Source organism: Camellia sinensis, chromosome 9, assembly GCF_055761805.1.
Source record: "Camellia sinensis isolate YWXY chromosome 9, ASM5576180v1, whole genome shotgun sequence".
In the NCBI taxonomy this organism is placed as follows: Eukaryota; Viridiplantae; Streptophyta; class Magnoliopsida; order Ericales; family Theaceae; genus Camellia; species Camellia sinensis.
In genome coordinates, this window is record NC_138969.1 from 83,226,013 (window position 1) to 83,298,101 (window position 72,089).

At 36.2% G+C, this 72,089-nt stretch overlaps 2 protein-coding genes across 2 annotated transcripts; both read left to right on the forward strand.

The window, feature by feature from the left end:
• Positions 1 to 1,798: 1,798 nt before the first annotated feature.
• LOC114291680 (uncharacterized) lies at positions 1,799 to 36,865 on the forward strand. The gene is made up of 9 exons (XM_082889185.1): positions 1,799 to 1,835; positions 1,972 to 2,363; positions 2,920 to 2,994; positions 17,544 to 17,777; positions 18,191 to 18,295; positions 18,411 to 18,515; positions 35,959 to 36,240; positions 36,352 to 36,456; positions 36,557 to 36,865. The coding sequence occupies exons 1-9, from the start codon at positions 1,799 to 1,801 to the stop codon at positions 36,680 to 36,682; spliced, it is 1,461 nt and encodes a 486-aa protein (XP_082745311.1). The 3' UTR covers positions 36,683 to 36,865.
• A 26,038-nt stretch (positions 36,866 to 62,903) lies between these two features.
• Positions 62,904 to 64,575, forward strand: LOC114319019 (uncharacterized). Its single transcript, XM_082887195.1, has 5 exons — positions 62,904 to 63,167; positions 63,250 to 63,483; positions 63,941 to 64,045; positions 64,163 to 64,267; positions 64,394 to 64,575. The coding sequence occupies exons 2-5, from the start codon at positions 63,253 to 63,255 to the stop codon at positions 64,517 to 64,519; spliced, it is 567 nt and encodes a 188-aa protein (XP_082743321.1). The 5' UTR covers positions 62,904 to 63,167; positions 63,250 to 63,252; the 3' UTR covers positions 64,520 to 64,575.
• The last annotated feature ends 7,514 nt before the right edge of the window (positions 64,576 to 72,089 follow it).

A 72,089-nucleotide genomic window follows, 5' to 3' on the forward strand; every position in this document is an offset into this window, starting at 1 on the left:
CTAAGCATGTTCCTTTATGCCACGTAGCCACTTGAATGCCAAAAGACTTTGCCTTGACTTCACTGCCATGTGACACCATCTGATTGGTCCACCCGTCAACAGAAGTTATACAGAAATAGATACAAACAATGCCCCCATTGTTTAAGTTAAATAAATAACAATGATTTTAACTTAAATAAATTCATTCTCTAGGCCCAAATAACATACTTAATTCAAGCAAATCCGAACACTGGGCCCAACATAAGCTATAAAAGCTCAAACTGTTCAACTTCATCTCATTTCAGCTTCATCCTACTTCCTTCGAAACTCTTATACCAAAACACCAAGCAACTCAAACTTTGAACCATGGCTCCCAAGAAGTTGAACTCTCAAAAAGAAAATGAAACTAGTGATGAACACCTTCGATTCCCCAAAAGCAGTTAAGGACCTCACCAGTTCTTTGAAGTTGGACCTAACCTTGATCCTAAGTACCACCACCGTAGCCAAAGCAACACTATGACCTACATATGCTGCCTATTTTCCATACGAACTAGCTCCATATTACCACTTGCCAATGGTGAAACCTACTTCTCAATCAACCAAAACTCAATAGGGTGAATTGGGACAACAACAAAAACCCTTTCCAATCATGGAGGCAACCAGACTCTTCCTGGCAAAGCTGGGTTAAACAAATTGAAGCTCATGACTTAAATATACAGAAACATCTAGGCATTAGTGAGGTAATTCGACTGTCAATCCTTAAATTTGATATGAACAGGTGGTTAATTGCTGTTGCTTTTTGTTTTTTGTCACAATCTTGCAACTCAATGCTTCTAGGATTTGGCATGATATCCCCTACCATTCTAGATGTAGCCTACTTAATGGGACTTCCCATCCTAGGGTTATAAATTAGTGCCTTACTAGAACCTTCACTAGCAACTTTCACTCTCAATATTGACATGAGTTATGCCGACTTTATTAAAAAATACAAAGGCAAGAGAAACACTCTGTCGATGATCAAGAAAGAGCTGCCTTTTACCTTGTTTGGCTTTGCCAATTCCTTTTTTGTGTTCCTGACTTCAAAATTACCAAAGAATACCTCCCATTGACTTTATGCCTTCAAGATGGCCAATCCATGACTTTTGCTTCCTACTTACTTGCCAACCTCTACAAAGGCATGTTTTCCTTTGTTGATAAAAAGATATCATCCAACTGTGGTGGACCCTTCTGGCTTTTTCAAGCTTAGTTGTATACCTACTTCTCTAAAGTACAACCCCCAAAGCCAAATATCATGATCCCAAACCACCACTTTTATGTAGAGTACTTTCTAGCCATTGTTAATAAACCTAACTTTGGCTTTTCTCACTACCTTACCACATTCTTCAATTTTCCATTTGGTAGAAAACCTCTTCTCTTCAAGCCATTTCATGGCTGTTGATTTTCTTCCTCCAAACTAGCACATCTCTCCGTGGACCCTTCCAATTTAGCAGATGACCAAATAAGATCTCAAGTTGAGACATAGAAGAATGTTTTCACTTGCAGACACATTCTAGTTGGATGTTCTGTCTCCTCTACCGGAATGTCTAGCTATAGCTTTGAAAACTATTGCCCCAACTAGTGGGCATGACAATTTGGGCTTACTCAGTGTACACCTTACCCCTACTTTCATTCTACAATCCACGAAGAAATAGGAAAGAGAATTAGCATCATAGACTCCTTCCAAGCACAATTGATCAAAACAGAGAAAGAGACTCTTCAAGACTTTAGCACTTACTTCTTCAAACATCTCACCAAGGGCTTTGAACATCGGTGGACCCTCATGGCTGCAGTGATCTTCCATGGACCTCTTGAGGTTTGTCTCAAAGAAGTCTCTATTAATAATTAAGGCTTTGAGCCATCAATCTCAAGCCTCAAGACCACAGGTAAACCCATTTCAACTTTTAAACAATCAATGTATTTCCATTTTTTAAATCAACTGTCTCTTATTCTTAGTTTCTTTGACTCATGCAGTTACATTTGTTCCCATAGTGCCTCCTCCTGTTACTGAAGTTCCAATCAGAGATAAAAACAAAGGCAAAGCACCAATGGATCCAAATGTCAACCCAAATGCCTCTCCATCTGTGCCTAAGCTTATAGGAGACTTCATTACAGCTCTCCAGGCAAAAGAACGAAGGAGGACAAGGGCAACTCAACCACCTTCAAAAGAAATGAGGTCAAAGAAAAGGCAAGAACCTCCTGCTACAACTTTGCCTCAAGAAAACTTCAATCCCACATTTAGTGAGTGGGACATTCCATTTAGCCAAGTGCTTGGACAAAACCCTTCAATACTAGGTATAATTCCTCATTTTTATGCTTACACCCCCACTCCTCTAATAAAGAGTCAAGTACTCCAATTCCAAACCAACCTGCTCCACACATCAATTTTGATCCACCCTATCAATGTGAGAACCGGAATATACAAATCAAGTAAATCATTAAATAATAATAATATTACAATCTAAAAATATTTTGGTGGTAAATCCTAAAGTGCAAATTAAATATTTTGAAGGTCTTTTAATTAATTTTAAACCTAAAATAAATTTATGGTGGAAATCTCTAATTTAGAGGTAAGATTTATTATTTAAAAAAAAAAAATAGGGGGCAAGTTAGTATGTATATTTTGATTTAATAATAGTTGTATTTTATTTAAATTAATGATGAGAGGAAATACAATAAAATAAAACACAGGATAGTAATTTAGAATCTTTTAAGTTTAGATATATATAAAGCAACCCTAGTTTTCCTAACAAAAATCCTAACCCTTATTATAATTGTTTTGCACAACACTTTCAACATGTAACAGCAGCCACGAGGGAGAGAGAGAGAGAGAGAGAAATTTCCAACAACTTTGTGGCTGAACAACTCTAAGCTAACAATCAATTTATTCTTCTTCTATTATAGTTTGTTGTTTACATAGTTATGGTGCTTGTGGGTGTTGTGAGTTGTTGGAAGAAAAGGAATGGTTTGGCTGATTGGGTTAGTGTTTTGTGTATATTATTATCCTGCCAAATTTTAAAGCGAATTAAGGAGCTAAAGTCATTGGATAAGAATTCTGCACAAAATTACAAACTTTAAAAATCAAGAAGCCATATCAACAAAATGAATTTTGAACTAAAATTTTTACAGTAGATTAATTACATATTGAATTTCATATCTGAATTTTTTCATAATTTTTTGGGAGTCAAAATCCATATAAACTGATGGGTTTAAATCTGTCCAGAAAACTGATTGTGAACAGTAAATTTGGGAGTATTGTTCTCTTTGGGTATAAATCCGAAAATTATCAAATCAGCGTCATTAAAACCGGTTACTAGTCTAGTTTCTTACATTTTTGGCCTTGCGTTGATTGCTCCTGTATACTAAGAGCACCATTAATTTAATTAAAGTGCTGCAAAAAACAACCTGTTTGGGTATAATTAATTATAAATAATTATTTTGATAAGCAAATCAAGTAGAACCAATTGGGTTTGAACCTTAGGATATATTAGTTGATATCTGGAGGGTTTTGGAATTTTTCGAATGATGTAGAGTGGGGTTTTTAATTTTCAGAGTTAGTGAACAGTTTGGGAAAACCTATCAAAAATTCTATTTTATCTTAAAGTCACATTTAATTAAGTTTCGACCGGAACCCATGTCTTGGGTGATTTTAGACCTTGAAGAACATGAACTTAGATAATATTTAAGAGTAACGGTGAGTTGGATTGAGCCGTGTTAGTACGCTTTAAGTTTGAGGTTGCTTAATTTCTATTCTTTAGTATTTTTAAATTAATAGTAACGTATAGTTTTTATACTTGGTTTAGGACACTAGTTGGACTTTTATACTCTATTCGAGGATTACATTATTTCGTTTCTAGGTGAGTAGTTTTATGCTACATATTTTTATAAATGTTCCCCTACCCTGAACTGTTAGAAAATTTAATTGTTGTTTCAGGACTAAACTGTTTTGATAAATTATTATATTATCTATGTAATCAAATTATTTCTAAAACACGTGTGAACTTGGCATACTACAAACTATTTGTTTTGGTTTCATGTTTATAATGATGAACTACCGTGTTTTGCGAATGTGAATTGATTATTGGGACCATCTGTGTATTTAGTCCAGGGAAATTATTCCACTGTGTATGGTGACTCTGGCCACTAGGGAACAGATCTGGGTTGGGTCGTGATGACTCTAGTACTCAACGATTGTAAGGAAAAGACCTAGGTAAAGTTAGGTGACCTTCAATCGGATCGTCTTTGAGAAAAGGCCTGGGTTGCCACCCTGAGAATGACTCTTAGTTTGGTATTGGATCCAACGAGGCTTATAGCCTTGAGAACTGTGTGGCATATTAGTTGTTTTTTTATTGGTACCCAAAAAATTATTGGTGTTCATGTTGTAATCTTTTTTAAGTTGAAAATGTCATTTATCATGTTCTTGAGAGACATGAGTATTTTAACTGTTGAACTGTGGAACCTTTTTGAAACAGATTGTCTTTACCAAACTATATGCCAATCTAGTTATGTGATATATATCTTATTTTGGAATTGATCATGTTTCAAAATTGTATATATTATCCATGTTGCTACTCACTGAGCTATCAGCTGACTTAGTTGTTTACCATTTCCAGGTGTTAGAAGGACTTAGAGTGGACTCGTGGCATAGCAGGGACTCGATTGCATGGACCTCTAGGACATTCATTTATTTTATTTTAGAGTGTTATGTCAAGTTTGTGCATATTTATTTATTTTATTTTTATTGGGGTTCATTTTGGATTATTTTGATATGTGGGCTATTTATATTGCATAAGTTTGAATGGTTTTGATTACGGTTGATTTTGCCGTTCATACTTGTGGCATGACACTGGATTGAGTTTTGGTTATTTTTTTATTGGGCTATTGTTTATTTGTTCAATGTGATTATGGATTCGTGTTTAAGGCTTACGTGTGCCTTGCGCTTAGTCCCTGTGGGCCACGGCCTGTCATGCCCGGATTTGGGGTGTGACAATTGTGGTATCAGAGCTAAGGTTTATCGAGTTGCATATCTTGCATTTCATCATTTAGACGAGGTCCAAGTCCCTATAGTCCTTAGTAGTGTGTGGTTAAGTTAGTTTTGTTTAAATTAGTGTTGAATATTTCTTGATTTAATTTTGAAGGTTAAGAGTGAGTACCTAGATATCTATTTGGATTGTTTATTCCTTTTGAGCCTTTGGATGTTTGTATTACCATGTCTACTCCATTAGGAGAAACAATAGTATTAGGAGATATTTGTAGATCTTGTGAGGTAAACTTAGATGGTAGGTTTTTTTTCTAGTGGGTGAGTTCCTTAGAGATGAAGGATTTTGATGTGATTTTTGGGATGGATTTGTTGATGAAGCATCATGCCTTTGTTGATTGTTTTAGAAAGAGGGTAGTTTTTGCTTGCCTTACCATACTTATGTATGATTATCATGGGATATATTTTCTCTCTTATGTTTGTCTCTTGCTCTTTTATATTACCGAATTACCGAATGTGACTAATTTGCTTATCAAAATATCTAACAAACGGGAAATGAAAAGGGGTTGGTAATGTTAAGTCTTGCATAAATGATCTAAGTGAACCCCCAGGATGGCATGGATGTATTCAGACTCTATGCCGTGGTTTTAGGGTGTAAGTGAGCCCTAGGCACAATTTGGTATGGTATGTGCAGGGTGTAAGCGAGCCCTAGGCACAATTTGGGTATAAGTGAGCATATTTGTTTGGCCGTCCCTTTTGAGGTCCATCGGTGTCACTGCCCCATATATAATTGGTGTAGGCATTGGTGGTAAGGTCTGCAAAGCAGCAAAATTGGGAGTTCTAAATAGTCCAGTGTCCAATCCATGTGGTTGGGAGGAAGGATCTCTTTGGGGGATTCTGGATATCTAGTCTAACTACTAATTCAGGGGACCTTATTGTAGTATTGTATTATGTGTTACCCGATTTGTTTTACATATGGTTGATTGGTTGTTAGAAGGTAGGAGGGTGTATGCGTTTTTACTAGGCATTCTAAGCTCATGGCGTGTCATGCCAGTTGATGACGCAGTTTACAATGATAAAGGTTATTTTAAAGGCAAATAAGATGAAGCGTTGGAGTTGTGGTTCATTTGAAGACTTAGACTAGTTCGTTTGTTTGTTTGTTTGTTTTTTTTTCCTTTTGACTTTTGGTTTGGCAATGTTTTATAATCTTGTAATGGAACATAAACGGATGATCTATCATATTAACTCTGGTTATATGTGTACATTAAGATATTTTGGTTATCTATTCTACTTGTATTATTGTACTTATTTAACGACCCGAAAGTTGGGGCGTTACAGGAGCAGCCTTTAAAATTTTAAATTGCATCTCTTTATAGTCTAAAGGGGCTACCATCCACCACACATTCTACCAAAAAAAACTCAGGCAACATACTACCTTACTTTCTTTCTAAAAAGAAATATAAAAAGTACTTTTTATTACAACTATTGGAAATCACTTTCATTCATCTTTATCTTCATTGGTAATGTCTTTAATCAGAACTTCCTTCATAGGCCTAGTTTTCAAGACACTTGGCCTAACCACTTGTAACACCCCCAAATTAATTAAATTAAAACATTGATCATAATATGCTTAAACAGAACTCATACATCCTCAATTAATAACATTAACCCAACATACTCTTTGAGCTATAATTTCAAAATACAACTTTTGTGTTCAACTATTAAATACATCATCATTAGCATAGTTCAAGAAGCTAGAGGAAATGATACAAAAATGCCTTAGTGGCTTACAAATATCAAGGCAAGGCATTGTTACAACAAAATGGACACGTTGTCCCAAAACATATATGCTCAAAGCTTCCATATAACACATCCATGAGCCTTCATGCTCTAACAAAACAAAAGAAAATCCACCACTTGCTCATAAAGGTGGTTGCACATCACTGGGTCCTGAAAATGTTAGATAGGAATGAGCTACATGCCTAGTAGAAATACTTTTAATAGAGTATCTAATTATTCAAAAACTCATATGGCATTGTCACAACAAAACATATTTAATTCAAGTCTTAATATTGATTTAAGAAAGAGCCCAAGAATTCATAACTTCTACAATTTCACAATTCAACACCGGGGCGAAATACACCGTGAAGTCCCTAAAGAGACTCCTAATACATATATATACATAAGAGTATATCCAAAAATGTCCCCACATTTGCCGGCTATTAATACGACAATGAATGGGCACCCAAAATCATCCGTTCTTCTTTTCACTTTTATTGACTACAATATGGCAGGACTAGCAGACACTCAAAAATATTTTCCCACATTCGTCTAGTGATAAGCTTAAGACAAAGCAATTGGGCACCTTGACTCCCCACGCAGGTACCAACAACACACAACCCTTTCCAAAATCGAATCTTTACCTGGACTCGCATGCTATTTACCACCTCTATTAAATAACCTTTCCAAGACTTCCAAGTGTTTATACATTCATGTAAAATAGGAATAAATCTCAGCATTCAAGTAATTGAAGTAAATATAAAGTGGCAATCCTCATAGTCTCAATAAAATCTCAAGAACATCCCAATTTCACAAATTTCAAATCAAATACTTCTCAAATCTCATCATCCAAACATCAATTTAAAGAATTGATGCTCAATTTCATTGAATCCCATTATGTCAAAGTTTCAAAAATTAGGGTTTTTCATAAAATTTGAGACTTTTTCCCCTGCATCTGTCAAATACTATTTCTTAACCAAAATTCCCCCAATCCTCACATATTAATAGAAATCTTGAGAAAATGTATAAAAATTCCCATTTTTGAAAGAAAAATCTAATTTATGAACTCAAATTTTAATCATATAACCAATTTCACAACAATACCACATACACATCTTCAAATGAGAGAGATTCAAGGTAAAAAGTAATCCTACCTCAAGAATCAAGACCAAGAAGCTAGGTTTTTGAAGAACTCTCCGAAAAATCCAAATCCAATAGGTAAAAAAGCTTTATCTTCACCCAAACTTCAAATTTTGTAAGGAATGGGGTTCACTACAACAAATGGCACTTTTGACGACTAAATTTTTGGTCGCCAAAAGTCAAGTTTTAGTCGCCGAAGGTTTTTAGCGACTAAAAGTTTTGGTTGCCAGGTTAGTCGGTGGACAATTGTCAGGAAAGGTCATTGGCGACTAAAAAATGTTTAGTCACCAAAAGTATTAAATTGCAGACCATTTTTTTAGTCACCAAAAGCATTACAGTAAATTAAATATAAAATTTTTTAGTGACTAAAACTTGTTGTCGCAAAAAATTTCAATTATTTTTAACGACTAAAATTTTAGTTGCCAAATATATATATATATTTTTTGTTTCATCTTATTTTTTTTTAGTTACTAAATATTTTAGTTGCCTAAAGTTTGATTTTTTTTTTTTGCTAATAAACTTTTAGTCACTTAAAGTCTGATTTGTTTTTGCCTACCAAACCTTTAGTCGCCAAAAATGTTTTGTTGTTCAACTTATTTTTTTTTAGCTACTAAATATTTTAGTCACTTAATATTTGATTTGTTTCGGCTACTAAACTTTTAGTATCCTAAAGTCTAACTTGTTTTTGCCTATTAAACCTTTAGTCACCAAAATATTTTTGTTGTTCTTTTGCAAGCTACTAAACATTTTAGTCGCCTAAAGTCTAATTTTTTTTTGCTACTAAACTTTTAGTTGCCAAAAAATTTTTTTTGTTTTTTTTTAGTTACTAACAATTTAATCGCTAAAATATATACTTCCTTTCTGCCTCCAAATTGTTTAGTTTCCAAAACATGATTTTATGTTTCTCCAAATTCTAATTTGCCTGCAACATGTATGTCTTCTGTGCAACTTGTACTATGTATATGAACAAAACAATACATATATTATCAATCAATCCACAATAGATCTGCAACCATTTCACTTCCAACAATCCAAAAATGAATAACTTTAAATGTCAAATTTCATACAAACCATAGTCCAACCTATACTATATAGTCCAAACTAAAATAATAATTGCATACAAAACATAGAATCATACAAAAATCAAGCTCTCTGTATGCAAAAAAAATATGTATTAGCATACCAAATAGCCATTTGTCGTGGTACAATTTACCATTGTAATCTGTACCACGACAAACAATAATCTCCATACCACACCAATAATTATCAAGTCGATGCAAAAACTTATCTGTGTGAGTAATACTAATCCACACAAAAGCAGAGGACAACAAAATTAGCAAGATTATACAAAAGTCTAAATTGTCCTCCATATACAAAAATGGATTATCCACAAGTCCACACCAAAAGCCATGTACAAAAAAAATTGCACACGTTAGTATCTAGAAATACATGCTTCAATGTATCTATCTATTCATGGTTTTTAAAACTAATACTAATGCATTAATGATAGCCTTTTGTTGATGACTACGATCTGTCCCTTTTAAAGGTTTTTTCTTTTATTTTCTTTTTTCAATTGATGGAAATAGAAATTAGACCATGCAGCAAATTAGGAAAATTATCAATCATGCATTTGCATATGTATGCATTATAATAGTCTCAGTTCATCATACTATAATTATTCAATCACCTTTGTCTAAATGTGTACGTGTGGAGTGGACATCATTGATGTTGTTCTTCAAATTTGGTATTACATTACATGAATGTTCGTTATAGCTAAAGAGTGGCCACAATTCATTTTCTTCAATTAATATTTATGTAGTTTCATTATGCAGATAGATATTAATAGGGGGAAATGTGTAAAATTCAAGAACAAAAGGGTTTGAGGGCTATTTTGGATTTACACCCCACGAATGTCCTTTTTCGACTAAGTTTAAGGCATTTTCGGCACTAACTCCCACCTACGGGTGGTAATTATATGTCATCTATTGTCACAGGTCCTATTTTTTACTACAAAGGTGCCCGTCACATCCATACAGTGGTTCGGCAATTGTTTTGCACTTTCGCTCTGCAAATACCCCTTTTTCGACTAACTTTAATGTGTTTTCAACTCCAACTCCCAACCTACGCATGCTAATTAGATGTCGTCTACTATCACAGGTCCTATTTGTCACTACAAAGGTGCCCGTGACATTCATATAGCGGTTCGGCTGCTATTTTACATTTTTGCCCCCATTTTCGACTAAGTTAAAGGCGTTTTCAGCTCTAGCTCTCGACCTACGTGTGCTAATTGCATGTCGTCTATGGCCACGTCCTATTTTCCACAATGATGCTACCTGTGACATCCATACAGCGGTTCGGGGGTTGTTTTGCATTTTCACCCTTCGAACACCCTTTTTTGACTTAGTTTAAGGCATGTTTGGCTCTAATTCCCAACCTACACATGCTAATTCTATGCCTTCTGTGGCCATAGGTCCTATTTTTCATGAGGATGCTGCCCATGACATCCATATAATAGTTTGGAGGCTGTTTTGTATTTTCGCCCCCTCCCCGAAAACCATTTTTCAATTAAGTTTAAGGCATTTTCGGTTCTAACTATATGTCGTCTATGGCCACAAGTCCTATTTATCATAAAGGATGTTACCCCGTGACATCCATATAGTTGTTTGGGGGCTGTTTTGCATTTTCGCCCTCCGAAAACCCTTTTTTGACTAAGTTTAAAGTGTTTTTGGATTTAACTCTCAACCTACGTGTGCTAATTATATGCTGTCTGTGGCCATAGGTCCTATTTTTCACAAGGATGCTTCCTGTGACATCCATACAATGATTCAGGGGCTATTTTGTATTTTTGCCCCCTGAATGCCATTTTTCGACTAAGTTTCAGGCGTTATCGGCTCCAACTCCCAACCTACGCATGCAAATTACATGTCATCTATTTCCATAGGTTGTATTTGTCACTACAAAGGTTTCTGTAACATCCATACAGTGGTTCGAAGGCTATTTTGCATTTTTACCCCCCGAATGCCCTTTTTCGACTACGTTTAAGGCATTCTCGGCTCTAACTCCCAACCTACGCATGCTAATTACATGTTGTCTATTGCCACAAGTCATATTCATCACTGCAAAGGTGCCTGTGACATCCCTACAACGGTTTGAGAGCTATTTGGCATTTTCGCCCCCCGAACTCCCTTTTTCAACTAAGTTTAAAGCATTTTTTGCTCTAACTCCCAACCTACACGTGCTAATTACATGTTGTATGTTGCCATAGGTCCAATTTATCACTACGAAGGTGCCCATTATATCCATACAGTGGTTTGGGGGCTATTTTGCATTTTTGTCGCCCAAAAACCTTTTTTTTTTACTAAGTTTAAGGCATTTTTGGCTATAACTCTCAACCTACGCGTGCTAATTACATGCCGTCTATGGCCACATGTCTTATTTGTCACAAGGTTGCTACCCGTGATATACATACAATGGTTCGGGGGCTATTTTTCATTTTCGCTCTCCGAAAGCCCTTTTCCGACTAAGTTTAAGGCATTTTTGGATCTAACTCTCAACCTACGCGTACTGATTACATGTCGTCTGTGGCCACAGGTCCTATTTGACATGAGGATGCTACCCATGACATTCATACAGTGGGTTAGGAGTTGTTCCGCATTTTTGCCCCCGAAAGCCATTTTTCAACGCAATTTAAGGTGTTTTCATATCTAACTCTCAAGCTAAGCATGCTAATTACATGTCGTCTATGGCCAAAGGTCTTATTTTTCACAAGGATGTTGCTTGTGGAATTCATACATCAGTTCATGGGCTATTTTGCATTTTTTCCCCCTCGAACACACATTTTCAACTAAGTTTAAGGTGTTTTCGGCTCCAACTCCCAACCTACACTTGCTAATTACATGTCATCTATTGCCACAAGTTCTATTTGTCACTACAGCTATTCGAAGGCTGTTTTGCATTTTCGCCTCCCAAATGCTCTTTGTCGACAACGTTAAAGGCATTCTTGGCTCTAACTTCCAACCTATGCGTGCTAATTACATGCTGCATATTGCCACAGATTGTATTCATCACTACAAAGGTGCCTATGATAGCTCTACAGCGGTTTGGTGATTGTTTTTCATTTTCGCTCCACAAACACTCTTTCTCGACTAAGTGTAAGGCGTTCTCAGCTCTAAATCCAAACTAAGCGTGCTAATTACATGACATCTATTGCTATAGGTCCTATTTGTCACTACAAAGGTGCCTGTGACATCCATATAGCGATTTGGAGGCTATTTTACATTTTTGTCCCCCCTTAAGCCCTTTTTCGACAAAGTTTAAGGATTTTTAGCTCTAACTCTCAAGCTACGTGTGCCAATTAAATGTCATATGTGGTCACACATCCTATTTGTCACAAAGATGCTACCTGTGACATCTATACAATGGTTTGGGGATTATTTTGCATTTTCGCCGCCCGAAAATCTTTTTTGATTAAGTTTAAGGTGTTTTCGGCTCTAACCCTTAACCTGCGTGTGCTAATTACATGCCATATGTGGCCACAGGTCCTATTAGTGACAAGGATGCTGCCCGTGACATCCATACAGTGGGTCGGGGGCTGTTTCGCATTTTCGGCCCCTCAAAAGCCCTTTTCCGACTAAGTTTAAGGCGTTTTCGGCTCAAACTCTTAATCTATGCATGCCAATTACATGCCGTTAGTGGCCACAAGTCCTATTTGTCACAAGGATGCTGTCCGTGACATCCATACAGTGGGTCGAGGGCTGTTTTGCATTTTCTCCCCCCGAAAGCCCTTTTTCGACTAAGTTTAAGGTGTTTTCGACTCTAACTCTCAACCTACACTTGCTAATTACATGTCGTCTATCGCCACATGTTCTATATGTCACTGCAAAGGTGCCTGTGATATCCATACAGCGGTTCAGGGACTGTTTTGTATTTTTGACCCTTGAACCCTCTTTTTTGACTAAGTTTAAGGCGTTTTGGGCTCCAACTCCCAACAAACACAATTATAAAAGTAGGTTGGATTATTTAAGTTGGATTATTTTTATTTTTATTTTTCAATGGACTTAAATGAATGTATGTAGTTCCTAGTCTAAAAATAGGTTGGAAGGAAATTGAATTGCATTAGTAATTTTGTTAGGCTTCACTCTATGTTAAGAATTGTCAGATCAATTGATTGATATTGTTACTTCTTACTGTTAAGAACTTATTTTTTAATAAAAACAACAAAAGTATTGCTTAATGAAGTATCCTATTGCCTTAAATTCAACCTTCTAATAGATTTGATTAGGATTTGTCAAAACAATTGTAGGTTCTTCAAAACAAGTATGTCAATATCATCTTATTTTTGTAGAGCTTTTAGTATCATAAGAATTAAATTCTTCTTACCAAATAGTAGGATGACCATCTGAACCCTGCCACAGGGTAGTGAGCCATAAAACCACGTCGTTCAGATGATTGAGTTGTAGTTATTATGCCTCCCTTGCTTTTTTTTTTCCCCCTTCTTCGACTTATTTCATCATATCCTCTATCTCCTTCATAAGATCTTCACCATCTCGTTGGTGCTCCTCTTTCTCCCTCATCAGCTCTTCATGTTCACTTTGGCGCTCCTCATGAAGAACCTCCATCTCAGCTCTCATTGCCTCTATATGTTTATCACAAGCTCGTACCGCACTATCAGATGTGGAAGAGGGTTGTGGGTCTATGCCAAATCCACACAAATATTTTTTTTTTTTTTTTTGGTCCAAGCACTTGCCTTGACAGTTTCTCCTGGGTCAATGGCATCCCTACTTTGATGGCTGCCACTTGTACATTCACCATCTCATCATGTCATTACAAAAAAAAAAAAAAAAACACACCGATGTGGTTTGACATGCAAAGTTCTGCTACTGCCGATGTTATACCATTCACATTGGAACAAAACAACTCGACGTCTAAACATATATGTCATTTTCCAAACTAAAGAAAGGTAGACGTAGAACTTTATTAATTGGCCTTCATGGTTTCCTTTCACTACCAATCCACTATTTTGAGTTTTATGATAGTTGTCACAGTCGATAGTATGGAATTAGATGCCATTACAAATGCATCCCAAATATGTGTGAACTAAGCCATTTGGACCATTGGTTAATGACCACACCTCATCGATTGCTTCTAGTGACTTTTGGTTCCACAATTTGTTCATCTACATAAAAAATTTGAATACATGTTATTTTCGACATAATTTAACTTCATGAGTAAACTACATAATAAGGAATTTAGCTTACGCGATCTTTGAACCATTTAGGAAATTGTTTGTATTGTCCAAATGGCCGAATACCAAGAAGTTGATTGAGGATGCAATTGATGTTCGAAAAATGATAATTGAATGTCCAACTGAATCTAAAACAGAGCAAAGTTTAGAGAGTATTCAAAATTAACATAAAATATCATTCGTTTGATTTTTTTAGTATGGAGCAATTTAATTTGATTTTCAATGCTTGTCTAATTAATCTTGTCAACCAATTGAAGCATATAGAGAAGAACTTTAAGAAAGAAAACTTTTGTACATATAACTTGTAGAAGAGGGATAAACAATTGAAGTATTCAAAATACCTTTTATTTGGCATGAAAGATGACAAATCTCTAATATGAACTCGATGACGAGTTCTTTCAGAAAAGAAGTGCCTGATGTAGGATAAAATTTTACGAATTTTTATATTTTTAGTTTTAATATGTTTGATATATTATTTTATTAGGATTCTTGTAATTTAGCATAAATATTTTAGAATTATTAGATTTTCTAAATTTTATTATTTTGCAATTAGATTTTGACTAGGAGTTTAAATAGTTTCTTTTAGTTTTCTTAATTTGTGTTGATTTAAGTTTCTTAATTTATTTTAAAATTACTTTTTCTATAAGTATTAGGTTTAGTTTATTATAAATAAGTCTATAAGTATATGTAATAGATTTATTCAATTAATAATATTAAGATATTTTCTTTTCTTTCTGATTTCAAGAGTTTCTTTTATTTATTAAACTTATATCTAGTCTCGTTTATTCCGCTGCGTCAAAATCAGAAGGATTGACTTTTTCTACTGGTCTTCATCTTAGTTATTTAAATAAATTATGTATATTATTGTGTTCCTTTGGTCAGTTGCGTTGAAGTTTTGAGTTTCCGTGTTAAAGCTGTGTTGTATGTTTTGGTGTTGTCATTTTTATTGTTTTTGGTGTTGTCTTGTCAAAAAAGAAATGATGAGGTCGTCATTCTTTTACAAATTAATCATAAAAATATTGTCAAGCTCTTGGTTGGTTGTCTAGTTATAAACTTTTCTTTACTCGTATACGAGTTCACCTAAAATTCAACCCCATTTCAACATATTCATGTTCATGACCCAACAATATTTTCGTATTCATAATCATATTCATGAACCTTGCAATTTCATTAAACCTCAGGGCAGTTTAGCCTAAAAACATTTACCCTGTAGGGCCTATATCTGTGAAGGCTACATGTTTCATCAGAAAACTGTAAATAAAGAAATATGATGTGCATCCTAAGCATGATCATGTGTGTATATGATCATGATATGCCTACATATACTTCATCAATTGGTTTCCAAGTTATAATCAAATTTTACTAATAAATCATTGGCGAAATTATAATAAATTGTTTTTAAAAAAAAATCCAAGTTTTGAGTCTAATAACAAAATAAATCTTAAAATTTTAATTTTATTAATTTAAAACTCTAAATTTTTTATTTATTTTCAATCTAAACCATTTGTCTACTTTTATTACGTAAAATTAATTTAAAAATAAGTATTTTAGTTATTAAATTTAATGAAAAAGGTATTTTAAACATTTTATATACATCTACATTGAGTTTAATGATTCAAGAGTTAATTACCGAAAAATTCTATTTACAAATGTTATGGTAGCTCAGGTTCTATTTAAGATTTTTTTTGAACCAATAAGTCTTATTTAATAAAACTAAGAATATTACCAGTTGTTTTTCAATTTTTAAAGCTAAGAACATTATCAATTTTTCATAGTAATATTTTAGATAATTATTTCACTAACTGATGGAAAAAAAAGTGCATGAGATTAAACGTTTTTGTTTTTCTACTTATTAGTTTGATTCAACTATCCAATAAAATCAAGAACATTATCAGTTTTTTCCAGTTTTAAAACTGAAAACATTATCAATTTTTTTTTAGTTTTAAATTTTTTTTTTCAATTTTGTACATCAATGTTCCATCATCATACTCCTTTATAGACACAAAATTTTTAATTTTGTATAAAAAAATAATTCAATTTTTTTAAAAATATATATATTAGTTTTTTTTTTTTGCACATAATTTATTTTTAGTTTTTTCAATTTGAAAGTTCCTATTTTAAATTTTTAAAAATCAAAATAAATGTCAAATCATCATGTTCCCTTATAGATAATCATAAATAACGAATAATCATTGTTTGAAAGGTAATTCTGACTATTAAAAATTTAATAGGACTTGAAGGTCCAAAAAATCTTAGTTTGGACTTAATGGAGTATAAGTTCATAAATTAAAACTTGTGTGTAAATGTCTCATGATTAAAAATTTAAAACATTTTTTTTTTCGTTGGTTTTCCTTAAAAAAAGTGATGAATGGTTTAAATTGAAAACAAATTTAAAATTTAAATTGAAAAAATTAAAAACTCATAATTTATTTTATTATAGGACTCAAATCTTAGAGTTTTATTTTATTTTATTTATTTATTTTATTTTATTTTATTTTTATAATTGTCGTTAAATCATTCTACTCCAGCAAACACCAATTTGGATGAGAATCTATTTAAATAACAAACGACCATTTTTTGTGATTGTCCCTAAAAATTGCATACCACCCCCTGAATTTCTAATTTCACAATAAATGATCATTTTATTAATAAATTATTAAGTCAGTTAACAATTTTTAATAATATCAAAAATTTATTTCAATTAACAATTTAAATAATTTTATTATTATATAAGAAAGCAGACATGAATTTCATTTTTTCTAATAATTTTGTATAAGAAATTATTTATAATTTTTTAAATTACCAAAAAAAATTCATATTTTAATAAAATCTGAGAGGACGCGTTGCGTTGCGTTGCATTTCATTGGTAGGTATTAGGAGGAGACCAAGTAAACCAATCTCCATTAATTAATTACTTAATTTATATTTTACTAATGAAATTAAAAACCAAAAGTCAGTCTTTCCAATTCCAAGTGGGGGTTGAAGGGAGTTTTCTGGGGGAATTTCCTCATCTTGAGAGCTAGCATATATTATATAATTTTGTGCATAATATAAAAATCCCATCTCTACTTTCCAACTTCTCATCTCATAAGCAGCATACACACCAAAAAATCTTTCATTTTTGATCACCAATTTTGGCTGATTTCTTAGTGCTTTCATGCTTGCTGAAGGCTTGAAATGGGAAACAAACAATCACTACCTTACTCTTTTCAGTATAATCGACTTTCATCTTCTTCCCCCCACTCCGACGACAACAACAACCAACACCAACCTCTTCTTCACAATCACACGAGCCACGACGAGGTGTGTGTGTTTCTTGTTCAACAAGTTTTTATTTATTTGTTTGTATCCTTGTTGTGTTTATTTATTTATTACATACATATATAGTGCATGGAGCAACTGAAGTCTGACATTGAAGCTAATCGGAAAAAGAACGAATCCCTGGAAAAGAGGAATGCGGCTTTGGAGAGACAAGTTTGCGAGCTAAGAGATACTATTTACAAACAACAATCCAGAGTTCCTCCAATTGTTGAAACCAACGTTGCTGCTCTCAATAATCAAATTCATGAATTGAAGTCTGCCGTGTCCAGACTAGAATCCAGCTCCCATCAACCCACTCCCGTGACGATCACCTTCCCCTCCTTGAATTGCACTATTCACTCTTATACTTTGACTCAAATTTCACTTTATTTCTTATTATTTCATTTTGAATAATTTTGTTTTTATATTTTAAGTTTAATTTCAATTTATTCTTTCTGTTCAAGTTAAGTTAGTAATTTTGGAATATATGTTAGCCTCATGTGACCTACACGTAGAACTTTTTTAAACGAATTTGAGAGAAGTATCAAATTGAAACTATACTTAAAATTGTATGAAAAATTGCTCAAATTAAAACAATAAGATCAAAGTGATATGTAAAGTCAAACTAGAATGATAAAATGTGTAATTTGCCCTATATATGTGGAAAAAAATAATTTCATGATGGGCCTAATTAATTTATTTTATTTTATTTTTGTGTTATATATGCAAAACAGGTGAGCACTAGTACTGGAATGGGATCAGATGCTGTCCTGAAGAAAGAGGTTGATAGACTGGAACATCGAGTTATGCAACTAGAAGTTGACTCTTTGATGGGTGTTGTGAGTAGTTGTTGATCCCCTATTTATTAGATTTTTTTTTTTCCTATTTTTTTTATATCATCTACTTACTTGGTTTCCGACTTTTGTGTGTTTGTTTTATGATGAATGATTCCAGAGGAAACAAGAAATGGAAAAAATTGTAGAAAAGAATGCAGAATTGGAGAACCGACTTGCACAACTAACAACTACTGTTGATGAACTCAAGTCTTTATCTTCTCATGTAAGTAAATGGTTATCTTTGTGCTTGTGTTTGACTATGATCCCTCTCTCTTGTTAGGGAAAATATGTGATTCCCCACAAGTAAATCAATCAATGAGAATAAAAACTAATGCGAAAAAATTAAATCAAAAGTAACACAAGAATTTTTACGTGGTTCCCTCAATGTGAGGTACGTCCACGAGATCGAAATCCGATTCCACTATCAACCAAACAGTTTCCAAACGATTACAAACGAGACACGAATGGTCTCACAAAACCACTCTTAGGTGAATTCCACATAATCAAAAATAAATAAGAGGAAAGATCTCACCAAATAGATAAACCAAAATCTTCAGAATCAGAGTTGAAGAAAACCCAAAACAACGAACCAAATTAGCTTCACCAAAATAACCAAATATTCACCAACTTGTTCCACACAAAACCAGTGCACCAACTTGAATATACACCCAGGAATCAAAGCACCCAATATCAATGTTTGGCTGCCACTCCACTCAACTTCGGAAAAACAAATATAATTAGGCCACTGACTTCTCTCTCCGAAAACAAAGTCCGAAAACAAAGCCATATATATATATAGTAAAGTTGTGGGTTTTTTTATCAAACCCTAGTTGTAACCAAATTGGATTGGGTCTTCACAAATTAGATATAATATATAAAAATATATTATAATTAATACCAAACCAAATTAAAATTCTTTTAATAAACCAATTGGGTCCCACACTCCAATAAAGAGGTATACCCAACAATTCTTCCCCTACCGACTTAGGTGGAGATATCAACCATACCTGCCAAAGTTCGATACTTTAAATGTTTGTCCCTCGACAAAGTCTTAGTCAACATATCTGAAATATTATCATCTGTGTGAACCTTTTCGAGTTGTAACAATTTCGAATCTAACACATCACGAATCCAATGATATCTCACATTAATGTGTTTCGATCTCGAATGAAAAGTAGAATTTTTTACTCAAGTGAATAGCACTTTGACTATCACAATAAAGCACATACTTTTCTTGCTTCAAACCCAACTCTTGCAAAAATTTCTTCAACCATAACTCTTCTTTGCAAGCTTCCGTAATGGCAACAAATTCAGCTTCGGTAGTTGAGAGAGCGACACATTTTTGTAATTTAGATTGCCATGCCACAGCTCCCCCTACAAAAGTCATCAAATACCGTGAAGTAAATTTCCTAGAATCAACATCACCAGCAATGTCAGAATCTGTGAACCCATCAAGTATCGGCTTACCATCTCCAAAACACAAACACACATTCGAAGTCCCTCGAAGATATCTTAGAATCCATTTTACCGCTTGTATGAGAGGGGTTCAAAAACGTTGTTGGAAAATTCGAAAATCTTCAAAGATCCTTGAAGAACAACTTCGAATTCTCTAGAAGATGATGAGAGGCTTAAATTCTTCAATAATCTCAACTTAGGAACACAAGAGTAAAGGAGATGATGGAGATTAGAGATTGGGTGAAGAAGAAGGCAAAGTAGCTAGAAAGAGAATAATGGCAAGGCTGTCCCATGGATCTCCCACTTTCACTCTCAAGGTTGATAATAGAAATGGGAAATTAGTTCTTTCCCAAGAGTCATATCTCCAAAATCCATCCCTTGTAAAGCTATGGGTGGGTGCTATTTATAGGCACCTCATGATGTAGAATGGAGCCCATGTGCAAAGCACATGGGGAATATTCTCTCTAACCACCTTGTCCGAGGAGGTGACCTCTCCGATGATGAGGAAAATCCCGAAGAGGGGATCAACCTCTCGGCGAACCCTTCTTCTTAGCCACACCTAACCAATGATCCCCCAATCATCCCAAAGGGCCAAGGGTAGTCCCAGAGAACGTCCTGCCACATAAGGGTCAGGGGTAGTTCAAGAGAACGCCCTGCCGCAAATATTGCCGAGTCTCAGGGACCCCCTAGATCGTGTCACCTCGACCCGGGTATAGGCTAGTTTAACCAAAGAGTGAATTTATCTCCACTCACCGTCCTCGGGATCAAGTCCTTTGCTCGAACTCCATTACGCCCATGGTTCTGGTGTGTAGATCCCAGAAAGCTCCAAGCCCACAAGTGTTCTAGGACTCATTAACAGAGCGACTTCTAGATTGCGTTTGAATCCGTTCAAAGCCAAGTACTTCGGATCTCTAGGTTCGTGGGTCCGACCCCTTTCAAGCCCAAACCTGAGTAAGTCTCTAAGTTCGTGGATCCGAACCTTTTCGAGGCTTAAAGCGATTCGGCCTGTTTGATGGCGATAAATCCAGGCCCATCAATCTTGGACTTGCGATAAATTCGGGCCCATCATCCTTGAACTATTGGGCCTAATTAATTTAGTGGGCTCAAATTAGCTCCTCTTACACCGCTGCCCAACGTTCTTTACCCGGATTAGAGAGAAACTGACTCACCACACCAACGGCGTGAGCAATATCCGACCTTGTACAAACCATGGCGTACATCAAAGAACTAACTGCTGAAGCATAAGGAATTTTTAGCATCTCTTCCTTGTCTTTCTCACTTGTAGGACATTGATTCGAACTAAGTTTGAAGTGACCCGCAAGTGGACAACCAACCGGCTTTGCTTTATCCATGTTGAATCTCTCAAGAACCTTCTCAATGTAACTTTCTTGAGACAACCAAATCAGTCCCTCTTTGCGATCAGGAACAATTTTCATACCAAGAATTTACTTTGCTAGTCCCAAATCTTTCATAGCAAAAGACTTGCTCAACTCCAATTTCAACCTGTTAATCAAGGTAGAATCTTGACCCACAATTAACATGTCATCAACATAAAGCAAAAGAATAATAAATTTGCCATCTGGGAAATTTTTCACAAATACACAATGGTCCGAAGTGGTTTTAGAAAAATCATTATTCATCATGAAAGAGTCAAATTTTTTGTACCATTGCCGCGGGGCTTGCTTGAGGCCATACAAACATTTTTTCAATTTACAAACAAATTTCTCTTTCCCTTGCTCCACAAAACCTTCTGGTTGCTCCTTGTAAATTTCTTCTTTAAGATTACCATGAAGAAATGCGGTCTTCACATCAAGTTGCTCAACTTCAAGGTTCATACTTGCGGCCATGCCAAGTACAACCCGAGTAGAAGACATCTTCACAACCGGCAAGAAAATCTCATCAAAGTCAATACCTTTCTTTTGCCCAAAGCCTTTCATAACAAGACGTGCTTTGTACTTGATATTCTTACTATCATTCTTCAATTTGAAAACCCACTTATTTTTCTGAATTTTCCTCCCCTTAGGCAACTTCACTAAATCATAAGTTTGGTTTTCAAGTAAGGAATTCATCTCCTCGTCAATGGCCTTTTTCCAATCACCTTTCTTTGTATGCTCAATTGCTTCTTGGTAGCTCTCAGGCTCCCTTTGATCGGAATCAACACAAATTCATTGGGAGGATACTTTCTTAAAGGTTGTCGGTCCCTTGTAGATTTCCTCAACTCAAGTTATGGTGGCGGTTCTTGAGTTGGATGCTCTTCCTCAATTTCTAGCTCAACTTCATTAGGATTAGCATCATCCTCTACATCTTCAATGGGTGGCTGCACATCTCCCCCGTTTTCATCATCAACTGAAGATGAAGGAGATGAATCCATGTCAACGAGGTCACCAATTTTTGGCTCCGGTTGATCGCCTTTGCCAAAGTCTTCAATTGTTTGGTCTTTAAAAAACACAACATCACGGCTTCAAATGACTTTCTTGTCGACCGGATCCCACAATCTATACCCGAATTCATCACGCCCATAGCCAAGAAAAATACATTGTCTTGACTTATTATCAAGCTTGGACCTCTCATCTTTTGGAATGTGAACAAAAGCTCGGCAACCAAACACTCTCAAGTGCTCATAAGACACATCTTTACCGATCCAAACTCTTTCTGGAACATCACCATTCAAAAGATAGGAAGGTAAAAAATTGATCACATCAACCGCTGTCTTCATTGCCTCATCCCAAAAGGATCTTGGTAATTTAGCTTGTGAAAGCAAACACCTTGTTCTTTCCACAATGGTGCGGTTCATCCTCTCGGCAACGCCATTTTGTTGAGTCTTCTTAACTGTCTTTTGGTGCCAAATACTTTGGCTACGACAATACTCATCAAATGGCCCAATGTATTCACCACTATTGTCTGATCGGATGCACTTCAATTTCTACCCCGTTTCTCTTTCAACCATGGCCTGAAAATGCTTAAATACTTCTAGAACTTGATCTTTAGTTTTTAGTAGAAAAGCCTAAATTTTCCTTGAATAATCATCAATGAAAATAACAAAATAAAGTGCACCACTATATGTTCTAACTTTCAAAAGACCACAAACATCTGAATGAATCAACTCTAAAACGTTTTCTTTTTTAGAAGCAAAATTTTTATGAAAAGAAACTCTATGTTGTTTACCCGCCAAACAATGAACACAAGTTTTAATATGTGTACCTTTCAAACCGGGTAGAAGCTCTTTCTTGAACAAAACTTGCAGCCCCTTTTCACTTATGTGCCCAAGTCGCTTATGCCACAATTCGGTAGAAGTATCATCTTCAAGTGCATTGACAACACCTTTACAAATTTTTCCATGCATCAAATAAAGTGTATGAGTTTTCTTGCACTTAGCCACCACCAAAGAACCCTTTGTGAGCTTCCATATTCCATCACCAAATTTGTTGTTGAAGCCTTCATCATCTAACTTCCCGGTAGATATCAAATTGAGGCGAATGTCGGGAACATGCCTTACATCTTTAAGCAACAACTTGCAGCCCAAATTTATTTCCAAGCAAATATCACCCCTGCCAATAATCTTAGATAAACCTTCATTACCCATTCAAACAGAACCATAATCGCCTTTGGTGTAGGTAGTGAAGAAATCAACTCGAGAAGTCACATGAAAAGAAGCACTAGAATCAATCACCTAATTGCCCTCTTGGCCCACAAAATTAATACAATCATCTTCACAAACGACCCTGAGATCATCGGTAGTAACTGCCGTTGCGTCTTCTTGCTTCTTATCCACACTTTTGTCATGCCTTTTCTCCTTGTTCTTGAGCTTTCGGCATTCTCACTTCATGTGCCCTTTCTCATGACAATAATAGCACTCAATGTCTTTCTTTGAAAAAGAACCATCTTTTGATTTGTCACGGCTTTGATCACGACCATGAGGAGTCTTACTCCTCCCCCTTGTTTTGCTTCGGCCTCTCACAACGAATGCTTCCGAATGAGAGGAACCCGCTGATTTTCTTCTAGTTTCTTCATTCAACAAGTTACCAGTGACTTGGTCCATTGTGACAACTCCATCGGGTGCCGAATTACTAACTGTCACAATCAAAGTCTCCCAACTTTCGGACAAAGAACTAAGTAGCATCAAAGCCTGCAACTCATCATCAAAAATAATTTTCATAGAAGCAAGTTGGTTAACAATACTCTTTATTTCATTCAGATGTTCCGGAATAGGGCTGCCCTCTTTATATTTTAAATTAACCAACTTGCGAAATAGAAAAGCTTTATTTGTGGCTGATTTCCTATCATAAAGGCCTTTTAATTTTTTTCATAAATCATGTGCTGAAGTTTCAGTAGCAATATGATGAAACACACTGTCATCAATCCATTGACGGATAACACCAACGGCTTTTCGATTAAGCCTCTTCCATTCATCATCTTTCATACCTTCGGGTTTGCCACTATCACCCTTAATAGGTCCATATAAATCTTTACAAAATAATAGGTCCTCCATTTTAGTTTTCAAAGTTACCCAATTGCTTCCATTGAAGCTAGACATACGACCCACATTCCCCTCCATTGATTTACACAAATAAATATACCTAAATAAACCGTAAGCTCTGATACCAGTTGTTAGGGAAAATATGTGATTCCCCACAAGTAAATCATCAATGAGAATAAAAACTAATGCGAAAAAATTAAATCAAAAGCAACACAAGAATTTTTACGTGGTTCCCTCAATGTGAGGTACGTCCACGGGATCGAAATCCGATTCCACTATCAACCAAACAGTTTCCAAACGATTACAAACGAGACGCGAATGGTCTCACAAAACCACCCTTACGTGAATTCCAAATTATCACAAATAAACAAGAGGAAAGACCTCACCAAATAGATGAACCAAAATCTTCAGAACCAGAGTTGAAGAAGACCCAAAATAACGAACCAAATTAGCTTCACCAAAATAACTAAATATTCACTAACTTGTTCCACACAAAACCAGTGCACCAACTTGAATATACACCCAATAATCAAAGCACCCAATTTCAATGTTTGGCTGCCGCTCCACTCAACTTCGAAAAAACAAATATAATTAGCCCACTGACTTCTCTCTCCGAAAACAAAGCCATATATATATAGTAAATTGTGGGGCTTTTTTTATCAAACCCTAGTTGTAACCAAATTGGATTGGGTCTCCACAAATTAGATATAATATATAAAAATATATTATAACTAATACCAAACCAAATTAAAATTCTTTTAATAAACCAATTGAGTCACACACTCCAATAAGGAGGTATACCCAACATCTCTCTCTCTTTTTGCTTGATATTGTGAAACAGGAAACTGACTTGACCAGTCCCATGGAAGCAGAACATGGAATCCAAGGCCATGAGACAAATGATCTCGTTAGCTTAGTTTTGATTTTTTTAGTTTCTGTACTCATTGGTGTTAATATCTAAGAAGTAGCGGCTCAAGATTAATAAAAATAAAGTCTTGTCTTATGTGCCTTTGAAGAATTGGATCATCGACAATATGAATTTTTTGTTTAATTTTCTAAGTTAGCCTTAGATGATGGACTTAATTGCATAAATATTAGCCACCTCTATCAATAAGAAGTTCTACTGGTCAGAAAATGAAAGAAAAATGTCAATCCAGTTTGATTTAAAATTATAAAAGAAAAAAATGAAAAACCAAAAATGGAAAACAACAAAGCTATATTGTCTAATTTATCAACTCTGTGCGGACCAGTTTCCGCAGCAGAGTAGGATGGAACTTCGTGGACGAACCCTGGTGCACCAATAGGTGAAGGCCTGCACAAGGAACAAATAGTTAGGCTGCCCGACTAAGGGTTGGTCGGAAACCCCTTCGACGGTCGAGTCAGTACTGGAGTTTGGTAGAGACAAGATAGAGAAGACCAGTGTGTTTCTAGAGTTAAGAGTCCGCCTCTCTCAAGGAGAGTCATGTTACCTTTTATAAAGATCGTATGACTTATTCATCAAGCTCCCTCATTCTACGCCTGGTCTTCAGCCGTGATGGTAGCACATCCCTTAATAGAGGGGAGCAAGTTCCGTCATTTGCGGACACCACGTGCCTTTTACTTTACATGATATTGATGGATCTGTTAGCACTCATGTGTCGTTGAGTGGGAGCCTTGGAGCCTATGTTATGGACTTACCCACTTCGGAGTGGGGATTGGTATGGACTTACCCACTTTGGAGTGGGGATTGGTACTAAGGCTAGGCCCATGGTCTTCCCTTATTCGGAGTGGGGAGTGGTGCTAGGGCCAGGCCCATGGTCTTCCCCTTTTTGGAGTGGGGAGTGGGCCAAGACTGATCCCTTAGCTCGGCCCATCATAGAGTGGAGAAAGCGAGCCTACTTCAGAGTGGGGACCTTCGTCCAATCCAACGAGGCTCCATACAACTAGGCTTGAGTACGGAGTAGGGACCTTCGTCAGTACGGAGTAAGGAACTTCGTCCAGTCCAACAAGGTTCCGTACAACTAGGCTTGAGTACGGAGTAGGGACCTTCGTTCAGTCCAGTGGGGACCTTCGTCCAATCCAACGAGGTTCCATACAAATAGGCTTGAATAATTGTGCCCTCTTCATTTGCCCCCTGGCTTGCACTAAAAATTATTGAGTGGAAGCCATTATTTGTATTCAGTCCAATTTGCTCAAACTTTACATTAGCCATCAAATTTATTTATTTATTTATTTATATATATATATATATATATATTATTTATATAATACCATATACAAAATACAAATATGTATAAATGCATACACAGACAAACTCTACATATACGAAGACTCACATACAAATATACGGTATACATATACACAGACATATATGGTATACATAGATTTATGTACAAACAAAATACATACGGATACGTACATACGGTATACATATACATATCTGGGAAATATTCCGTTACAGAGAAGGAATATTCTGTTTGTTGACGTCAACGCCCGCAAGACACACAAAAACAAAGAAAAAGAAATGTATTGATCCGGGGGTTTGAACCTTTGACCTCAGGCTTAGTCTCTCACCCTTCAACCACTGAGTCACATCACTGAACCAAAGCCACTCATGTGACCAAATGTTCCAACAAAAATCCATATGGGTATATGAAACATATATATACATAAAACCAAAACAAAATAAAAGAAACACTCGATGTAGGGTTCGAACCCCTGACCTCAGACTTAGGCTCAGGCTCTCTAAACCCTCAACCCACTAGGCTAAACCACTGAACCCAAGCCACACTTGCGACCCGAATGTTCAAACAAATATATATACATATATGCGTACACATACATTCCCGCGTCTCTCTCTTTTTTCGCAAACGCGTGACACGCGGCCTACTTTTTGCGTCATTGGCCGACAAAAGCAGGCCTCGAACGACGCTCGCCTCGGCCCTCTCCCTCTTTGTCATCTTCTTCTCAGCTTCTTTTGAATCAGTATCTTTATCACTCTTTTCTCTTCTTTTTAACCATTCTCTTCTTCTGCTTCTTCTCCATCACTCTTCCATCTTCCTCCTCCTTCTTCTTTTCCTCTTTTATTTTCTGCCATTTCTCTGTGACTCCCTTCTTTCCTCTCTCTTCCTATACATGGCTTCGTCTCACCCCCTCTCTCTCTTTCCGGATCTTAATGATCCATCGAGCTCCTCTAGGCCAAGTGCCTCTGCTCTTACTCATCCTAGTCTTCCTACACTAACAGTTGAGCAACTGATGGCTGCTCAAAATGATATCGAGGCCAACCACTACACGTTGAGGTCCTGCATGGAGACAGTGGCGGCGGTCACTAACCTGTCTCACCATCTGCAAAACAAGATGTGTGAGGTACACCAGGTCAACGCCCAACTCTCCCTATTCCAGTGCATGTACAGAGATGCGCGGGCAGAGATTTGTGCATTAACGGATGAAAACAAGGAGCTGAAATGGCAAACCACTTCCAAAACCCGATTTGGGGCACCTTCGTACCTCGCCTTTGATGGTCGGCGGGGAGCCAACTCTCTCGGCGGAAGCACTGTGGTAGTTCTCCGCGGAAACACTGCAGCAGGACCTTCGAAGGTTGACGACAAAAAGAGAAAGAGCTCGGCGACAGAAGAGCAGAGTAAGTGAAGTCGGTGCGTGGCCATCACCGGAGAAGAAAGAAGAAAAAGATCCCTTTCTTTTTGTTTTATTTATTTATTTATTTTTAAGTGTTGGAGTTCAACCAGTTTGACATCGTCATTTTGTAAGGCCGAGCTCCTTCTTCTTTTTTTCTTCTTCTTTTTTTTTTTTTTTTTGTGCAAGTGTTGGAGTTTGGCTAGTTTGACATCGTCATTTTGTAAGGCCGAGCTCCTCTTTTTGTAATGGATGTTTTATAGTAATGCCAAGCTTTGTTGCATTTTTGTATGTCTTGACCTTTAATTTCTAATTTTTGCTTGCATGTGTTATGCTTGCCCCCGGCCGAGCAGGGGCTCTCTAGAGAAGTAGGCCGCTTGTTCGGTCTGATTAGGCTCCATGCCATAGAAAAATTGGAAGAAATAACTTTTGATGCCCCCAATTCGAGTAGAGACCCCGTAGGGAAGGAGGCCATTTGTTCGGTAAAACTAGGCTTTGTGCCTTAGAAAAATTTGAGGAAAGAATTTTTCATGCCCTCCGGCCAAGCAGAGGCTTTGTGGCCGAGCGGACCATCTATTCAGGCAAAATAGGCATTGTGCCTTAGAAAAATTGCAAGAAAGAACTTTCCATGCCCCTAGCCAAGCAGAGGCTCTAAGACTATATAGGGTGTCTAATCGAGTAGACTAGGCTTTGTGCCTTAGACATTGCCTAGTTGGATTCGGCCAAGTATTTCATTGTTTGGCTTTTACTTGATTCGGTCAAGCTTGACTCATCGTAGAGCGTAACTCGACTCTTCGTTAAGTGCGAGTTGTTACCATGGACCATGCTTTCAAGTAACGATACTTGGCACAAATTCCACCAAGCTATACCACTTGGCGCCTTACTCCAACCGAAGGGCCGAGTTTGCAGGCTAGGGTGTAGGTTAAGACCTGTAACCCGTTCTTGCTCAATTGTCGAGCGAAAATATGTACGACACAAATGAAAAAGAACACAGTTCATAGGGAAAAGGTGATGTCAATAATACTTAGAGAATTGCGATTACATTCAAAAGTTGTTTAGATGATTACATCACTGATAGTATTTCTTAAAGTTGGCAACATTCCAAGGACGAGGAATAAGCTTGCCTGCTAGGTCAGTCAGGTAGTAAGCTCCGTTGCCTAAGGAAGAGGTAACTCTGTAAGGCCCTTCCCAGTTAGGACCGAGCTTTCCTTCACCAGGGACCTTCTTATGATCCATGACCTTCCATAGCACCAGATCTCCAGGTAAAAATTGGCGAATTAGCACTTTTTTTATTGAAACTTCTAGTAAGTTGTTGCTAGTATGCTGCCAGACGAATGAGCGCGGACTCTCTGCGCTCCTCTGTCAGGTCAAGAGCTTGGGCGATAGCCTTATCATTGTTTGCTGGTTCAAAGATTTCAGACCGAATAGTGTGAAGGTTGACCTCCAAGGGGATGATGGCCTCCATTCCATAAGTGAGAGAGTAAGGCGTCTCCCCTGTCGATCGCCGTGGTGTTGTTATGTACGCCCATAGAACGTTTGGCAGTTCTTCCACCCATTTGCCTTTGGCCTTCTCCAGCCGCTTCTTCATCCCATTGATGACCGTCTTGTTAGACGCTTCAGCTTGACCATTGCTTTGAGGATAAACTGGAGTAGAATTTCGAAACTCAATTTTTAAGTCAGAACAGAACTTCCTGAAAACCTTCCCATCAAACTGGGTGCCGTTGTTAGATAGTAGGGCCCTTGGGATGCCAAACCGAGTAATGATGCTCCTCGAAATGAACCTTGTCATGTCAGCTTCCTTTATGCTTGCTAAGGCTTCAATCTCCACCCACTTAGTGAAATAGTCAGTGGCAGCAGCGAAGAACCTTTTGTTAGCAGTACCCCTTGCTAGAGGTCCAACGATGTCCAGACCCCATTGTGCAAATGGCCATGGACTGTTGAGGGGAGTTAGGTTCTTGGCTAGTTGATGAATGAGTGGGGAAAACCTTTGGCACTTGTCGCATTTTTGGACATACTGTTGGGCGTCTTTCTGCATACACGGCCACCAGTACCCATGAGTGAGGGCTCGGTGTGCCAAGGACCGACCCCCAGTGTGACTGCCACAGATCTCCTCATGGATTTCATAAAGAAAGTTCTCCACAAGATTGGGGTGAACACAAAGAAGATACGGACCGAGGTAAGACTTTTTTTAGAGCTTGCCCGAAGGTGAGACCCAAAATCGCGCAGCTCGGTGCCTTGTTTTATGTGCTTCTTTCTTGTCATCTGGAAGGGCGCCATTTTTTAAACCAAGATCAGTACAAAGGACTGAGCTGGGTGGATCGATAGTCGGTTGAGGAAAAAATTCGACCCATATCTTGCGACCATTTCTGGAGTCCACCGAAGGGCCAAGACAGGCTAAGGCATCGGCGTGGCTATTTCTATCACGGCCAATTTTCACAACCCTGATAGCTTGAAATTTGCAGATCAGGTGCTTAGCTTGTTCTGTATAGGATGTCATCCGGTCATCGCGAGTTTCGTATAGTCCAGTCAATTGGTTCACCACAAGTTGGGAGTCGCTATAAACGAGCAACTCCTCTGCATTAAAGTGTTCAACGCTACGGAGACCAGCCAGCAGAGCCTCATACTCCGCTTCGTTGTTGGAAGCCTTACATCCCAATCTGACGGCTTGCTCCCAAATAAACCCCTCTAGTGAAATAAGGACCATTCCCGCTCCAGAACCCTTTTGGTTGGAGGATCCATCAACGAACAGCTGCCAAACGTCTCCAATGAAAAGTTTCCATGCCTCAGCGGGGGTTTGATGAGTGTTGTGGATTTCGGTTGCTAAGGTCGAGCTCCTTTCGGAGGGGCCAGTCGGTCCTAGAGTGAACTCAACTACGAAATCTGCTAACACTTGAGCTTTGATAGCAATCCGTGGCTAGAATTTAATGTCAAACTCCCCCAATTCTACTGTCCACTTCGCTGTCTGGCCCGAGAAATCAACTTAGCTGAACACAGACTTTAGAGGGTACTCTGTGAGGACATTGATAGTGTGTCCTTGGAAGTAGTGAGCAAGCTTCCTAGAAGCTATTAGTAGGGCATATGCCAGCTTCTCTAGAGGTAGATATCTGGTTTCAGCATCCAAGAGGGTTTTGCTAACGTAGTATACTGGCTTTTGTTCTTTCCCTTCCTCTCTAATCAAGACTGCACTCACAACGTGATCGGAGACAGCCAAGTAAAGAAAGAGCTCTTCATTGGGAACTTGAGTAGACAAAAGAGGAGGGGAAGAAAGATACTTTTTCAACTCTACGAGTGCTTTAGAGCACTGGTCACCCCATTCGAAGTCTGCCTTCTTCCTTAGGAGTTGGAAGAAGGGTCTCATTCGATCGGAGGACTGACTAATGAAACGATTCAATGTTGCAGCCATACCAGCGAGCTTTTGGAGTTCCCTAGCCTTTGTAGGTGCCTCGATGTCTTGGAGGGCTTTGATCTGGTCGGGATTGACTTCGATACCTTGCATGGTCACCATATATCCCAAGAACTTCCCTGAACCGACCCCGAATGCACATTTCAAGGCGTTCAAGCGAAGCTTATGGGTCTTCAAGATTTGGAACACTTCCTCCAAGTCTCTCAGATGATGTTCAGCCAATTTACTTTTGACCACCATGTTATCTATATAGGCCTCCATAGTTTTGCCTAGTTGATCCTTGAACATTTTAGTGACCATCCGTTGATAGGTCGCACCGGCGTTCTTCAGGCCGAAGGGCATCACTTTGTAGCAGTAGGTGCCCCTTGGGCTAATGAATGTTGTCTTCTCCTGGTCAGGGCCAAATAGGGGGATTTGATGATAGCCACTGTAGGCTTCTAGGAAGCTCATCCGTTCATGTCCAGCAGTTGCATCTACCAGTTGGTCTATCCGTGGGAGAGGAAAGTTGTCCTTAGGACAAGCTTTGTTGAGGCTGGTGAAGTCGATGCACACCCTCTATTTTCCATTCTTTTTCTTCACCACGACGGTGTTAGACAACCATTTGGGATATTGTACCTCTCGTATGACCCTTGCCAACAGAAGCTTGTTTACTTCTTGGATGACCGCTTCTGTATGTTCTGCGGATGATCGTCTGCTCTTTTGGACTATGGGTCGAGCTGCTGGTTGGACATTGAGTTGGTGACATGCAAAGGTTGGGTCCAACCCAGGAGTCTCGTAAGCAGACCAGGCAAATACTTTTATATTCTTGCGGAGGAGAGTTAGCAACTGCTCCTTTTCTCCGGCGAGAAGCGAAGTGCCGAGTAGAAAGAACTTGTCTGGATCTCCTCCGCCCACCAAGATCATTTCGAGGTCCTCCACCATCTTCTCTATTGGTACTCTACCAACGTCTTCCAGTACAAGCTGATCAGGCAGTTCGACCATCTAGACTTCCTTACATGCTTGTTTAGACTTCATGGCGGCGATGAAGCAGTGCTTTGCCGCTACTTGGTCACCTTTGATCTCCTCCACCCCATTCTTTGCTGGGAAACGGACTACCTGGTGGTAAGTGGATGGCACTGTCTCCATTGTATGAATCTAAGGTCGACCGAGTATTGCATTGTAAGGAGATGAAGTATTGATCACCAAGAAGTCGACAGGGACCACTTTGGACTTTGCTGTGACAGACAAGGTGATCCGGCCGAGCGACCACTCTGTCTGTCCATTGAAGCCGACCAGAGGGGAGACTGTAGGGATTAAGTGTTGCTCATCAAGACCTAGCTTTTTGAAAAGGTCATAATACATAATGTTAGCGGTGCTCCCTTGATCAATTAGGACCCGTTTCACATCAAATTTGTTCGCCACACCGACGGTGATGATCAGGGCATCAGTGTGAAGATGTTGGATCCCTTCTAGATCTTTCTCAGATAACACAATGTTGAATTGAGAGGGCTTTGCTTCCATTCTAGACTTCTTGAACAATGGTCCTACTGACATGACTTGTTACAAGTGCGTGGCTCTCTGAATCTCGCCATGAAGGGCATTCTCCCTTTGGGGGTCGGTCATCCCATAGATAACGTTTATCACTAGCCTTGGAGCTTGGTCCTCTGGTAGAGGGGTTGGGGGTTGTCCCTGTTTTTCCCTTGTTTTTTCCACATCGATCCATTGCTGGAGGTGGCCGGCAGTAACCAACTCTTCGAGATACCTCTTAAAGTCTCTGTAGTTCTGCGTCTTATGCCCTTTCTCGCGATGGTAGGTGCACCGCCACTCCTGGTTGCGCCGAGCAGGGTCCCCCATCATCTTAGGAGGCCAAACGAAGTAGGGTTCTCCCTTGATTTTTTCCAAGAGCCTGTAGATCGGCTCCGTGAACACAGTGGTTACGGCTTCGTAGGATCTACTATTTTCTTCTTCGGTTTGCATGGTCGGTTGTTTATTTTGGCCATACCTTTTTCTTTGGTCCTCCCTCTTAGGCTGTTCGGCCCTATGTTGCCAAGAGGCCTTAACTCCCTCATCTGTAACTGACACTTGTATAGAGTTTGTGTCATCTTCCACACGGACTCGCTCCTCTATTCGAGCCCTCAGCTCTTTCAAGTCAAAGGCAGGTCGTTTCATCAATGACTGTTTGAGCTTATGTGAAGGAGGGAGGCCTTGTTTGAAGTATAGAGCTGCCAACGGCTCACTACAAGCATCTTCTTCCAAATTGCCATATGCCTCCCAATATCGCCAAGCGTATTCGCGCAAAGACTCATTTTTATCCTTCTGAGTATTGAACAAGGTATCCAATCCCTTCAGGATTCGGCTATTAGAAATAAACCGTGCGATGAAGGCTTCGGAGAGCTGAACCCAATCATAGATTGATTGAGGAAGAAGCTTGTCATACTACCGGAGGCCATGCTCACCAAGGCTAGAGGCAAAAACCTTACACATAAACGCATCGTTCTGATTTCAAAGTGACATCATTTGGCGATAATGGCTGATATGAGTCAGGGGGTCTGACTTCCCATCATAGAGGATGAACTTCGGTGGACTGTACTTATGAGGAGCTTCTACAGCTTCAATCTCAGTGCAAAGGAGGGAAGAGAATAATCGGTCCAGAGCACGACGCTCTATCTGATGAACGGACCGATCTGGATGCTCCTTTTCCCTTTCTAATCGCCATTCTGCTACTTTGTTCGACCGTCGGTCATCCCCTTAGTTGTCGTTCAACCATGTTCTCAAGTCACGCGGTCGCTCGTCACGACAACGCGGAAGAGGAGAGATTGCTGAATAATGACTGATGAACTTTAGTCTCTTGCGAGAATCTTCTTGAGGATTCTCTGTCCTAGTACTGGCTCCCTCACTGCGTACCGAAATCGGCCGGCTACGCTCACCACGAGTAGGACCGTAGTTAGACCGTTCACGTCGTGAGGGCGGCGGAGGAGTGTGCCTCTGTTGCTGCGACGGTCCCCCTCCAAACTTCCTTGGCTCACCCTGAGGTACCATCTACTTCCTTAGTTGAGCACGTAACTTCTCAATCTCCAGACTCATTGAGTCGATGACACAATCACAGCGGTCCTTCTCAACAAATAGCCGTTGAGATGACTGATAGGCGACGGCATGACATTGCTCTACCGTATGAAGGGTCAAACTATTGTGGTCCACCAAGTTGTCATTCCCAGTAGGGAAGGCCAGACCCTTGTCTTTGGTTCTCTCTATTCCTGGAGTCTTCTCTTTCATCCCAGGTTGCGAGGTTCCTTCAATATCCATTGTCGGAGTTCGTCACAAAGCAATCAGAGAATGATTCCCACAGACGGTGCCAAATGTGTGAACCAGTTTTTGTAGTAGAGTAGGATGGAACTTCGTGGACGAACCCTGGTGAACCAATGGGTGAAAGCCTGCACAAGGAACAAATAGTTAGGTTGCCCGACTGAGGGTTGGTCGGAAACCCCTCCGACGGTCGAGTCAGTACTGGAGTTTGGTAGAGACAAGATAGAGAAGACCAGTGTGTTTCTAGAGTTAAGAGTCTGCCTCTCTCAAGGAGAGTCATGTTACCTTTTATAAAGATCGTATGACTTATTCATCAAGCTCCCTTATTCTACGCCTGGTCTTCAGCCGTGATAGTAGCACATCCCTTAATAGAGGGGAGCAAGTTCCGTCATTTGCGGACACCACGTGCCTTTTACTTTACATGATATTGATGGATCTGTTAGCACTCATGTGTCGTTGAGTGGGAGCCTTGGAGCCCATGTTATGGACTTACCCACTTCGGAGTGGGGAGTGGTACTAGGGCTAGGCCCATGGTCTTCCCTTCTTTGGAGTAGGGAGTGGTGCTAGGCCCAGGCCCATGGTCTTCCCTTCTTCAGAGTGGGGAGTGGTGCTAGGGCCAGACCCATGGTCTTCCCCTCTTCGGAGTGGGGAGTGGGCCAAGACTGATCCCTTAGCTCGGTCCACCATAGAGTGGAGAGAGAGAGCCCACTTTAGAGTGGGGACCTTCGTCCAGTCCAACGAGGCTCCATACAACTAGGCTTGAGTACGGAGTAGGGACCTTCGTCAGTACGGAGTAGGGACCTTCGTCCAGTCCAACAAGGTTCCATACAACTAGGCTTGAGTACGGAGTAGGGACCTTCGTCCAGTCTAGTAGGGACCTTCGTCCAATCCAACGAGGTTCCATACAAATAGGCTTGAATAATTGTGCCCCTTCAAACTCCAATAACATGACATTGAGATTAGACCCTATACGATGAAATGTTTGACAAATCAAAATTTAATAAATATTGAAATTAATCTAATTAAGCTATATAGGATAAATTAAACTATTCACTCTTATAATTGGACTCAAATTTCTCTTTCTGTCTTATTACTTCAATTTGACTAATTTTGTTTTTATATTTTAAGTTTAGTTTCAATTTATTCTTTCTGTTCAAGTTAAGTTAGCAATTTTGGAATATATGTCAGTCTCATGTAGTGTACATGTAAAACTTTTTTAAACGAATTTGAGAGAAGGAAGTATCAAATATTGAAACTATAATTTAAATTCTATGAAAAATTGCTCAAATTAAAACAATAAGATCAAAGTGAACTTTAAAGTCAAACTAGAATGATAAAAATGTGTAATTTGCCCTATATATGTGGAAAAAAATGATTTCATGATGGGTCTAATTAATCAATTTTATTTTATTTTATTTTTGCGTTATATATGCATAGGTGGGCACTAGTACTGGAATGAGATCAGATGTTGTCCTAAAGAAAGAGGTTGATAGACTGGAACATCGGGTTATGCAATTAGAACTTGACACTTTTTTGATCCGCAAAAGAAACTTTACTGATGGGAAAGAGCATACAAAGTATGAAACAACATCAATAAAGGGGAAGGAAGTGCAAAGAGTATCACGGAACACCACCTCAATCCCAACTAGATTGGCACCGAGAGGGGAACCCTATCATATGGCAGCACAAGCCTTGGATTCTGACTTTTTGATGGGTATTGTAAGTAGTTGTTGATCCCCTATTTATTAGATTTTTTTTTCTATTTTTTTATATCATCTACTTACTTGGATTCCGACTTTTGTGTGTTTGTTGTATGATGAGTGATTCCAGAGGAAACAAGAAATGGAAAAAATTGTAGAAAAGAATGCAGAATTTGAGAACCGAGTAGCACAACTAACAACTACTATTGATCAACTCAAGTCTTCATCTTCTCATGTAAGTAAATGGCTATCTTTGTGCTTGTGTTTTATTATGATCCTTTTTTCACTCTCTCTCTCTATCTCTCTCTCCTTGTTTGCTTGATGTTGTGGAACAGGAAACTGGCTTGACCACTCCCACGGAAGCAGATCATGGAATCCAAGGCCATGAGAGAGATGATCTTGTTAGCTGCCTCATAGTTCTAATTTTTTTAGTTTCTGTACTCATTGGTGTTAATATCTAAGTAGCAGCTGCTCAAGATTAATAAAAATAAAGTCTTGTCTTATGTGCCTATGAAGAATTGGATCATCGACGATATGAATTTTTTGTTTAATTTTCTAAGTTAGCCTTAGATAATGGACTTAATTGCATAAAGATTAGCCACCTCTATCAATAAGAAGTTTTACCGATCAGAAAATGAAAGAAAGATGTCAATCCAGTTTGATTTAAAAAAATTTCAAAAAAATGAAAAACTAAAAATGGAAAAACAACAACACTACATTGTCTAATTTATCACCTCCAATGATGTGACATTGAGATTATACCCTATATGATGAAATGTTTGACAAATTAAAATTTGACACTTATTAAACATATCATTAAGAGTGATTTTTAGGAGTGTAAAAAATAGGTGTCAAGCATTTTTCAATAGAAAATTCTACCGGTAATTCCTATATTTTGGTTTAGTTTGGAAAGTTAGGTTTATAATCCCAAAGTCAAAAAGCTACTGTTGGTGATGAGTTGCTGCTGTTGGTGATGAGTTCTTGCTGTGTTTTGGTGCTCTGTCCCTTGGTGGATTGTTCTGTTAGCTGTGGACTCTAATATGCTGATCTAATGCTCCAGCAGGGGGGTTTTTGGATGTTTAGTATTCAAGGGGTGTGTTATGTTGTTTCTGTTAGTTTTGTTTTGTTTTGTTTTGCTTTGCATGTTGGTTTCTCATCAACTTAGAGCTTGGAGTTTGTGCTAGCAGATAATTTGGTGTGCATCTAGGTGCCAACCTAGTTGGGATCTAAATGTTTCACTGTGATGTTTTTTGCACCCTCCTCTTTATTGATGTAAGTTATCATACTCTGTATGTTTATTTTCCATCAATAAAGCTTTTTTTTTCTGATCAAAAAAAGAAAAAAGTCAAAAAGCTACTAAGTTGTCATATCACTCTCTTTATTTTCTATTATTTTGTAAAAGATCAAAAAAACTAATTAAAATAGTCAATTCCAAACGGGTGGACTTTTATTTCATTATGGTCACTGTGATTTTAAATAATTTATTTTAACCTTAAATTTATAATTTTATTTTAAATTGATCTAATTGATTACAATTGTCATTATTTTTATATAAAAATATGCTCATGAATGGTATATATTTGTTTTTGGAGGAAAGTAAACTTATTCAATTGGAAGAGTTAATCTTAACCAACTCAATGATTATTATTTTTTTTAATAGTAAATTACAATTACACCCCCCGAGGTTTGCTTAAAATGTAATTTGTATCATATTGCTCTAAAAATTAAATCCCACCCCTTGAAATTTTTAATTTTATAAACATTTTTTGTTAATAAATCGTCAAGTCAATTAACAGTTTCTAATGATATTAGAAATTTATTTCAATAAATAATTCATGTAATTTTATTATAGTATAGAAGAGCAGTTAGGGATTTAATTTTGAGAACATAGTTGAAAAGTCCAATCTAGCAATTGCATATGGCATTAGGTCTAGTAGATATTTTTGATTAGTGAGAGGTCCACCCATTGTAAAATAGTTTGGTGAGAAGTTCTTTTATTATTTTAGAGGACAATTTATTTCTAATATTACCCCTTGTTTATCTATTGAAGTTTTTTGACTATCTGTTCAAATACTTTTTTTATTTGTTTAAATTTTTTACTATATGTTCAATTTTTTTCCTTATCTGGCCGAATTTTATTATCTGTTAAAATTATTTGTTCAAAAAATCTATCTGTTGAAATTCTACATGTTCAAATTATTTTTTTCAAAAAATCTATCCGTTGAAATTATTTGTTCAAAAAAATCTATTTGTTGCCACATATCTGTCCAAATTCTCTTATCTCTCTTTCTACTATTTGTACAAATAAAATTCAAATTCAACAACAACAACAACAACAACAACAACAAAATAGCCATTATATATTCAAACACACACGCACACACGCACACACACACATACACACACACACACGTACACACACACGCACACACACATAGAAGAAATATATATCCGTAAATAACAACAAAAAATAATAAAAAAAGAAAAAATAGAGAAGAAACAAAGAAGAGAAGAGAAGAGAAGAAAAGAGAGAGAGAGAGATAGAAAGAAAAAACCAAAAAAAAAAAAAACACATATAGAGATTAAAAAAAAATAGAATTAATCCATTAAAAAATTGGTTTACTTTTTGGGTGCCCGGATGAAAAATCCACTTTTGAATTTTTTTTTTTTTTTTTTGGTGGCCCAGAGATCCAAAAGGACAAGCTTAGACAAAATGACTAAATTACCCCTCATGTGTTTTATTGATCTCAACCTGTCTCTCTCTATCTCACTTTAATCTTACATCTCTCTCTCTCTCTCTCTCCTTAGATTTGATCGTCGATTTACTATCAACTTCGCCTCTACTCCGTCATCACCTCCACTCTACTATCTAACCACCACCAGTGTCTTCTCCCTCTCCGCCTCTCTTTTTCTTCTCACATCTACGGCGGTGACTAAGTCGCGCCACCATAACTCCCTTGGTCTGACAGCGCGACTGACGACGCTAGAAGTGCTGCTAGGGTTTGTGACATGACCTTCCCTCTTCATCTTTCTATATATCTCTCCCTATCTCTCTCTCTCTCTCTATTTTCTCATCTTCTCACCACTAACTGATCACCACCTCTCTTTCTCTGAAGACAATATAGAACCAATCTGGATTAAGTCAGGATCCTTCTCAGTACCCACATTAATAGACATGATCTCATTCATTAAGGGTTGTAGCACGCCTCTCTTTTTCTTAGTCGATCAAATTTTGCAAATCTTGAGGAATTCCTTCCTCTTTATTTTCACCACAGTTGTGGAAACAGTTTTGAAAAGCTTTGGTCAATGCAACGATTTAAAGGCATAGAGAAATAGGTGAAAATTACTGTAGTTTCATTCAGAACTTGTGGTTCAATGAATGAAACAGACTCAAAAGAAAGGGTAAAAAGACAAACAAAAACAAGATAGTGATGTCCAAGTTAACATCCCCAAAATCACCAAACTCTGACACAACAAGACTTACTCAGCACCCAATTTAGAAAGTAAAATAAACAACATTCTCAAATTGTTAAAATCAGTGTGTGCCATCCACCATGCCCGGAGTAAAACGAGCGCCATCAACAAGTGGTTCATCATCGATCACAGAACTAGCCACATTATCCCCCAAATTCATTGATCCAGTACTGATAGACTTTGTAGGACTTGGGGAGGTGATGGCCTTGTTATGAATCAAGTCTTGTACTTCATGGAAAATACGAAAACAACGGTTAGTGTCATAGCCGAGTTGCTAATGGAAAGCACAATACTTTGTAGCATCATGCCTGGCTAGAAGGCAATCAAGGAGAGGCCGAGAGTTAAGGGGTTTGAGATGGCCTTGTTGTCATGACCTAAACCAGCCCCTATGGATTAAGGTCATAACTAGCCAACAATCATAAGATTACCTACGACCTCAAACAAAATCAGATACATATTAGGGGCTAAACGGAAGCAAACTTAAAAATTTTGTCCAATGAGTTGTACTTACATGGTAAAACAAACATTTCTGAAACAATTTATAATAACTCACACATGAAGCCAAAATTTACATCTTATGTATCTAGGAACTTTTAGCATGCAATCAGCCGAACAAAAAGCTTATATACATGGTGATCCAACATATTCACCAAGGTAACAAAAGGGAATCAAAAATAAAATAAACAAAATAAAGACTCATGTGTGAGACGTTTGGGCTGACTCCACAAAAACTTGACTCCTCTCATGTCTTTCATAGGGGCTGGGTTTGGACTTCTCTTTACTCACCTACATACACATAAATAAGAGTGAGCGATAGCCTAGTGAATAATATCAAAATAAAAGAGTACATGAATGAAATTTGTAGCAGTCATATCAAACGGCCTTAGGCCCATTCATGATTCTATCTAACACATCAAACGGCCTCAAGCCCAAACGTATAAAATGGCCTTGGGACCAATTTGTTTGTGTCAAACAGCCTCTGGCCCATTCATTCATGTACGGCCCCTGGCCCAATCATTCGTGTCAAGCGGCCTTTGGTTCAATCATTCATGTCAAACGACCTTAGGCCCAATTCGTTTATGTCAAATAGCCTTTGGCTCAATCCTTCATGTCAAATGGCCTTAGACCCAATTCGTTTATGTCAAATGGCCTTTGGCCCAATTCATTTTCAAATTCGTATTTATGTGTGTCACATATCCGTGATCATGATCATATTCGTATTTAATTAGTCTTATGCAAAAGACTGATTTATCCACAATTTAAAATACAAATCCATAAGGCTCATACAAAAGTAACATTTGGAAAATAACGTACTTGAACATATCTTTAATAAGATATTACTCACAGTGATCTAGCGGATGATTTGCCCTTACGCTTGACCCTGCATATATCATAAACACAACATATTAGGTCACAAACGATTCAATCTGTTCTAAATTTTATCTACTCCTCTTAGGCCTCTTTCTTATCCTTTTAACTCATTTATAATGTTCAATGCATGCGTAAGAGTGCTCAGAAATGAAAGAGAACGGAAAACGATCCATAGAACAACTTTTCAAAATTACTGAAACAGGGCTCTCCGCTCGAGCGGACCGCTTTGGCCTACAAAAGTTCTGGTTGCTTGCAATTTACGCTCGAGCAAGACTATTGATGCTCGAGCGATGAGTCATGCAAAGCAGGGTACGTTCGAGCATAGATTCCGCCGCTCGAGCCACCGTGCAATCTCTGTAAATCTTCTGGGAGCTAAGTTTTCACGCTCGAGCAAGACTTTCCTCGCTCGAGCGAACAGGTCAAATTCTGGGTTTTCCAGAATTCTATCTAAGCTTCAAAATACATCTTCAAATGTCCAAAGCCCATGTTCTTGATACAAAATCATGAAAATCTTTATACAACATGAGGACATAAGAAAATTGAGTCTAATTTGTCCAAAATCATAATTCAAATCCTAAATTATTTCACATTTTTCTTGACAACCTCATAAAACAAGTTACCAAACATCATATCTTCAAAGCTCATGCAAATTAATTTCCATATCATTTTGAATTTTACATGCATGTGAAATATAGGCTTCATTTTCAACTTAAATAATACAATTGATGATCATCTTCATGAAACTCAAGATGATCATGCTTGTGTGTGCCAAATAGCCTTCAATTCATCATAAAATGCATGTTTGTACTCAATTATGCAAACTCATGACAATTCTTTACATGCATGTACATACCAACTTCAATTTCATCAAATTCAACTCAATTCGTATCCTTGATTACAATTTATCTTTGAGTTCATATAATTACAACTCAAATTCATAAATTCATGTCTAACTACTTACCTAGAGGCTCCAATCTTCCAATTTCTAGCTAGTTCTTAGGCCTAGCCTTTCAAATCTTGAATTCTCTTGCAAAAATCTACAATGATGGCTTCTCTCTCTCTCTCTAAACCGGCCCTCTCTCTCTCTAGAATGTGATTTTAGACAAGATGAGTTCAAAAGAAGGAATTTGAGTGTATGTAGGCCTATATATATGCTTGGCTAATCAAATTGATTAAGGCTAAGTAATGATGCTCTAATTTAATCATTCTGAATCTAATTATTTTGATCTGAATCAATTTCTAATTAAATTTCACCATAGGCTCTAAAAATTATGCCAATTACAATAATACAATCAATTTCAGTTTCTGAAACCTCTACGGTCTCCAATTTAAATTCTATAATAGAAAGTTAAATAGATTTTCCTACGATGAACAGATAGAAATTCAAAAACACATATAATCATATAAATAGCACTCAAAATCATATTAAGCACAGAATCACAATTATAATCAAGATTAATTTACATAATACAGAACAGGGTTATCACACTTGTCCTATGAGGATTTGGAGAGCTTTGGACAAGGTCATGTAAAAGGGATTGAAGGTACGTGTCACAACCCCAAACCGCCCCTAGTAGTTTGGTGCCGTGATGGCCAGTAATCCGAGATTACCAAAGGCCAACTTACAAGATTCACACACATATAGAGTATAAATATATAGGGCTCACAAGTACGGAAGCTAAAATTTAAAATACAAGTGGTCCATAAGAGCTGTGCTTAAGTCAAATGAGATAGCAACCATTTACATATGGGTTATAACTTAATTACAAACAAAGCAGAGTGCAAGTTACATTTTTCGTATTAGCAAAGGGCTCCACAAGCCGACATAAACAACTTGTACGAATTACAGGTCTAAGAACACAGTCTGCCAGGTTGCCGACATCTTCTTTGCCGACATAACAATTATACAAAAACATACATCTTGATCAAAAGGCTTCTCAGCCGACGTGTTCGAAGTACAAATATTACAAGTCGAGAAACATGATTTTCAAGACTGCCGACATAAATGCAGGTTAAGCCGACATAATCAAAACCCAAAACAAGCTCCAGAAATCACATCTAGGTGTCACCGTCTTCTTGTTCATCACCTACATATATATAGAGAGGGTGAGCTTGGATACTCAGTGAATGGCATAAATAATAAAGGGGTTTGCATGAATAATAGCCGAAGTCCTTTCAAAATAATACAAGACAAAACTTAATATATAACAAGGAATGGACTTCATCCATCTAACAGATCTTCAAAGCTTCAAGGGACACTTACTAACATCACATATTACAAATAATAACATTCCGAGAAACGTATCCACGCGGTAACCCATCCGTGGCAAAACAAGATGAAGCAAGAGAGGCATCTCAAACAAGGGTGCTACAAAAGTTTAGAGTCCTCTAGCACAAGGGACTTTCAAGGCAAGATGTGCTGCAAAAGTTTAGAGTCCTCCAGCACGAGGGACCTATGTTACAAAGGCCCGTAGCCCTTTAACACTAGAGTACAAATCAAGGGTGCTGCGAAAGTTTAGAGTCCTCCAGCACAAGGGACTTTCAAAACAAGATGTGCTGCGAAAGTTTAGAGTCCTCCAGCACAAGGGACTTTCAAACGAGATGTGCTGCGAAAGTTTAGAGTCCTCCAGCACAAGGGACTTTTCGAGAAGGTCATCAAAATAAGCTCATACTTGATATACAAAATAAGGACAATTATTCATGCTTAACAAACACTTTCAAAACAAAGCAAAGCAAAGTCTTTATCAAAACGTATAACATAGCTTTATTAAAAATACCACTCACCTAGTTCTTCAAACGTCGGGGTCAAGGCCAGTCCAAGTCCTACAACACATGGCAAAGTCTATTGAATGCACTACTCAAAACAAGTCTAGCTTACATGCAAGTGACCTCGGCATTCTTCAAAACTAAGTCAATCAAATTGAAACACAGTTTCTCATCCTTGGAAAAACACGCTGGGCAGCTACCAGGTCTAGGCTGAGGTCCCACACCTCTTCCTTGCCGAGGTGTAGCCTCGATGGCCACATTCAAAAGTGTAGTCGGGAAAAATCTGGGTTTCCCTCTTGGTAAACATGAAGAACGTGAGCATGAAGAACTTGAAGAACATGAACATGAACATGAGGAAGATGAATGCAAAAATCAAAACTTGCTATTACAACAGCTGAGACTTCATGCTATGAATTCAAAAACTTGGACCTGGGTACCCACACTCAAGGATCTTATCAAAACAAACACAAAAACATGAGCTTTAATGCAAACTTTCGGATCAAACGAGGCTTTTCTTCAAAAACACATAAAAACCATTTTCTCTTTCTAAACTAACTTTAAATCGATGAATGGCGTGTAGAACAAGTTTGATCGAGCAATGCAGCTAGATGATCAATAAGAACAACAAGAATAGGTTAAGATTCTAACATCAAAACTCGAATCTAATGGCTCAAGCTCTAACGATCAAGCTTGGAAGTCACCCTCTCTAGCTCAAACTTCTCCTTCTTCTTCCTTGAGTTTCTCTCTCTAAAAGGCAAGACTTGATACAAATGATATGTTTCTCACGACAATCACTGACTTAATCCCTATGTCGGGACACGTGGCATCGGCTGATTCGCTCAACTCAAAAAGGTGACTGACTTGACAAGACAAGACCAAGACAAAGTGTACACAACAAGCTAGGCGGCAAGAACACACCGGCAAGTAACGACATCGGCTAACAACAAGACTCCGGCAATCAAGGGGCAAGGACATCAGCTTGGAAGGACAACACTTGACTAAATTGTGCCACACCTTGGCCTAGATGTGCCACACCTCGGTCTAGGTCATACCATTCCAGGAACAAAATCACTCATGCAAGGATCAAGGATCCAGAATGCCTACATATTAACATCTCGGCCCAGATGATGCACATCTCGGCCTAGGCGACGCGCACCTCGGCCTAGATGGTGACATCTCGGCCAATATGCTAGGGTGAAGATGGATGTCAACCAACGGGGTTCCAAGATAGTTCTAAGTGACAAAGGTTTCGAAGGTGTCTAGGCTTAAGATGACCTCGACAACACACCAGACAAGAACAAAGCGTGCAAGCAATCATTCAAGCAAAACAAGACAAGATTTGCAAATGCACATATTAAAACAACATCATCCATAAATGTATGCAAGTATGACTAAGTCAAAATGAGGGTTGTTACAGTACGACTACCAGTCCTAGAAGTATTGACAGAAGGCCAGGCATGTGTCGACTGGGTTTGGAAATTTTTTACGAGTCTAAGATTGGAGCTGAAAGTGGTGTTTCTGGTAAGGCATCCCTTTTCATGGCTTAACCCCGGATTCAAAATGTCCCCAACCTAAGTGACAAAAGTGTCATCCATAGTCTTTGTAACGACTGCAAGCACTTGCTACTTGTTCAACCTTTTGACTTTCAAAATCTCAATAGCCCATTGAAGATGTGCATAAGGATCAATACTTGCCACTGCCTTGTTCTTGCCACTTGCTTCAGCTTTGTCGAGGGATTTGGTGGCTATATCGAAGTGAGGCCCATTTGTTGTTGACATGTCATCTCCCAGACTTGGGATAACTTCGGGTTGGCCCTTTTCAATTGCAGCTTGCCTTAAGATTGAGGAGCTTTTTGACATGAAATTCCTGGCATGTGATGTAGTCGATGATGGAGCCAAGATCCCAACGGCTAAATCTTCCACAGTTCTCTGAAGGTCTTCAATCATGCTCAATAGCTCAGAAATAGTGGGTTCAGCCATTGGTACTTGCGGTGTATTTAATGGGGTTTGAGATGATTAGGGTTCAAGTACATTCATCATACACAAGTATGTGCTTTTTGGAATGAACACCTCAAGCTTGGGTAAATGGGCTTGGGTGATGTATATGTTGGGGTTGTAGGTGGAGGGCAGTGTATGGATTAGGTTGAGGTGTGGAGGTAATGGGTTAGTGGTAGCCTGAGGTCATTTTGGTGGAGCTATGATCTCTTCATCAATAAGATCTTGAATCTTATGACAGAGGTGGATGCAACGGTTTATATCATGACCATGTTGTTGATGATAAGTACAGTATTTACTGGGGTCATGTCTTGGTCGAAGAGAACTTGAGAGGGGTCGGGGATCTAGGTGCCCTTTTTCTAGTAGCATTTTCAAAGCTTGAGAGAGATCCATGTAAAGAGGATGAAAATTTCAGGCTTGGGAAGGGTTTTTGATGGAACTGGTAACAATATTTACTTCTAAGCATATCGCAGTTGTGCTACCACTGGTAGTAGCATTAGAACTGTGAACAACATTCTTCCTTATAGGCTTATTATCTTCCACAATGATCCCTTGTCTGATGGCATCCTCAATTTGAACCCTAATTTCATGGAGGTTCTTAAAGTTGAATAGTGGGAGGACTATCATTTTCTGCAATATCTTAGTTTGTCGGGCCATATCTTGCTAGAGCGAATCTAGCGATTGCTGAAGATGGCTCATTAACTCTTTTAGATTTGTCGGCGGCAGCGCCATTATAGGAGTAGATGATTGTGCCTGGATTGAACTGAACAAGGGTGATCTAACTGGTGAATATCGGAACAGTGGAACCGGTGAACTCTGTCTGGCCCTTCTTCGTCTTACTACTGGCTAAAGCAAAGCAAACACTGGCCGTTTCAAAATTAAATCTCTAACCATACAAAGTCTATCAACACGAGTCCAAAGCAACTAGGGGATATCAGAGCCTTCTGAAGCTATGGTTCTAGGACTACTTAGCAAAAGAGAAGATAAATAGCGCTTCAGCCCAATTTCACTAGAATAGATATGATCATAGCTGAATGACTGTACTCCCCCATTGAATTTTGCCCCACAAACTGATATAACTGAACCACTGATATCAGGAACTCCTGTATAGATCTCATCTACATAGCACGTAGCAAATAAAGAGAGCAAAAACACCCCTATGAGGGGGTAAGTTTACCCTATCCTAGCTTTGGCTTGATCTAGAGTTTCACTATTTCAAAGAAATGGTATCACAATATCCTGAATATAGGTAAGCCTCCTGTCCTATTTTGGAATACTCACTAGAGCTTACTACATGCACTAGGCCAATTGGTCAAAAGGGTACCTCGACAAGGTTACCTAATATACCTCTCACACCTAACACCAAAAAGTGAAAGGAGGATCAAGCAGTATAGCGGTAACCCAGATCCAAGGGTTGTGTTCCCAACATGACATTGCCTACGTCCGACTAGCCTTTTGGCAAACTTTTGGCAAGCCTCTGGCAAGTCGCCCAGTATATCAGATGGTAACCACAATGACTTAAGAGCACCATGAAAATGCAATGCAAAGAACATATACATGTAGATAAAATATCACATCATGAAGTTCAATCCAAGTTCTTTAGTTTCCCAGCAAAGTCGCCAAAAATTGTAGCTGGATTCTCACGCTCCTCGGAGGGGTTTAGTCTTCTCGGATGCGATCAGCCTACAATTCGGACTCCCATGGTTCTGAATCTGGTCTCACAAGTGCAATGTGAAACAGAAAAATGAATGAAAGTCTAAATCTGGTAAATCTTAGAAAATCCATTAATCATCACAGATGCCGAAAATGGACTGCATTGCCAGATTTCAGAGACGCCACCTAAATCTTTTTGGAAAATTTAGAAAACCAGTGACTCGTGCCAAAGGTCACTTGTCCGTCATAACCAAAGTGCCCTAGTTCGGGAACTTGGGTATAAGAGGGGAAGATCATAAATTGAGCACCTCACTCACCCGATCAAAGATCGGCTTCTACTAATCATGATGTGAATTTTATGGACATTATATGCTCTTATTCTGATTTATTTATGCTATCATTACTATATGAGTCAAAACAAGTATAGACTATGTCTCTCACTTTGGAAATACTTTGATCATATGCATTTTTGAAAGGGTTTTAAATATACACAACTCAAGGGAAAGAAATGAGCTCGTATATGCAATGATCAAAACCATCTTCAATGTAAGCAAGATAACCTCCATCCAAAGGCATTCAAAGAGTTTATTTAAGTAAGCACATAGCCTCATGGTAGTATGCTCATCATGATAACAATCACACGCATGATATGCTAAAGCAAAAATGCTCACCCAGTACTCCGAGGCAAGCCAAAGAAAAGAAAAGAAAACAATTAGAAAAATGCATGACCCTAACAATGTACATGACTAATGCAACACATACAAAATGTAAATACTAGGTTCGATTTATTAATGTGTCATATGGATTGACTCAAAGCATGCGGTAACGTATGTATTCAAGTAAGGAATGGCAATGATATTCAAGTATGATGAATCGAACCTTTCAATGCATGAAAAAGTGGGATGCAATTCATGGAAATGATGAAAGAAAACATGATGCTATATGATTATGGTAAGCGTTTAAATAAAAGGGAGAAAGAAATTGGGGTTGGAAGACATACATCAACTGTTACATATTTACCCTCTTTACAAGAGAGTCCAAATGCCTTAATTAACTAATTATTACAAATCCAAATGAACTAACTAATTAATTATTATATTCGAATGAAAGCAACTAATTAATTACAAATATTGAATCAAAGTGGCTAATCTAAAGGAATTAAACGAAATGCGGGGAATCGTGTGTGCATGGTAAGAACATCCTCCGGAAACCCCCTCCGCTCACTGCCAAAAGCTGCTCTGTTTACAGTCTTAAAGTAGCTCCGTTTTGGGCCTCAAGATCTACTCTATTTCATTGGAAAGACACCACAGCCATACAAACCAGATGGTCGGCTGGCCTAGAGAACTGGTCTGCTGTACAAGGGACTGGCTGGCAAGCCACTAATTCTGGAGAAGGTCCTGCTACAACAGAACTGGAACAGAGCAAAATAGAAAGTTTCCAAAAGATGTTCATCCTTCTTGCTCTCTCCTGTCATGATGATTTTCAAGGAGAGAGTAGATTTACTTCAAAAATCGTCAAACATCCGAAGGGTATTTAGATGATGATTAGTGAAACAACATGATGGAAATCAATGGATACAAAACTAACTAAGGCTAATTATGAAACAAGCAATCAAAGAGATGGCTAAAAAACCCTACTGAATCTCATAGAAAACAAGAGCAGGTGAGTAATCAAGTTTTAGAGAAAACAGGTTTAAAAGTAGCCATTTTTGAAGATAAAGCTTTGTTAGAACAAGACTAGGTAAGAGCAAGAAATGGAAGCTATGAAGAGATGGTTGTAAGCTCATCTTCTTACTCATGGAACATGGATAGAACATCCATTTCTATACTACAAAGATAGATCTAGAAAAAAGCTTTACAAAATCTTCAAAAAAGAGAACTAGTGGACAAGAATTAAATTATCTATTTAAGCTTTAAACACAGATATACAGTTCATATTTGATCAAAAGCTACCTAAAACGGTGCTGAAATTGAAAGAAAAGAAACAAGAACATAAAGAACAATAAGAGAGCAATACTAAGGAATAAGCCTATGGAAGGGTGGCTAACCCTTCCACCTTCAACAAGGTTCAAATCACATTTTTAAACCTAAAATACTCTGAAAATCAGTATTAAAATGAAGAACAAGAAATTAAGTAATGAAAAGAGTTGAAAGATCAACCTCTAAAGAAGATGAAGAGCTTTTTGGTTCACAAACTTCAATCCAAATACTCTCAACTATCTGAAATCAATATCAAAACCTCAACAAAAAGCTTCAAAATCAAGCTTCAATGGTGTATATATTGTGTATCTATAGTCAAGAGGGTAGAGAAGAGCTTTTGGTAAACCTCTAAGCCTTTGGGAAATTAGTCTAACCCTAAACTCTAAGGTGAGGTGCTCTTAGTATAGATTTTTCACGGCCTTTCAACGTAAATATCTTCAAAAGAGATAAGCTAGCCAAATCCCATGCATAGGAGCAGCTGGCTGCTACAAAATATCTGTTTCACTAAACATGGTTGATCAGCCAAAAGAATGTGGCATGCCGGTCATTTTTTGGTCCTGCTGCTTTTTGAGTGATCAGGCTAGAAAAACAGGTTTTGGTCCAAATGGGGTGCAAAGTTTGGGTTTGAAGCTCAAAACTGAATTCTTTTGCTAAAGATTTGAATGATTGCACAATATAATATTTCATCATTGAGTGTTTAGAATGAAGTGTTCAAGTCTTAGAGGCGGTCAAAAATGGGGTGCCTACACTATCAAGCGACCGTCAAGTGTAAAAGTTGGGCATCCAGTACTTTTGCAATCTTTATAAATGGCTCAAGCGACCCAGTGTGCACTCGAGCAAACCCTTTGCATATTGTTGAACTGCTCGAGCGACCAAGTGTGCGTTCGAGTGAAGGCATTGTTTTCAGCAAACCTTGCCTAACACTTTCAAGTGCATAATTGCATCCTCATGCCCATTTAGGCATTCTTAGGCCTCATTTTAACATCCTCAAACATAGAATGAGCTAGGAACACATGTAAGAGAATAATTAAGATACGTTGCTCATTTTGAACGTGTGTCTCAATGTGTTTTTGTGTTATGTGCTTTGTATAGGTGGTCAACTAAGGTCTACCATCAGTACCAGCCCACCGTGAGTAGTATCTTTGTAAAGATATGTTGAAATGTATTTTTGAATTACAACAAGAATGTTATTTGAAACGTTATTTTCAAACAAATTAATGATGGTCCCTTTGGAAATGTAATTGTTGCATCCTTAGTGTAGCCCTTGCCTAGGAGTACCAATACCATGGCCCTTTGTTCTATGGCCCTCGCCCAGGTCTAACAATACCATGGCCCTTCGTTATATGTGCACAGAGATCTCTGATGTTAACCTAAGTGATCCTTTCATTGACTATATGGTCCTTTCATTGACCCAAGTGGTCTCTTTGTTAGACCCATATGGTCCGTTTGAGCACAAATCAATGTACCACATATGATCATGAATTGTGAACTTTGATTCAATAAGAATATAGATATGATTTGCTTTGAACTTATGTGATATGATTTTGTACAATGATAGACATCATTCATTTAACCTCTATATACTAGTATTACTCACTAGGCTTTAGCTCACCCCCTTCCCCTATATATATGTAGGTGAGCAAATGGAGCGTCAAGCATAAGCCAACCTCGGGATACTTTTGTCATCCGTTTAGAGTGCCTTTATGATGGGGCGATCTTGGCATCATGCGGAGCCAAGTTGTGTCAACCAAGTGGAACATATGACTTTGTTTTGGTTTTCTTTGTTTTTGGAAGTTATTATGTACGGATTTTGTATAAGTGTAAGATGTTTGACGTACCTTTGTATTTATATCTAAATATGTTGATGTTTAAATTTTATATGAACTCTCATGTATGCACTGCTCAATGATCATATTTATAATTAATATTGTTTCCGCAAGGCCCCGTTATATTTATTAATTATCAATTTCGTCTTTAAGGCCAAAGGTAACCTGGGATTACTAGTCGGTCATGACCTCAACCTCTAGAGAAGGGTTCGGGTCGTGACAGAATGTGGTCTTCACTCGAGTGAAATTTTTCATCACTCGAACGGTCTTTTGCAAGGAAGAAATAGATTTTGGGAGTTTGAATTGTTTGCTCGAGCACAAGTTTGGTCGCTCAAGCAGTCTGTTCGCAGTCTGCTCCAAAAAATGTGTCCAATCACTCAAAAGTTGAGCCATTATACACTTTTCTTTCACTTTTCACTTCACTCTCTCTCTCTCTACATTAACTCTCACTCTTTTTTCTCTCATCTCTCTCTAGATCCACCCATCTCATTTATTTCTTTGATCTCTCCTTCATTGAGATTCTGACCATAGTGCTTTCTTTAATTTTGAAGAGCTCGTCAAGGACTACATTGTGTGCGGTGGAAATCAAGTTTAGACGTCGTTGATTTTAGGACTTTTCTTCCATCTTCATTCCAAGTCTTGAGGTAGGGAGTTCTTTGAGTTATATATATGATTTTTGCATGTCTAGTCCTTTTCTTTTATAATTTTGGTAGTGTGGTGTGGATTTTTGTAGTGTGGGTTTGTAAATGTTGATGAAAATGGCTTTCTTGTGAGGATGTTCAAATTAGAAATGTTTTATAAACTTATGAAAACCTTGAAAACATCTTGTGAGAAGAATCTATGAAGGAATAAAAGAAAAACCTTTTTGGGGCAAGCCCTAGTTTTGAAGAAATTTGGGGAAAGTGGATTTTATGAGATATCTATGAAATTAGTGTTAAATTTCTCAAGAAATTGATAGAAATTTCCTTATATTGATTATGCAATTGGGACATCCACGAGATGAATAACCATTGTTGTTGGAAAATGTTATTGGCCTTGGAATGGTATATATTGAAATATGAATGGAATAGCGATTGTGAGCATAAAAAGGTATAAATGTCACATGGATTATAATTGTTAGGTTTCTTTTGAGAATCACGGAATGGAAGTTTGCTTTGAACAAATGTTGACATTTATGGAGATGTTGTACAAAAGAGATACTTATATGTAACCATCTCTCATTTCATGCATTTACATCATTTTAAATATTGTTAAATTGTGGCTATGCCTTGGATATAAATTTATAGATTTGAGAAAATAACAATTGTTATGGTAACATTTGGGGTAAATACGTCAAGTAAGTCCGAATAGGGAGCGTAGTTGACATTATTTAAGCTGGCCTGAGTGTCCAAGATGAAAAGCCGATAAAGTGGGGATTTTTTCGTATTTGTTATGCCTACTAGCAAACACCAGCTTAAGGACTACCTGAGTCAAATTTACTACCCCTTATTATTATTTGAATCTTATGAAGAAAAAAATTGAACTTTTGGAAGAAAACATAACATGTGCTTTAGATGAAATGGAAATTTCGATATTTGAACATGTCATGGCATTGTATTTATACATATGAGACTACTTAAACATATATACTTTGTTAAAAAATCTATACTGGGCTTTGTGCTAACCCCTAGTAGATTTTTGCAGGGAAGGATGTACACTACTACAAAATCATAAATAGATCACACTTTTTTTATGTAATGCATATTATTTAATCACACCTTTTAAATTTTATTAAAGTGTGATCTTTGCAAATGTGATTAAAAGGGGTCATTTTTAATCACACCTTTTAAGTGTCATTAAAAAATGATTACATCACATGTTTTGAATGTGATAAAAAACATTTAGATCACATCTTTTAAGTGTGATTAATAATGAATAAAACATGTGATAACAAACATTTAGATCACAAATTTTAAATGTGATTAATATCTAATAAAACCTGTGATTAATAATGAGATAAGATCATACGCTATACGCGTTTCTCATCACAATTATTGCGTGTGATAAAAAAAATTCAACATATTTGAAGAATAATCAATATTATTTTTGTACGCACGTTTGGAGATGTAATACACACTATATATTATCTTTTGAATCACAACCACATATTGAATGGAATAACGTCATATATTTCATAAATGAAAGTTGAATGTTCAAAAGTATATACAAAGGAATTAATAAAAAGTTTTTAATTGTGATTACATATATTAAAAAAATTTAAAAAAAACTTGAAGCACAAAGTTCTTAAATTCTTTGACCATATTTTGCATCTCTTCAAACAATTTCTTACCTGAAAAATGAAAACACATTAATTCTGAGATCGCTAGAAGCATATGAATAAACTTACTATTTGTAGAGACTGTTCTAGCCTTACAAAACAAACAGATTTTTTGGAGTTTCATTGTATCTAATCTAAAAGCACGTGATTTTTTTACAAACAATAGCAAATAAATTTTTTCATCACAAATTCCAAATCAGTTTTTATATGAAGAAAAAATTTAATGAAAAATAACAACTCCTCTAAAACAGTGAAGAAAAATCGTACCTCTGAGAAGAAGATAAGATAGGAAGAGAACGAGAAAGGAAAAGAGGAAGAGAAAACCAACTTGTTAATGCTGCACAAACAGAACATAGAAATCAAAGAGGAGAAGAAAATGAGCAGTTAGGATTTAGAGGTTCCAAACCAATCAACATGTTGTATAGCTATTTGTAGAGACTGTCATGCTAGTTAAGACAACGATTGTCATCCAGGTGGCACACTGCAATATCAAACGAAATCTATGAAGAAGCCTAGTAGCATATACATATCACAAAAAAAACTTTTAGGCAAAGAAAAATTATATAAAGTTGGTTTTCCTGAAACTAACCTTATCTGTTGATGGGGAAAAAGAAGGAACAATATGTACATAGATATAAAGTTTTTTTCCTTTTTTACACCCATAAGAATAAAAGAATGAAATGTACTTCATAATGAAAAGAAAAGGACAGGGTTAAAGGTTCAACAGAGAAAGGAGGTCACAAATTTGAATCCTTCATAAAACTATCATATAAGACGAGCTCTGCAAAGCAAAAATCCAAAGCAAGGGTTAAAAAAGGGGTAAAATCCGTTGTTTCAAAAACAACATCTTGCTAATTAGAAAAGAAATTAGAAGAATAGTCCAACTACTTTACTTGTCAACAGCTTGTCCAACTTAACATGCAATGACACAACACTACTACGAAAAAGGGGATAATCAAAATTTAGAGGCATAGAAAACCTTGATGCAAATTAGAAGGAATATGAGCCTAGATACACAAATTCTTAATCAGCCAGTGGAAGTTGTTAGTCCAATTTTGGCAACAAATTCAGTTAGGGTTATTAACACAGTCTGGTCTAGGCCTTATCCCTAATAATAAAAAAATTCTCAAACACTAGAAGACTTTTCTTCCAGGTAACAAGTTAAGTCAAGAAGAAAATGTCCATGTAGCAAAGAAACAAGAGCGAAAAGGTAAGAGCACAGTGAAGAAAATACTAGAATAGCACCGATTAGGTGTTCAAATGAGTGATGGTATAGAATGGCCAGGCCATCAACCAAAAACATTTACTCTAAATTAAAAATTCTAAAATGAGAGAGGCCATACACACATGGCATTGATAATAGAAAAACATTTAACATATACGATGCTTTATCTGAATGAAAGGCTTCTGGAAAAGAGAAACTACATAGCATTCATCTTTCAAACTCCAAATAATAATAAAAGGCAAAGAATAGTATTGACAAATTGTAGAATAACTTGACAAGATGATAAACTTCTTAGGATGCCCAAACCAAATTGATCAAATGAGTTGAACGAACCCATGATGTGGCATGTGAATAGTCAACAACCTAAACTAGTTCGGCATTATCTCGGCATCATAACTACACAACAACATTTGGTCTAACTGTGTTGTGTGGGCATTCCGATTATGTAGGCTCATGATCCGTGGTATTAGCAAGCTTAATTGCAACATTGTAGAATCTTAAAATATGTGCAATTTAAGGTCTTACATTTTAAGGTATGGCACATCAAAATGCACATGCACAATTGCAAAGTCAACTTACATGTACAATCTAGTTACCATCTAGTTCCCATACATGACATGTACAATCCTCGCCAATAGTGACTATTAACGAAGTGAAGCCCCATGTAGAAGAAAGTTAGTTACTATCCGCATTAAAAAGACAGAAAATATACCAACTTTACATATAGAACAGTAGAGAGAGAAGCTTTAGCTTTGGGAAAACATATGAAATGCATGACTAAATTTCGTAAACCCATGTTGTAGTCAAATATAAATCCTTAATAGGTCAAGGCCAAATTGAAAAGGCCTAAATTGACTTTACCCCATAATATGCCATCCGGTTTAGAAAAGCAACAACATTACTGTAATGTCTAAAAGCTTCGTCATTGGAAAAATTATCACAAGAATTATGATAACATCAAAAGTTGAACAACAGTTCTTATCATTGATCGTATTCACACCCAAATGTTGCTATGTGACAATAAATTGGCACAATATTCAGTTATAATTACTTGGCAATCATGAAGCCATCTCTGGAACAATGGAAACAATATTCCCATTGATGAAATCAGACACACAAAAAAAAAGGGAAAAACTATTTAATAATAATTGACCATAGAATCGGAGGACAAATATACTAAATTACTTTCATTTGCAGCAAGCCACCATTAGCTCAGCATTGCAAACAAAATTCCTCCCCATTCTGACCATCTCATATTATATTTGCTAACATTACAAAATATTTGGAAGAAACCAAATTCCAACCATTAGCCATGGGAAAAGCATTTCAAGCACGCCCTAACCAACCACAACAATATCATCAAAGTAAATTCAGCATAATTCTCGAGCAATTAAAAAAACATAGCAAAACAAACATGGAAATTACATGAGTGAACGCTAATAATTGACATAATCATCATAAGTAAATAGCACCCTTTCAAAAGAAGGGAGCAAGACAACATCAATGAGAAACCTTTTCATCTGGGTATAGACTTGTGTTGGTAGTTTGTATTCAACTTATAATCATGTTTACGAGAAAATAAGAAATCTTCAGTGGAATTTGAAATCAACAAGAAGGAAAAAAATTAAACCTAGATTTGAGATAAAAGATGTGTATATTGATCCAATCTTCTGGTTTTTGATGTGAAAAAAATGAAAAATATAAACAAAAAAAGAAATTTGAATCTTGAATTCATTGAGAGAAAAGTGAAGAAAAAAAAAGAAAGTGAAAAACAAAGGCAGAGAATGAGAGGAGAATGGGGTATACCTCAAGGCTGAACCTGGAACTGGACTGAACTGGCAAATCTGGTGGAGAGTTCTGATCAGAGAAGATCGAGGGGTCGATTGAACAGAAATGAAGAGAAAAATTAGGGCAAAGATGAACTGTCCATCTTCCAATTTCGTTTCTAACACATTAATGTACCTCGCCACCTGATCTTTCTCATTGCAATCAGCCCCGTTCGACATCGTCGTTCTAACGAGTCCAACGATAGTCCTTTGTAGACAAAGGTTTTGAAACAGTTGAGGGGAGTGTAGGGTCTGGATTCGAACATATGGCTTGTGGAGGGAATGGAGAAGATCGAAGGTAGGGTTAGGGTTTTGGAACTGACAACGAGAGTGGAGAAGACGAAGTAGACGACCGGTGAAGATCGATAAAAAGAATAGAAGAAGAGAGAGAGAAGGCGCCGAGGGAGGAGGTGGTGGTGGCGGTAGTGGTGGTCGCCAATAGCGCCATAGGCGACGATGTAGGAGGCGGAAGAGATAAAGAGAGAAGAGAGTGAGAGAGAGAGCGAGAGGGAGTGTTAGGTTAGGGTTTAGACTTTGTATAAATATATATAATCACGTATATTTAAAATGTGTGATTAAAAAAAAATATTATCTCACTTATTAAATTAAGTGTGATTAAAAAATCATTTTAATTTTTCTAATTACACTTCTAATAAAAGTGAGATATTTTTAATTCTTCTTATGTGATCTTTAATCACATATTAATTAGAATGTGTGATTAAAAATATATATATATATATAATCACACTTATTGAAAAGTGACATAAAAAATAAATATTATCACACTTAATCAAATCAAGTGTGATTAAAAAATCAATCTAATTTTTTTTATCACACTTCCAATAAAAGTGAGATATTTTCATTTGTGAAAGTGTGATCTTTAACTATTTTTATAATAGTGGTGGTGATCCCGCCTAGTTGAACGTGTGGACTGTATTGAGAGCAAGAGGCTCTCCTTTTTGTGTAAATGTTGGCAAGCCGAGGGCTTAATATGTTGGGGTTCGACGTTCTTTTTTTTGTGTAATCAGGCTTAAGCCTTGGAACTTGTAACCTTTGTGCATTTAACTTCTTGGTATTTTCTTTTATTTTTACATGGTTACACATGCTATGGATTCATCTTTTTAGGAGCTTGAATGTGTATTGCATGTGAACACTTTTGTATACCTCCCTCATCAAAGGAAATAGTATTTGAGGGAAACTGATTATCAAGATAGACTCGTGTTTTGGATGGTACTATCTTGTCTTGTCTATGTTTATAATTTGGGGGCGTTACAAAAACTTTCGTAACTTTGTGTTCCTCAAAACTTTTATGAGATCGCTTATGGGAAATTTGTGTTAACTTACGCGTTTTTGTGAGAGTACTTACGTGAATTTGTTCAAACTTACATGATTTTGTGTTGTTCAAACTTTTATGAGATCACTTATTAGAATTTGTGTTATTTACGTATTTTTGTGAGATCACTTATGCAATTTCGTGAAAACTTACATAATTTTGTGTTCCTCAAAAATTTTTGAGATCACTCACGGGGAATTTGTGTTAATTTACATATTTTTGTGAGATCACTTACTTGAGTTTGTGAAAACTTACGTCATTTTATGTTGTTCAAAATTTTATGAGATAACTTATTTGAATTTGTGTTACTTAAGCATTTTTGTAAGATCGCTTACGTAATTTCGTGAAAACTTACATGTTTTGTATTGTTCAAAATTTTGATGAGATAACTTACTTGAATTTGTGTTAATTTATGAGTTTTTTGAGATCACTGATGTTAGCTCTTGAAAACTTACAGGATTTTATGTTCTTCAAAAATTTTATGAGAAAACTTACGGAAAATTTACGTTCACTTATGCATTTTTATGAGAGCACTTACTTGAATTCGTGAAAATTTACGCGTTTTTGTATTGTTCAAATTTTGATGAAATAACTTATTGAAATTTGTGTTAACTTACGTGATTTTTTGAGACCACTTACATGAGTTCTTGAAAACTTACGGGATTTTGTATTCTTCAAAAAATTTATGAGACAACTTTTGGAAAGTTTGTGCTTAACTTATGCATTTTTGTGAGAGCACTTATGTGAGTTCGTGAAATTTAGGTGTTTTTGTGTTGTTCAAAATTTTGATGATATAACTTACTTGAATTTGTATTAACTTGCACTTTTTTTTTAGATCGCTTACGTGATTTCGTGAAAAATTATGGGATTTTGTGTTCTTTAAAAAATTTATGAGACAACTTACAAAAAATTTGTGTTTACTTACGTATTTTTGTAGAGCACTTACGTGAGTTCATGAAAACTTACGCGTTTTTGTATTGTTCAAACTTTGATAAGATAACTTACTCGAATTTGTGTCAACTTGTATTTTAATATCACTTACGTAAATTATTGAAAACTACGAGATTTTGCGTTCTTCAAAATTTTTTGGAGACAACTTAGGAGAATTTGTATTTAACTTACTGATTTTTGTGAAAGCACTTATGTGAGTTTGTAAAAACTTGCGCGTTTTTGTATTGTTCAAGCTTTGATGAGATAACTTATGCAATTTTTTTATATCACTTGCTTTTGTTCTTAAAAACTTGATTTTGTGTTTTTCCAAAATTTTTTTAGACAACTTAGGGAAAATTCATGTTTAACTTACGCATTTTTGTGAGAGCACTTATGTGAGTTCGTAAAAACTTACGTGATTCTGTGTTGTTCAAAATTTTATGAGATGACTTATTCGAATTTGTGTTACTTACGCATTTTTGTAAGATCATTTATATGATTTCATGGAAACTTACGTTATTAAGTTCCTCAAAATTTTTGAGCTTACAGGAAATTTGTGTTAATTTATGTATTTCTTGTGAGAGCAGTTACGTGAGTTTATGAAAGGCTTACGTACATGATTTTGTGTTGTTCAAAATTTTATGAGATGACTTACATGGATTTATGTTACTTATACATTTTTGTGAGATCATTTACGTGATTTCATGAAAACTTACGTTATTTTGTATTTCTCAAAATTTTTATAAGATCACTTATGGAAAATTTGTGTTAACTTACGTGTTTTTATGAGAGCACTTGTGTGATTTTGTGAAAACTTATGTGATTTTGTGTTGTTCAGAATTTATGAGATGATTTACTTGAATTTGTGTTCTTACGTATTTTTGTGAGATCGCTTATGTAATTTTCGTAAAAACTTACACGATTTTGTGTTCCTCAAAATTTTTATGAGATCACTTAAAGAAAATTTGAGTTAACTTATGCATTTTTTGGAGCACTTACGTAAGTTTGTTAAAAGCTTACATGATTTTGGATTGTTCAAAATTTTATGAGATGACTTATTCGAATTTTTATTAATTCTGTATTTTTATGAGATTTTTTATGTATATATAATAAAATCTATTATTTTAATATAATTCACCTATAAATTGACATGTTTAACCGATCAACAAGGCATAACCATAAACACAAAAATATGTAAGTAAATCTGAGAAAATGCATTATACAACACACCGAAGAATTGTCCATAATTAACTTCTTACCATTCCCTTCTCTCTCTTTTCTATTGTTGACTTGATTGGGTCCTGGAGCAGTCAGTTATTATAAATAATAGCTTGTTTGGTTTTAGTTTTCAGAAAATAATTTTTAGAAAATTTTACGTTTTTATTTTCCGTATCTTAATATTTTCAAAGAATTTTTTTAGTATTTAAGCCATTTTTTTTTAATTTTTAGACACACCTAACATAAATACACTTAAAAAGTATAATATTTTTCAAAAAAATCTTTAAAAAATATCATAAATACCAAAAATACAAAAGAAAATTACGAAAAATCAATACATTTTTTTATATTTTTGTGTATTTATTAATTTTTAAAATATTTTTTCGTGACAAATAAAAAAGTCAAAAAATTTCTTAAAATTTAAAAAATATTTACTAAAAACAAAAAACAAAACACAAAAAACAAAAAATTCAATTTTCAAAAAACTGAAGCCAAACATTCTATATCCCAAGTGTGAACTTGTATGGGATTATGATATGCCTATATTTATACTTCATCAATTGGCTTCCGTGTAACAATCAAATTTTACTAATAAATCATTAAGGTTTTTTTTTTAAGGTCCCTCGTATTAACATTTTATAGCATAAAGGACATTTAATATTTTCATAATATTTAAAATCCCTCAAGTTGATCTAGAGAAAATTGGTTCGGAGAAAATTAGTTCAGAGAAATTTTGTCCAGAGAAATTCTGGACTTCTAAAGAATTTCTCTGGGTTCAACCCAGAGAAAATTCAAATTTCTCTGGGTTCAGTTTGACCAATTTTCAAACCAGAGAAAATTGACAAATTCTGGACTTCCCAAACCCAGAGAAAATTGACTTCACCAATTTTACTTAGTTAAAGGCAGAGAAAATTAAACAAATTTCTCTGCCCTCCCTGCCTCGCACAACACCAGATGCTTATTTTAACAAAACCAGCTCATTCCTTGTTTTCTATAAAATCCACAAGATTGCCATGGGCATTGCTTCCCAAATTAATTTCTTCACCTGTTTGAATTTGCAGCGTTACCACCATGGGTTTGTTTACATGGTCCAGAGAAATTCTTTGGTTTAGACTGAATTTTCTTTGGTTTGAACTGAATTTTCTCTGGGTTGGTCCAGAGAAATTCTCTGGTTTGGTTGGTCTGAATTTTCTCTAGGTTGGTTCAGAGAAATTCTCTAGTTTGGACTGAATTTTCTCTGGGTTGGTCTAAAGAAATTCCCTAGTTTGGTCCATAGGAGAAATTTAAACAACCAAAGATATATACCTATCAAAATATATAATTATACACTACATCAGTTTATACACATACACATACAAGTGTATATATATACACACATACAAATGTATATATATATATATACACTCCGACGATAACACATCTGAGATTGCAAACAGAAGTTAACTTTTTTAAAGCCCTAATTGTGTTCCCATATATTCAATGAAATTTGAGAAGCTGATGCATACTTACCTTGATTGAATTACCCATGAGATTTGTGATGATTTGCCGAAATCTACCTGGATCTCCAATCAACATCTTGGGAACTTTATCAGAGATGTAAACGGCAAGCTGATCAACCAATTAAATTAGACATGAGGCCATTTAATTTTATAAAACAGGAACAAAAATTCGGAGAAAACAACAAAAAGCAAGATGTATTGACTACCTCTACTCCTTTTTCTTGAGACTTTTCAGAAAAAAGCAACAACACATCATCCAAAATTGCTCGCAGATCAAATTGAACTGCTTCAAGCTCGAGTTTACCAGACTCGATCTTCGCTTGATCCGTCGATGCGATTCAATGAGTGTGTTGTAATTTCATCAATGATCGATCAGCAGATGACCGATCGGTTGACTGTCGTTGGATACCAACCCAGCTGCCATTGATATAGGAGAGAGAGAGGCAGCAGAGAGTGAGAAGAGAGAGACCAAACTTAGTGGAGGTGAAGTAATGAGATCGGGGGGAGAGAGAGAGAGAGGTGGGAATTTCTCTGTGATATATGGGTGTGGGAGTTGAGGGACCTTAGACATTATAAAATAAAATTGTGGATCTATTCCATTACTAAATATAGGAGAGAGACCTTAAACTAATTTTCCCTAAATCATTCTATTACCAACAAAAACCAATATGGATAAGAACCTATTTAAATATGTTTGGAAAAATCTCCAAAGCATATCTCCCATCCAGTTAAACAGTTGAAAGAAAATGATAAATTATAATTACACTTATAAGATTTACTTAAAATATAATTTGTGTTTTGTAATTCTAAAAATTACTTACCGCCCCACCCCTTGAGATTTCTAATTTTACAACAAATGACTCTTTTTATTAATAAATTATCAAATCAATTAATAATTTTTAATGATGTCAAAAATTTATTTTAACTAATAATTTGAGTAATCTTATCATCGTATAAGAGAGCAAATACGAATTTCATTTTTTCTAATAATTTTGTTAAATAAAAAACTATGACAAGAGAATATCTGTAATTTTTTAAATTACATAAAAAAAGAATCCATATTTTAATAAAATCTGATAGCACGCGTGGTTGCATTGCATTTCACTGGTAGGTGCTAGGAGGAGACCAAGAAAACCAATCTCCGTTAATTAATTAATTAATTTATATTTTACTAATGAAATTAAAACCAAAAGTCAAGGGAGTTTTCTGGGGGAATTTCCTCATCTTGAGAGCTAGCATATATATATAATATATATATTATATAACTTTCTGCATAATATAAAAATCCCATCTCTACTTTCCAACTTCTAATCTCATAAGCAGCATACACACCAAAAAAATCTTTCATTTATGATCACCAATTTTGGCTGATTTCTTAGTGCTTTCTTGCTTGCTAAAGGCTTGAAATGGGAAACAAGCAATCCATACCTTACTCTTTTCAGTACAACTGACTTTCATCTTCTTCCCCCCACACCGACAACAACAACAACCAACAACAACCTCTTCTTCACAATCACAAGAGCCACGACGAGGAGGTGTGTGTTTCTTGTTCAACAAGTTTTTGTTTATTTATTCGTATCCTTGTTGTGTTTATTTATTTATTACATACATATATAGTGCATGGAGCCACTGAAGTCTGACGCTGAAGCTAATCGGAAAAAGAATGAGTCCCTGGAAAAAAGGAATGCGGCTTTGGAGAGACAAGTTTGCGAGCTAAGAGATACTATTTACAAACTACAATCCAGAGTTCCTCCTATTGTTGAAACCAACGTTGCTGCTCTCAAGAATCAAATTCATGAATTGAAGTCTGCCGTGTCCAGACTAGAATCCAGCTTCCATCATCTCACTCCGGTGACGATCACCTTCCCCTTCTTGATAAACTCTGTTACCTTCATGCTTAAATTAGTCTAATTAAGCTATATAGGATAAATTGCACTATTCACTCTTATAATTTTACTTCTTGTTATTTTAATTTGAATAATTTTATTCTTATACTTTAAGTTCAGTTTTAATTTATTTTTTTAGTTCAAGTTAAGTTAGCAATTTTGAAATACATATCAGCCTCATGTGACCTACACGTAGAACTTTTTTAATCGAATTTGAGAGAAGGAAGTATCAAATTGAAACTATACTTAAAATTGTATGAAAAAATATTCAAATTAAAACAATAGATCAAAGTGAAATTTAAAGTCAAACTAGAGTGATAAAATATGTAATTTGTCCTATATATGTGGAAAAAAATGATTTCATGATGGGCCTAATTAATTTTTTTTATTTTTTTTATTTTTGTGTTATATATGCATAACAGGTGGGCACTAGTACTGAAATGGGATCAGATGCTGTCCTAAAGAAAGAGGTCGATAGACTGGAACATCGGGTTATGCAACTAGAACTTGACTCTTTGATGGGTGTTGTGAGTAGTTGTTGATCCCCTATTTATTAGCAAAAACTTTTCCTTTTTTTTTTTTTATGTTATCTACTTACTTGGATTCCGATTTTTGTGTGTTTGTTGTATGATGAATGATTCCAGAGGAAACAAGAAATGGAAAAAATTGTAGAAAAGAATGCAGAATTGGCGAACCGACTTGCACAACTAACCACTACTGTTGATCAACTCAAGTCTTTATCTTCTCATGTAAGCAAATGGTTATCTTTGTGCTTGTGTTTGATTATGATCCTTTTTTCACTCACTCTCTCTCTCTCTCTATCTCTCCCTCTCTCTCTCTCTCTCTCTCCTTTTTTGCTTGATATTGTGAAACAGGAAACTGGCTTGACCACTCCCACGGAAGCAGATCATGGAATCCAAGGCCACGAGAGAAATGATCTTGTTAGCTGCCTCATAGTTTTGATTTTTTTGGTTTCTGTACTCATTGGTGTTAATATCTAAGAAGTATAGCGGCTCAACATTAATAAAAATAAAGTCTCGTCTTATGTGCCTTTGAAGAATTGGATCATCGACAATATGAATTTTTTGTTTAATTTTCTAAGTTAGCCTTAGATGATGGACTTAATTGCATAAAGATTAGCCACCTCTATCAATAAGAAGTTTTACTGGTAAGAAAATGAAAGAAAAATGTCAATCCAGTTTGATTTAAAATAATTTTAAAAAAAAGGAAATACTAAAAATAGAAAACAACAATGCTACATGGGAAAAGTTAGGGATCATGAAAATTTTGTCATGAAAATGATCATGAAAAATTTATGATCCTTAGATTACCTTGATTAGTGTGTGATGCTTTATTCTAAGTGTAATCTAAGGGTCACAAAACTTTCATGATTATTTTCATGAAAGGTTTTTCATGATACCTAACATTGCTGATGCTACATTATCTAATTTATCACCTCCAATGATGTGACATTGAGATTATACCTTATATGATGAAATGTTTGATAAATCAAAATTTGACACTACTTAAACATATCATTAAGAGTGGTTTTTAAGAGTGTAAAAAATAGGTGTCAAGCATTTTTCAATGGAAAATACTACCGGTAATTCTTATATTTTGGATTAGTTTGGGAAGTTAGGTTTATAATCAAAAATTCAAAAAGCCACTAAGTTATCACATTACTCTCTTTATTTTTTGTTATTTTGTAAAACTCAAAACAACTAACTTAAATAGTCAACTTTCAAACGAGTGGGCTTTATTTCATTATGGTCACTGTGATTTTAAATAATTCATTTTAACCTTAAATTTATTATTTTATTTTAATTTGATCTAATTGATTACAATTGTCATTATTTTTTTTTATAAAAATATGCTCATGAATGTTATATATTTGTTTTTAGAGGAAAGTAAACTTATTCAACTGAAAGAGTTAACCTTAACCAATTCACTGATTTTTTTTTTTAATAGTAAATTACAAAGATACCTCCTGAAGTTTGCTTAAAACATAATTTGTATCCTGTTGCTCTAAAAATTACATCTCATCCCTTCAAGTTTTTAATTTTATAACAAATAACCTCTTTTGTTAATAAATCATCAAGTCAGTTAACAGTTTTTAATGATATTATAAATTTATTTCAATAAATAATTCATGTAATTTTATTATTATATAGAAGAACAGTTAGGAATTTAATTTTGAGAAAATAGTTGAAAAGTTCAATCTAGCAATTGCATAAGGCATTAGGTCCAGTAGATATTTTTTATTTGTGAGAGGACCACCCTTTGTAAAATAGTTTGGTAATAAGTTCTTTTATTATTTTGGAGGATGATTTATTTCTAATATTACCCCTTGCTTATCTATTGATTTTTTTATACTATCTATTCAAACACTTTGTTTAATTTTTTTACTATCTGTTCAATTTTTTCTCTTAGCTGGCCAAATTTTATTATCTGTTAAAATTACTTGTTCAAAAATCTATCTGTTAAAATTCTACATGTTCAAATTATTTTTTCAAAAAATCTATCTGTTGAAATTATTTGAAAAAAAAAATCTATTTGTTACCATATATCTGTTCAAATTCTTTTATCTCACTTCCCACTATTTGTACAAATAAAATTCAAATTCAACAACAACAACAACAACAACAACGAATAGCCACTATCTATTCAGACACACACACACACACACACACACATAGAGAGAGAGAAAGAGGAAATACAGATCTATAAACAACAAAAAAAACAATAATAAAAAAAGAAAAAATAGAAGAAACAGAGAAGAGAAGAGAGGGAGAAAGAGAGACAGAAAGAAAAAAACAAAAAAACACATAGAGATAAAATTTTAAAAAAAAAATTGAATTAATCCATTAAAAAATTGCTTTACTTTTTGGGCGCTCGGGTGATAAATCCACTTTTGAACTTTTTTTGCCCAGAGATCCGGGCACTAGTGTACATTGTCCAAAAATACAAGCTTAAACAAAATGACGGAACTACCCCTTACGTGTTTTATTGATCTCAACTTATATCTCTCTATCTCACTCTGATTTTATATTTCTTTTTCTCTCTCTCCCCTCGGATCTGATCGTCAGTGTACCACCATCTCCGCCTCTACTCCATTGTTGCCTCCACTCCACCATCCAGCCACCACCAGTGTCTTTTCTCTCTCCGTCTCTCTTTTTCTTCTCATATCTACGATAACGACATCTACGGCGGCGACTTAGCAGCCCACCATGACTCTCCTGGTCCGGCAGCGCGACCAACGACGCTGGAGGTGTTGCTAGGACGTGTGACACAACCTTTTCTCTCTCTTTCTCTATCTCTCTCTCTCTCTCTCTCTCTCTCTCTCGCCAACAACTAACCACCATCTCCCTCTGCTAGTACCTCTTTTTCTCTCTTCGAAACACCCACCGCACTACCTCTCTTCCCAAAACCCCCACCACCTCCTTAGATCTGGATTCTCATTCGAAGGACAACAATTGAAAACTCTATCTTCGATCACTCTCTCAGATCTGTTATCTCTGTCAATCTCATCCACTCTCCAATGAGTCTCTTGAAACTTGAGTTCTGTCTGGCTTCTTTAGGCTTTTGAATTGAATGAATTAAGTGTCAAAACTAGCTCTACGAATTAGCAATTGTTGTTGCTCCTTGAGCCTGAACTGCTCATGTGATTAATGAATGAACTGTTTTATTATTGTTACTTTTTTTTTTTATTGACAAAAGAAATCTATATTGATGAAATGAAGATTACATCAATAAAGAAGAGCTTGGAGCTAACAAAAGCTCCAAGCTCCAGGTAGTGAGAAACCAATAGAGCACAGCAAAAAACAACAAGCCAAACAACAAAACAAAACAGAAAAAACAGAACCAGAGAAGCACTAAAAGTGGTGTTGCCTCCATAGCTAAACAGAGCAGCTGGAGCTTCCACAAAACACACCTCAAACACCTCGAACAAACAACCTAATCTGATGCAAATTAGAGACAAAATCATGGGCGGAATAATCAACCTGTAATACCCATTTGGTCCACAAAGCAACAAGCACCTTAATTCTTTCACATAAGTCTTCAACAGCAGGTAGAGCCCTCTTGAATATACAATCATTTCTTAATTTTCACACATACCAGAGAACCACAGACGGAACTACCTGCCAAATTCTAGATTCCCTTGACTTGAACTTACCTCCAGACCACCAATGTAGCAGCCCTTGAATTGATCCAGGTATAACCCATACCAGATCCTACCACCTTATCATTATTAACCAGCACTCCCAAATCAGAGGACAAAAAAGTAACACATGTTCTAGAGTTTCCTCCTCAGCATTGCAGAACATACAAGAAGAACTAGCAGTAGCAACTAAGACCCAAATCCTTTTTAGGAAAGATGAAGTCTTCACCCTACCCCTCTAAGCCAGCCAACAAAAGAATTACATTTTTTTGGGAGCAGAATTTACCTATAACCCTCTATAACCCTACAAGAACATTCAAACCAGGTCCTTTTGTTGCTACCCACCACTTCCACACAAAGAACATTGAAAACTGACCTGAGTTGTTAGCTAACCATGGGCAAGAATCTTCAATATCAGACTTGATTGTAGGGGATGATGCCAGCAGCTTTAACAATCTCTGCAACTCATCTTCTTCCTAAGCAAATAGCCTTCTTATGAATTGCAGCTACCACATCCCTACATTGCTCTTCTTAGCATTGATTTGATGCAGAGTTTCCTCTTTCTCAGTAGATAAGTGATATAATCTGGGGAACTCAACCTTCAACCCTATGCTACATACCCAACCATCAGACCAGAAATGTATTCTCCTCCCATTACCAACAGATACTTTAAAATGGTCATCATAAAATTTTCCCAGATGCTGGTTGATTGAAGGCAACTTCACAATATCTTGTCAAATATTAGACATGCCACTTGTGTGAGCCACAAATGGCATCCAACCCCACTAATTCTGTCATACCTAGAGCACAACACAGATTTTCACAAAGCTTTGTCTTCATTTCCATACCTCTACCACCACTTTAACAACAAACAATCATTCACCTCTCCTAAGTCTCTCACACCTAAACCTCCTTGCCATTTACTTTTGGTTACCTCCCTTCATTGGACCAAGTGCACTTTCTTCTTATTTTCTGACCCTCTCCACAGAAAAGATGACTGAAGTTTCACTACATTCTTTACAACCCCCTTAGGCATCCTGAACAATGAAAGGAAATAGATGGGAAAATTTGAGAGAACGGATTTAATCAAAGACAATCTACCCGCGAAAGATAACAACTTCCTCTTCTAGAAGGACAGCTTCTTCTTCACCTTTTCTATTACTGGAACCCAATTACTCTTCCTTCTTGGATTGGCCCCTGAAGACAGACCTAAGAAGTTAAAAGGCAATTTCTTAGTCAGACAGTTCAAGGTCTGAGCAAACCCCTTAGTTTGGTCCTTATTATTGTTACTTAATTTGATAAACTTTAGTATTTTGCAAGATATATTTTGTGATAAATGAACTATTTCATTACTGTTCTTAATGGTGTCGTATTTGTGCATGTGATATTGTGATATTGTAGGGAAATAAATGATAAAGATGTGATATTCAAAGTTAGATATGAGGCTCGGTTATGTTAAAATAAATAAATATCTATTTTAATTTTTTTATCTCAGATTTGAATTTTTGTTTTTGTTGTTCTTATATTTGTTTAAATCTGTTTTTGTTTTTGTTTTTGTTTTTGTTTATCTTGTAAAGAATATGATATTGAACAGATAATATGATAGTATCTATTCAAAATTTGAATAGACAATTCTATGTATGTGGGTGTGTGTTTGAAAATAAATATTTTCAACAAATAATACTTTGTCCATTATTGCATGAATCTAGTTCTTGGTTTGAAATCAATTTCAATAGATAAAAATTTTACATATAAAATAGGCTCTGTAAAATTAAACAATCTTGAGCAGATAGGAAAAAATTTGTAACAGATAAAAATTGAACAGATAAATAAAAAAAATTTAAACAAATAAAAAAATGAACAGATAGCAAATAATTTGAACAGATAATTGAAAAGATTAAAAAATTAAACAGATAGGGTAAAAACATTGAACAGATAAGAAAAAACCAAATCGATAGAAGAAAAAAAATTTGAACAGATAGGAAATTTTTTTTGAACAGATAGTCAACGAAAGTCAACAGATAAAGAAAAGTCAAAAAGGGTAAAATTGAAAACAAAATGCCCTTCAAAACCAATAAAAGGGGGAAATTCTATTTCCACACACCTACATACCTCAATGCACATAATTTCTCAGTGAACACACTTATTAATTTAGTTATTGATTATTCTTCTCATTCTACACACTTGATATTCCAATTATACCTTATATCCTTGTACACATACCACCTAAACCCTCTTTCATACACATTTACCCATTTCAGTTGAAAGCCCTCCTTTCACACTCCTAATGTATCAAAATGACCCATTGACAACTCCATTTTCGAAACATTGAAAACACAACGAAGACCAATTGACAACTCCATTAAAAACCCATTGACATCTCCATTGAAAATCTTACATTTTGACAACTCCATTGAAGACCCTCGTTTTTTTTTTTTCCTTAGAATATTTTTGATTTCGTGCATTCGGCACTTATTTACTGAATAAAAAGAAATAATTCGATTGTTAACTCTTGAAATATTCACATATTTTCGGAACTTGGTTTCCAAATTTCATTGGTTAATTCAAAAGTTGAATTCTGAATTTGGTACAATATTTCGGTTCTGTAGTACGACTTAAAAGAAATTCTTTTAGTGCTTCAGTGTCTTTCTAGTGTTACTAGACCCAGAAGGATACACATTTAAATTCAATCTTGAAATTCATATCCGAACTATAACATATAAATATGAACTATCCAATAGTGCCAAATCCTTTCATTTCAAAGCAATAAATCAAAACACAACGTAAAGTTCATCAGAAACGTACATATATCAATGTCTATCAACAAATTCACAAACAAAAATCAGGTCTTGTTCACTGTTTTCTCACAAATTAGAGAGGACCCAACAATCTTTCTTGTATTGGGGAAAATGGATGTTAAGAATTAACAGTTATCAGATTTATTCCACTATAAATTTAATTTTTTCAAAACAAAAAGCTGCTGATTCGTGAAGTTGCATAGCATACTCCACTGAGTAAATGAGAAACAATGAAGACATTAAGGTTTTTTTTTTTTTTTTTACATTGTGCACTGAGATTTTTATGTTTTAAAAAGATGTGTACAAAGAAAATTTTGATATAATATTAAGAGTGTATTTTGATGTCCATTACGGTCATTTTGCTTTAGGATACAATTATCATTAAAATAATATTTCATTAAGTGTGTGCACTGAAATAAATAAGTGTGTGAAAATAGAATTTCCCAATAAAAGAACTTATTACCAAACTATTTCACAAATAGTGAACTTCTTACTAAAAAAAAAATTACTAAACCTAATACTTTAAACACTTTCTAAATTAGATTTGTCACTAACTTTCTCTTACTTTTTTGTTAGAATTAGACATTGTTGTTTTGAACCTCTCTCTTCAAAATTCCATCGTTGTTTAGCATCCATCCCTTCTCTTTATCTCTATACGTGTATATATAGATAGATAGATAGATAGGTATATTTTATAATTTCTGTTTATATAACAGTATATAGCCGGCGAAGTTGTAATATTTTCTTGAGTAAATTACAAATACACATCCTAAGAGCATCTCCAACGGTGTACCAAATGTTTCACCAAATCTGAGTCGAAAAGGGGTCATTTTCTTAATTTGATACTTCGCGCTCCAACGGTTCAACATCAAATCCGTTTCATCAAATTTGCGCTGGGCAACCGGTTGGTTGACCGGTTGGTCGACCGGCCGGTCAACCGGTAACGGCAAAAAAATTTTTTTTTTTTTTTTTTTTTTACCTGTTTGAACCTTTTTTTTTTGAATTTTTTGAACTTTTGGTGGTCAACCGGGTGGTCAACCGGCCGGTCGACCGGGTGGTCGACCACCTAGGCAAAATTTTTTTTTTTTTTTTTTTTTGACTGGTTTGAACCTTTTTGTGAACGGTCTGAACTTTCTCTGGAGCGACCGATTGGTCAACCGGATGGTCGACCCGTTCGTCTCATCCCAACGGTTTGGAACAGTGCTTTGGTGAAATGCTTCGCCTGCACTCAGTTTGGTACCATTTTTGCTGAATTCTGGATTTGATATCGATTTGGTGAAACCGTTAGAGCTTAAAAAAGTGACTTTTTCACCAAATTTTAAATTTGATGCCAGGTTTGGTTCACCGTTGGAGATGGTCTAACGTTTAATTAAAATACAAATCGTTCATATGGTTCTAAAAATTACATTATATTCCATGAGATTTCTAATTTTATAACAAATCGTTCATTTTATTAATAAATTATTAAATCAAATAATAATTTTAAATGATGTTAGAAATATATTTCAATTAATAATTTATGTAATTTTATTATTGTATAGGAGGTCATTATGAATTTTATTTTTTTAATTAATTCTGTTAAATAAAAAATTATGACAATGAGATATTCGTAAT

Excerpts from the sequence above, each read along its gene's own strand:
- LOC114291680 (XM_082889185.1), top strand. The coding sequence starts at position 1,799 with ATGGCTGCAGTGATCTTCCATGGACCTCTTGAGGTTT. Across the intron at positions 17,778-18,190 it reads GCTCCCATCAACCCACTCCC|GTGAGCACTAGTACTGGAAT; the intron begins GTGACGATCACC and ends TATGCAAAACAG. Across the intron at positions 36,457-36,556 it reads TCAAGTCTTCATCTTCTCAT|GAAACTGGCTTGACCACTCC; the intron begins GTAAGTAAATGG and ends GTTGTGGAACAG.
- LOC114319019 (XM_082887195.1), top strand. The coding sequence starts at position 63,253 with ATGGAGCCACTGAAGTCTGACGCTGAAGCTAATCGGAAAAAGAATGAG. Across the intron at positions 63,484-63,940 it reads GCTTCCATCATCTCACTCCG|GTGGGCACTAGTACTGAAAT; the intron begins GTGACGATCACC and ends TATGCATAACAG. Across the intron at positions 64,046-64,162 it reads TTGACTCTTTGATGGGTGTT|AGGAAACAAGAAATGGAAAA; the intron begins GTGAGTAGTTGT and ends GAATGATTCCAG.